General features: G+C 45.4%; 1 protein-coding gene across 1 annotated transcript; it reads left to right on the top strand.

Annotated features, from left to right (window-relative positions):
* Positions 1-4,554: 4,554 nt before the first annotated feature.
* On the top strand, positions 4,555-48,088 carry ARHGAP40 (Rho GTPase activating protein 40). Its single transcript, XM_068912552.1, has 15 exons — positions 4,555-4,604; positions 28,490-28,692; positions 32,740-32,960; positions 36,073-36,148; positions 36,895-37,046; positions 37,690-37,855; positions 38,253-38,344; positions 38,473-38,550; positions 38,812-38,971; positions 39,743-39,825; positions 40,985-41,191; positions 41,454-41,594; positions 42,874-43,034; positions 44,058-44,113; positions 45,373-48,088. The coding sequence occupies exons 2-15, from the start codon at positions 28,512-28,514 to the stop codon at positions 45,477-45,479; spliced, it is 1,881 nt and encodes a 626-aa protein (XP_068768653.1). The 5' UTR covers positions 4,555-4,604; positions 28,490-28,511; the 3' UTR covers positions 45,480-48,088.
* Positions 48,089-50,465: the final 2,377 nt, after the last annotated feature.

Here is a 50,465-nt window from a genome sequence, read left to right as displayed (position 1 = left end):
AAATAAGAATGAAATTCAACAGCAATAAGCCTTTAGTTCTGTTTGGTACAGTCTGTTTTTACTTAATATTGTGGTATCCAGTCCTATGATAGATCCCATAGAAGTAGCAACAACAGATGATTCCTTTGGACAGACGGACAGCAGTGGAACATAAGGTACTTGCCACAGCAGAGACTTGCGCTCCTCCCTCCTTTCTGTCCTGCATGTGCCTGCACGTTGCATTTTGACTTTCAGCTCCCGTTTTCCAGCCTTAACAAACAGCTGATGCTCACAACGGCCTCTGCTTACTGCAGTACTACGGTAGTCCGTGCCCCACACGCTCAAGCACGCTCTTGCGGATATCTGATCATAGGAATTAAAAAGTGCAGGTTGTAAGAGTGACGGTGGTACAAGCTACGCTGAGTAGCATAGGAACGGCTGTCTTTTGATGTGTGGAGAGCAGAATAAAATGATATATGTGTTTTGTACAGGTGTAGGATAGCTGTGCTATGTATTTTCCCTTAGACGGGGTGTCAAGCTTTTGCCTAGTAACGCTAGCATATCTTGATGCCTTCAGTGAGGTTTTTCAGGTTATTTGAACTGTATTTACCCTCACAATTTCTGGCCTTAGGGTGGCTGTTATTATCACTAGGCCTCCAAGGCCTAGGTACACTTGCAGATTTTGATATACTAGTTGTGTCTGTAAGACGAGGGCATTAGAGTGTTTCTCAATCAGTCTCCAGAGCAAAATAAAAGTGTGAACACTTTTTTTTAAACTTCTTCTGGGCTAATTCACTCAAATCTGCTTATTTTATGCCACCTTACAGAAGACACGAGTAAAAAAGCTGGTATTTATTTCGACTCCTCCTTTAACAAAATTACTGATTAAGCTGTAATTGGTTACAATCAAACTTTTTTACAGACCTCTTATTCTGAATGTCTAGTTGAGCTTGGGAAATCCTTTATTCCAGCTGAAGAAGATTTAGAAAAACCTAATCCAGCTCCTAGATCCCAGGTTGAACGTTCAGTGCTTGCAGCTAGATTGAGAAAGTGGCATCTAACTTATGATGTGAACAGGTCTGAAATAGGAATCTCTGATATAATATACATGGCATAGACACGTATGTTTCTCTGGCTCGTCTTTCCTATCAGAACAATACTTTAAATGCAGCTTCTTTATGCTAATATTCCTATGGCTTTTCATTTTCACTTCAGTCACATACAGGTATTTTACACATTCTTTTTTAAATTATTTCTAGCACAGCTGCCCTGTGCAAAAGAAACAAAGAAACAGTCTTCTGATGAGTCTGATTCAGATTCTAAATTTGAGGATGAACCAACGGAGGAAGAAAACCGGAATGAGACAGCCAGTACAGAAATTCAAGAGGAGATGCAACCAAGTGGATCCATGGGAAAACTGAGGCCCAAACCTGCTTATTTGAGTTCAAAACCAAAAAGTCAAAAGCAGAGTCTTTTTACTGCAATCTCGGACAACTGGACTCGGAGCCAGCAGATAAGATCCTCCCGCTTTGAGAAAAGTGTCCTCTGTAACACCGTGATGGTGAGTAGCACGACCAGAAAATGTGGGGTACCTCTTCCCACATCTGCTGCTTTTGTGTCTCAGCTCGTACTTTTTCTCACCTCTGCCTGATTCCCCTGGCCCAGATGAGGTCTTGGGGTAAGGGAAATCTGCAAGATTAGTTTCTGCTTGGTTAATGGTTAATAGAGTTTATTTCTGTCTTCCTTATTGGAGTGGCTCCTGTTGTAGGCAAGTTAAAGGTATTACATAAATATACAGAATAACTGTCGTACATATACGTATGTATATGCACTTGTATATATATTAATGATATGTATGCATACTTGTTTAAAGAATCCTTGAGAATTGTATTTGAAACAGTGAAAATTACTACCTACTTCTCTAAGATAAGGGGCTTGACTCAATTGTGTACAGAAACCCTCCTTTGATACATACGGTTCGATTCTATTGAAAGTTTGTTTTAAAAAGCTATTTCAGATTTCTAACAATAGAGTACGTAAGTAAAAATTAGACCTATTTCTTCACTTGCTTGATAAGAGCTTAAGCTAGAAGTCTCTGCAAACATTCCAGTCCCAATCCTCTTAGGCTTCATACAAATCTCAAAAGATATATTTGAAGCAGCGGAAGAGATTAGTGTCTTATGTGTCTTCTCCTCCCCTATTCCTTAACTGTATATTCTCTTGCAATAACAGGTCAGAAGGGAAAATCAGGTCTGCGCCTCCACTGTAAATGAGTAGGCAGGACTGTGAACCGTGACGTTGCTCACATTTTTGACCTGCAGCAACTGAAGTACTCACCCACATTTACTTCCACCAGCTTTGCAGGAGTGATAACCTTTATTAGGCTAGAATAGTTAAGGATTGGTATCATAAATTGCTGCAGTTGTTTGACTAGCACACCCGGAAGCTGGGCTGTAGCACAGAATCAGTAATATCTCCAGTTCACGTATTTTTGACATCACTAACAATGCCAAGGCAGTACCACGTCAGTGCAGTAAGATTTGTTTGTTGTTGTTGTTCACATACTAGAGAAATAATACTGAGAACGAACTTGGCCTTGGCTAGGGTAGCAGCTGGTTCCTATGGAGCTGGTCAAGTCAACACTTGTACTTTTGAACAAAGTAGCCTGAAGAACTGGCTTTAAACTTATCTCTGGTATGATATACCACTTTATACTGAAAGGATTGTTAGTGGTGCTGGGCGGGAAGGGAACAAGAAACTTGTGGTCTCACATCGTTTATAACCTACTGAAAATCCAACTTCTTTTGAAAACATAATTGCCATGACAATTCACTTCCCCGTTTTCTTCCCCAGCTATTGTGCACCATGCTTTCTTCTCTCATCTGGAATTTTGTCTGCCAGTTGCTCCAGATCTCTAATGTCCTGAAGATTCAACTGCTGCCAACTTCTCTGATTATCTACGTGGTTCAGCTTTTCATTTTTCTGGCTGAAAAAGTTGTGAAAATCCTGGGCTCCTTGACGCTAGAAACCAGAGGGCTGTCAGCTTCTATCCTAGGGAGGAAACGTAAGAAAACTGGAACGGAGTGATGAAGCTCAAACGGAAAACTACAGCAGGATGGAAATAAAGCAGGTAGTTCCATGACCATTGGCAGTAATCCCATTCAGTGGGAGTTATTGCAGCCTGACAGGGGGAGGCTAAGAATTTTCTAAAGAGGAAACGTAGTCAAGACAAACAAGTTGACAGACACTCAGGTCACAACAACTACTTTCCATGTGAACAATATCGACTGGCTAAGTATTAAATAGAGCACAGTGACTAGCCTCTTGCCTAGTTTTCGGCTGTGCACTCTGCTCCTCTCCCAAGAAAGAGATGAGTCACTTTTAAAAGGACCAAACGTTACACCTGTGTTGGTGATGCTCTCTTTCTGTTCACCACTACCAATCTTTCATTTCAAACAAATAAGATCAAGGCAGTACTATCTGTAATGGTTTTTACTGTCAGTTTAAAAAAAAAATACAGTCCAGTGATAATTTTACTCATATTGCAATTAGCACTTTTCTAGTCTCTAACTTGTGAGATCTCAAAGTAGGAAAGAGGCTTTTTTTTTTTTTAATGCTCAGGTTTAACAAATGAAACAATTCTATCTCAAATTAACACAAATAATTAAACCCTTAGCAGATACTGAGAAAACAATTTATTCCTTTCTGTCCAGAACCCACCTTTTCAGCACACCTGACAAGCTGATGTAAGGTTAGATCACACCCCAGAAAGGCAGTCAGCAGCAGCTTTGTTCAACCAGTCGATGGGACCGGAAGAAAGCTGGGGGGACTGGGACAAGCCAAGGTTTTGTGCCATCACTGTTGATCCAGTGATAAGGCTATAACCAGAACGGCTGTTTGCTCCTTGCACTGATGCACGCGTTTCACTAACTTTTAAAAAGAGGAGCTAACGATAGGAAGTCACATTCCAAAAAGCACATTGCTGCTTGAGAACGTCTTTGTCTCCGCTTCTCATGTGAAGTAAGGGTGGAAAGACTGTGTAAGTTACACCAACCTGTGCTAATTATGAAGCACGTCTTGTTTGTGTTTACTTGCCTTTCCCTCCCCATCCCCTGAAGTCTGCACATCCAAATATTTGCACGTCCAAATATTTGTCCAGAATAGCATGCTTTTAAATAAAACTTGTTTACCCCTTTATTTTTGCAAGCCCTTTATTTGGGGGGGGGGGGGAATATATATATTTGCCATTCCTCAGCTGTTTGCTGAGGAAATCACCATCTTGCCCTGTCCCCAAAAGGGGTGACCCCTGGGCTGGCCTGTTTCGCGCTCCAGAACATCCCCTCGCTTGGCCGAGGTAAAACCAGCGCGGCGCCGGCCAGGGCTCTGCCCCCGCGGCAGGTGCCGGCGGCTCCGGGCACCCGGCCACCGTCAACGTTTAAGGTAGCTCCCGCGGGGCAGCTGGCAGCTATTTTTAACGCGGGAGGCAGCTTGGAGCCGGGGGGGGGGGCCGGCCGCGGACTCCGCCCCGGCGGGCAGGGCAGGGGGCGGGCGCCGCCCCCCCCCCCCCCCCCCTTTCCCGGCGAGCGGCGCAGCGGCCGAGGAGCCGCCGCGGGCTCCCCGCGCAGGTAGGCGGTGGCGGTGGGTGGTCTCCCCCCCCCGTCCCTGCCCGCCGCCGGGGGGATCGCGGGGGCCTGGGCGGCCGCTCTTGCCGCGGGGCTCCCGCGGCAGCATCTCCGCGGGCTTCTTGTCTCCCTTCTTTTCTCTCTTTCCCCCCGGGCCGACCCGCTGTCGTTCGCAGCCCCATCCCTTGGGGTGGGCTCACGGGCGGCGCTGTTAGGGAGAGCCTGGCCGCGACCCCCAGACGCGGCGTTGGGCGCCGGGCTGCGGCTTCGCCCGCGGGAAAACCAGGTGGAAAAGACCTGGTGGTCTCAGGGCTTTTCTCTTTGTCTTTTCTGTGTCGTTTACACGCACTTAAAAGCGTGTCAGCGAGGACTTGATCTCGCAGCCGGGTGCTGGGGGCGGCTCCAGGCTCTACCGGGTCTCGCTGGTTTTGGGCCGCCTGAGCGCGCCGGGCTCAGCGTTAGCCTGAGTTCGCCGAGGAACCGGGATGTCTGCTGGCAGTTGCCGAGCTGCCGTAATTCACGTAAAATCAGCTTTGCCGTGATCTTCGTTCCGAAGAAGTGAACAAACTGAGGAGGACAGGTAAACCGTCTGCAAGGGTGTAACTGCTTCGTGTGTTGGCTGGTGATGTTTTAAAGCCTGGTGATACCCAAGTATACGTTTAGGGAAATTCTTAGCTTGTGTAAATACGCTGGGAATAGCTTTAACTTGCCCGGGCTGGCCGTCGCTCGCAGCCCCCCTGTACTGGCAGGGAGGCTGGTGCCAGCACGCGAAACCTGCCCGAGAAACCGACTCGGAGCGGGTCTGAGGTGGAGAAGCTCGTGCCGAGGCTCCCCAGGAGCGCAGCTACGCGGACAGCGGTGCCGGCGTGGCCCCGCTCGCCTGTCCCGGGCTGTGGGAAATGCTTCACTGCTCAGCATCTGAGTGTTAAGGATAAAGGTTTTCTCTGGGGGTCCTGCTACAGGAGGTATGGTGGGGCCGCTCTGGATCCCCGCTTCTTGCAGAAGGTTGATGTGTGTGACCCCGACCCGGAGAACGGCCCAGGCCTACAGACACGGGGACTCGGTTTGGTCCCTGCAGAACGTGATGCTGTGCTTCGCCTCTTTCTTTCTTTTTTTTTTTTTTTTTTAAATTAAAATGAGAAATTAGTGCTTTCTAATGCTCCCACTGTGTGCCATATAGCAAGTTAAAAATTCTCTTCCTTGAACCTAGCTCTGAAGCCTGCTGCGGCGCCTCGCTTCGCTGGGTGCTTGGGATCCGCAGCGCGGATGTAGTGTGGCTTTGCAGCTTCCGCGTAGTCTGCAAATACCTGAACAGCATCAGCCAGCCTGTACTTCAATGTTTCCTTCACTGTTGTATTCCTTTAGCTATTATTGCAAAAGCTGTTTTCTGAGCATCAACAGAGCATTAGAGCTTCCAGACTTGTACGCTGTTGTAAAGCTTCTTCCAAAGCAATAGTTTTTTTTTACAGTGATTGTGAATAGAAGCTTTTTTGGAAGGAGGAGGGGGGGGGAAAAAAAAAAAAAGGAAGGCTTTTCTTTGGTTTTGGATTTAATTCACCTGTAAGGTGTGATGTTCACCTGGGGCAAGGCAGTCACTTTTCATATTCAACTAGCAGCTTCCACCCCAGGGCCTGTCTGTACTCTTGTGAGTACGTTGTTTCCTTAGCTGGAAAATTTTGATACCAAAACCTGGACTGAGGAGTCTGGAGCACAGCATTAGTGGTATTTTCTTCTGACTGAGGGCTTCTTTTTTCAGCTGTAGCTTAGTGTGTGTGTGTGTGTGTTGGGTTCTTTTTTTGTTTTTTTTTTTTTGCCTGAGATTAAGTCTCCTGGGAGATAGAAGCCCGTATTCGTATACCTAACTGTGCCACAGATGTTTTATGACCTTTTGCACATCACTTGATCTCTCTATTTTCCCCCCTCCCTTACCCATAAAGCATTATTTTGCAGGCATGTTACCGAGGTGCAGATGGCTTATATTCTTAAGACTCTCCTGGGAAGAATTGTAGGTTTGAAAACTCCAACATCAGTTTTTTTTGGTGTCGTTCCCCCCCCCCCCCCCCCTCCCGGAGCTCAAAATTCTGGAAGAAACTGATTAAAAAGTCTAAGCTTTACTTCAATATAAACTCAAGTGACCTAATGTGTTTTGATGGAACGAAGCGATAAGCACGTCCAAAAGGCAGCGTGTCAGAGAACGGGGGGATAAGGGATTGCAGCACGTTGCAATGTTTGGCTTGTCAGCAGGGCCTCTTTGGGTAACAGCTGGATGCTGTGTCGTTTGCCGTGGCTTTTTACATCCTTCTCCCGGAGGAGTCATGGGATGATTTCACTGGTCCGACATCTGTTTTTAGTAAAGAGGAATTGGGGTTCTTAGGTTCAGCTGCACGCAGAAAAATAACGTGCAAGACTTGGCTCATCGTTTCGCCTGCCCCAAGGGGGCGCAGCACCAACAGTGCTCAGATTGATCAAGAAATGCTTTTTTTTTTTTTTTTTTTTTTGATTCTGTAAGAGGCAAAAATCCCATAAATGTTTTTTTCCAGCTCATAGTATCTTTCCTTCAAAACCTGGAGGCTAAAAAGCGTTACCAAATGCACGATATGTTTTAGCTCTGTGTGTGTTTGGGACGATCAGTTCGCCAAAACCTTGCTTAATTGGGGATGTTATAGCCCATGTGCTTCTACTCTCAGCAGTTTAAGTGCTTTCAGTTGGAGACGTAAAAATGTCTTAGTTGTGATATGATGCTTGAGCCTTCCTGCTGCAAATGTAAAATCCCTATGGCATGGTTTATTAATTGAGACCTGCTGGAGTTATTTTTTTCTGCGGCACGTTATATGAAACAGTCTTTATGCAGCTGACTTGAAAGGATGCCCTTGATTAAATATTTCTAATCAACCAGCAGTATTCATTTCTGTAATGTTGATGTCGTTCCTTTCTAAGAAACATGATTTTGAGTTTATAAGGTGCTTAAGTAGTAAATTAGCCTCAAGTTAAGCACTGCTGGACAGGAGTGTAAGGTCTATTTGGCAATAAGATATTAATTATAAGCAAGAAAATGATTACTTAAGAAAGCTATCTAAATATCAAATATGGTCTGTATGGTTTATTCATTATTTTATACCACAGACTTTAGATAGAAGTCATTCATAGCAACACTTAATTATGTGGATAAGTCCCCACCGGTGTGGTGTTTAGTGAAAAGCTTGTCTGAAATTAGACCCTATTGCTTGAAAAGTTAAATCTGTAAATATATTTTTAGATTCAGTTGTTTGTTATACTTTCTGATATTTGTTGCTGCTTGGTAAGATCCTTTTCCCATTAGGTCAGCTTATAGGGGAGTATGTTCTGCAATTGCAAAGAAATTTGGAGAACAAAATACAAAAGCTGATGTAGCTGAAAGCGTATTCCCCAAAGCGGATTACTCCAAGAGTCTGGAATGTGATGGTGGTGGGAGGCTTCAGTTTGACTGAAATGTTGCTCCATATGTGCAGGATTTTCCCCCTCCTAAATAATTATTTCCATCTGCAAAGCATACTCCATCACCCCCTAAGCTGCTAGTGCTTGGACCGTTGAGCAGTGTGCGAAATTTGGCTCCCTTGTATAAATGGGGGCCTTTCTCACTAAATCGTGTGCTAGCTATGTAGGAAGGGAACTTTGTTATTATGCAGAAAAAGTAAGGGGGCAACCATGCTATACAGACGTACAGGCCTTTTAAGATAGGCAGCGCTCTGATCTTTTTCTTTCATGTCCTTTCAAAGGTTTAGAGAGAGAAGTTTTTGGGATCTTTGAGTCGTCTTGTATAATGTCTGGTAAACACATTAACTTAGTTGCCTGAGGGTTACTCATTTAGTTTTCTGTAATATGAAATGCTGTCAATCTGTGATAACTTACCATGTCTCTTACTACTAGAACTGATTGTTATGGCTTACGTCCTGTGAGATGTCCATGTGAGCATGCACGCCCCCAGCATATGGTGGAGCCTGAACCTAGGGAGTGATGCTGAATACCTCACACAGTAGAGACCTTGGCATTTCGGTAAAAAACTTGTCCGAGCCCAGAGCGTGTTCTTAGTGTATGAATTTCTGTTTTGTTGATTTTGCTTATCACTTAGTCTTGTTTTGCCGTTTTTTGTAATGGCACAAACCTGGTATGCTCTTCATCCCCATGCCTGAGCGGCTTTATCAGAACTGCAGCTCCTCGCCTTGAGAAAGGGCCTGGTTTCTGAATTAGTGGAGGCCAGTGTCAGTTAAGTGCCTGTTTCCTGAAGGACGTGGTATGGTAGTTATACAAATGTCTTCATCCTTAATCTTCAGTCCTTGATGATCCTACAGGGCACACTCCGTTTTGGATGTGGGGAGCGTTCAAAAGGAGAAGAGGAGGCTGCACAGTGAGGTGCCGAAGCATTTAAAGGGCTATTCTGTAGCACGGCTGATCTGGGGCAGGAAGACAACTTTTACAAGACAGCTCTGAAGTTTGCACCTAAGGCTGTCTTGCTGGAGGTGGCTGCCATTCAACTGCTGTCAACTTAGCTTTTGCTGCTGCCACCGAATTAACTGTTCTGCTGTCATGCTGGAAGGTCCTCAGACCCCAGATCTCTTGGTGTCTTTCTGCATATGCTATTGAGTAGTCTCTCAGGGCTTGAACCCTCATTTCTCCTTCTTGATCGCGTTCCTGACTACCCTAACCCGAGTGACTGTCACTGGAAGTGAAAGCAGTTATGTCTTGAAGGTGCCATTTGAACCCTAGAGAAAAATGGGACTGCGTATACACATTGCGTGTGCACTAAATCTGAGGTATCTGATTTGTGGACCTCTTAATCCTACCGTAAGGTAGGCTCGTGCCCGCTCGTGAAATTGGTGTGTGCAACGTGTATGCTTCACTTGGATGACTTGTGTGCAAGGCTGCTGGAGAGCGGTGCTGGCTTGGTGCCTCTGTTAAGCCCCAAGAAGGGGGCTCAGGAAGATGAGAGTTGGGTTTCTTCAATGTCTCTTAGTTTATTCTCCCTAGGCCACAGGCAAAGAAAAATCCCTACACCTGGGCATTCCCAAGCGGTGGGTGGGTAGTTCCCTTACCCTATACTGTCTAGTTATGTAACCTTCTAGCACACGTACAGACTGGTAAACCGTCTTTCAGTGGTGGAGAAGGAGGCTAGGTATGATATGTAATTAAAACATGCTGCTGGCAAAGCTCATGCAACTTAAACCCAAAATCTTGCTTTGTCACTGGGTTCGATTAATTAAGAATAAATGTTATGAGCAGGAGGGAAGGTTATACACAGTGCTGTGAAGAAGCTACCTGCTCTTTGCCAAGCTCCTCTGTAATGCAGGAGAAGTTAATATAAGAGGCTCTTTAGAGAACAGTCGTCTGTAGCTCTTGCTAGGTCCATAACAGGTGGTTGACATATAATGGAACTGGAAGGATATCCTCTTTAGGCAACAACTAAATACAACTCTGCTGATGAAAGTTGTTTTTCTCGGTCAAGGTAAAACTCAGACAATGTTAATGTTTGCAAACGGCAGGGCTCACACAGTGGAAGGAAATCCTTGCATGCCTCGTAGCGGAAGGTAGACATGAGGCTGCAGCATATACATCCCCGCAGCTGATCTGAGATACAGCTGTTTTGGTCAAATACTCCCAAAACCTGGACTCGCTCCAGCTTGTGCTTAAGAAGGATAAAAGTAGATAAAGGTAACAGCTGTATTTAGATGTAGTTATTTCCTTTGCCTAGCTGGAGAGGAAGGATACTTTCTGGGGGCAGTCACTGATATCCCTCATCCAAGAGTTTGAGAGTTTGTTCGCTTAGTGCTTCCTACGCGCTCTTGGCCAGCGTAAAGCAGGCGTGAAGCTGCCGGATGTTTCCAGGCCAGGAAGAGATCTGAGCAAGCAGAGAGCTGCAGGGTCAGCTGGGAGAATTCAAGGCTTTATTCAGCACCAGCGTGCATGGTGGAAGAAGTTTTTTGAAGAGTGGCTTTTTACAGAGCTTATTCTAGCTGCAACAATATGTTAGCAGGAAAAACCTTAATGAGGAGGCAGATCAGTAAGTAGGACCAAGGAATTGCTGCTTTAAGACTTTTCTGTGAGCTACGCAACAGAGGTCAGTTCGGTTTTGTAATGGATTGGCATTAATTCATTGTCAGTGCAAACAAAGCAGATGGCAGACAAGGTCGTCTTTGCGAGGTCGAGAAGCTGCCACTTAGTTGCTATCTGAGGCATCTATGACTGTCACTTAGCCTATATGAGTACAATTTCTGACAATAATAGTAGGTAAAGTGATGCATGGGTCAGAAAATATCCATTGTACACAAGTGTTTTGTTACTTAGACCAGCCTGGTTGTAATACATAGTCCTGAGTTTTCAGCTTCATTATAAGAGTTCATCTGGCTTACTAGAGCTGTGAGGTAAGCCGTAACTGCTGTAGTTCATTTGCTTTTAGATTTTAAAATATAAAATAGCTGTAGTTTTCAGCTCCACTGTGAGTCTGAATTGAGTTTCTGCATCTTGTTGGATTTGATGCAGCTGTCACTCAATGGGTGACCTTTACAATCTATTTTTTTTTTCCCCATGGAAATAGTACTGCATTATTCTGAACTTGCATGCTGGGTGTAAACTGAAAAATAAAAAGCAATCTTGCGATACCAGTTGATAAAGATACCTGAGACTTGATATGTCCTGTCCCCTCGTGTGCCCTATAGCTGGAACAGTGGATGTTTATACAAGGGCAAACAGCGCAGGGTGGGATTTGCAGGTACCACTCCAGCCTCTTGCTGACCTTTGAGATGAGCTTGTCCTGCACAATAAAGTCCTTTGAAAATATCTGTAGTAAGCTTTTTACATTTCCCCTCATTGGCCCCTAAGTCCTAGATGATGTCTGCAGTCCTTGAATTCTGGTTTTCATAAAGACCCATGGAATTAAATTGTGAATATTTTGGAAAAACAAACCCACTCCTAATGAGTTAACCAAGTCTTAAGTACTAATAGCTCTGTAAGAGGTGCTGGTTGTCTTGTGAAATGAGTTTCAGCTGTTGCATCGTTTGCAGATGAAACCAGTACAAACAAGCTGTGTGTGGTGGCTTTAGAGCAAGGAGCCAGCACAGCAGAAACAGTGACAGCTGAATTTTAAACTTCTGAGCCCTTGAAAGGACCAGGCCAATTCTATTCTTGTCCCCACTCTCTCTCTCTCCTAAAGGACAAATGAGAAGAATGGCCATAAATATAAACCGTGGGGTACTTGTAATCTCCCCCCCCCCCCCCCCCCAGAGATGTGAATTCCTCCTGATGGACCTGTTGCTGCTAAAGAGATGGCAAAGCAGAAGCAGAAACCTGCTAAGAGAAATAATAGTGCTTTTGAATACAAGGGCAGTTGTTGCTTATGAGCAGAATAATTGGCATTTACTAGCTTCTGCCTGCTAATTAAAAACATCTGTTCCTAGACTGTATTAATTTTTCTTCTTATTTTAGAAATAACCGAATAAGCATCTGGGATCTGTAAAAATGCTACCCGCTCAGAGAGGGGAGTATCCTTCTGTCTCCTCAAGCTGTTGGCAAGGGCGAGGGTATCGCTCTGCAATATCTGTGGTGTCTCCGTGATGGCACAAGTGCAGGGCTTTGCAGACCCAGGAGCAGAGGTGGTCAGCCAGGTTGGCTGCAAGTTGCAGTCTAACCCCGTTTCAATAGGCAGGACCCCCCAACAGCATTAGTGTGAGGTTTTTCTTTGCTCATCTGAGAGCAAGCTGATCCATCGGATTCTCTGATGATTGAATGACATCCATCTGATTGATATCCTGCTCGCAAATGAACCCAATGGCATTTGATTTCAGAATAAGTGTCCTATACCGAAAGTAGTGCAAGCTGGAGATAACCTCCCTTGTGCCAATGTGCAGGGACCTGTTTGGTAGCTGTTTTTCTTTGGGTACTGAGAAAACACCTGCAGTGTCCAGGTCAGTGGATTCGGTTTTTATTATAATCATTCAGCAGGATACGCTTGCGAAATAGTGGTCCCAGCCTAATCTCTGAGGCGGTTTCAGCTAAACTGAACCAATATAAAAACTTCCAGAGGTTTTCTTAAAAGTTTGGATGGATTTTAGTATCTTATAAAACAAACAAAAATTACTTTGAAAACTGCGTTTGTATTTTGTCCGGAGTGTGACCTTTAGGTGTTTCACTTTAACCTTACTAAAAAAACTTAGTTCTGTAGCTATGATCAGGTCACTTCTACTGTTTTCCTATCCTTGCTATAACTCTAGCTTATTTGAGTTGAGTCAGCTATCAGTAGCTCTTGTGTAGCTGTCTCATAACCTTGGTAGTTCTCCACCACTTGCTTCTGCGCTGATTGTGGAGCCGTGCCACGTGCGTGACTCCTGTTCTTTCAGGAGTAAATGTTTGGCATTCTTTAGGCAGCAACTCCTTTGGGTTGTCCAAAACACCGTGACTCATGGTGAGTTCAGCCCGTGGAAGCCATCCCGTTGTTGGGAGTTGCTGCTCGTGATCCTGGTGCAGGAAATAGCCCAGATGATAGCCTGATCTCTCACGTCTCTGGCCTGAGAACTAAGGCGGCAGAATGAGATAGTCCCTTTCTGACACTCTACCGCTTGTAACTGTTGCTCCATCCGTTTTCCAAAGGGGAGGAGAAGACCCAGCTTGCAAAAATCAAAATGAGGTTTGTGAAAAGTGTTGGGTTGCGAGCTTTGCGATTTGAGCTGTTGCATGTTCTTTTTCTCTGTGAAAATTGAGGAGACGCAAGTGCTTGCGGCGCAGCCTGTCAGACACGCGGGTGGTGCTGGAGCAAGGTCTGCAGTGCGGGATCCAGTCCCGTGCAAAGCAGACTGACGCATCTCCACAGCTGTGAGATGGTCGTTACTCGTTACAGCCAAATGGGTAACTGACTGCTTATTCTTTGTCCCGCCTGCCTCTCCTATTACACCCTAAAAGTGATGGGTAGGACTTTGTCACCTGGTAGCAGTGATAATAAGCCCCTGTGTTTAAAGGAAGTGAACAGTTTGGTGGTTATTAAGCTGATGGCGCTGGTGTCTGTCACTTCTTTCCGCCCTTAGGGTCCAGCGAGAGTGATACAGCTTTTGCAAGGCACAACCTGCAGTTGAAGTCAGTCATGGGTTTGAACAGGGAGGTAAACAAGGGCATCCTCAGAAACCTGCTAAGGTATCTAATTTTATCCAGTCTGAAAATGCCCAAGAGGCAGAAACATGCTCAGTTTAGATTAGAAAATAACTTTTGATTATTCATCGGAATAAGTGTTTTTGTGTATTAAGAATAGCTGCTGTGTCTTAGGACTTCCTCCTATTGTTACAGCGCTTCCTTGAGCAGTGGAAGTGTCTGGGGTGTTTTAAACTACATTATTTACAGTAGTAATTAGTTCTAAGCAACTTTGCAGTTCAGTTATCTAAGCATACATCTCTGTCTAAACAGTATTGTGTTTTTCCTCCTCCCTCGCTCCCTCAAGCCGTGACATTATCCATCAGTCTCCAGAACCCTGGTTTCCATTAGCCTCCTGTCGTTGTCCAGCGGCCGCTAGCCTCAAGGCAAGGTACTAAAATGCATATAAATCTTTGGGGAATTGGTGTTTGTCCTAAATCGGTCTTAAAGCTGAACTTTCATTAATGGCTTTCCTGTTTCTGTTCCTCTCACCTAGTCCCCTGTGCCCCAGTTTAGATGTACGGTAGGGGCAAAAGAAGAGCTGGGTTGCAAACCATTGTCTCGTCTCTTCTTGCTGACTGCTTCTCTCTTTCTGTCTCGGGCAAACTTTCTATCCCTTTTCTGCCTCTTGTTCTCCTGATGCTGTGCGCTCTCATCCTTGCTGCGTGGTCAGCTCGAAGGGGTGATCCTTGCATTTCGCTGCTGATTGAAATCTGGCTTCATCCTGCCTCTCTGCTAGAAGTTAGCAAGGCTGCAGCTGATGGCCTGATGTGTGAAAACAACTAAAACGAAGGAGGGCTTGGACTGCTTTGTCCAGCTGTGAATGACAGCAGTTGAGGAGGGCATGGTGCAGTCCCGTCATACCCGTGACGGGTGGTAGCCCCTGGCAAGGCGGTGGGACAGACAGCTGGAGGTGGCTGCGTATTTAGCTGTGCCTGGTGGGAATAGCAGGTCAGGACTGCTGCATCTGATCGTGACGTGATGGAGCGGGCTTTGACCCCCGGCCTGTTATTCCCCCTCTACTGCAGCATCGCCTCCCACCGGGTGCCAGTGGTTTGTTTGCCTGCTGTTTTTTCTTAAATGCAAGATAATAGCCACCCGCACGCAAACAATCTCTGCTTGGGAGTCATCTGCTCTTGTTGTTTGTTCACTGCCTGAAGCCCTAATCCCCTGTTTGCTACAACTCGTAGGTGCAGTAAAGCAGATTACGTGCTCTGGCGCATAGCTGGTGGCTATAGGCAGGTTGGGCTTTCTGGTAAGCAGGGTCTGCCCGGGTGGTTGTTGGGTCTGAGCCCCCCGTGGTGTGGATGGAGCAGGGAGGGAGGGTTGGGGGGCTGTGCTGGGTCTTGGGGACGGTGGTGCTTTACCTCCTCGCTTGTGCTGACCTGATGCTGGCCTTCCCATGAGAGCTGGGCGATCTTTCCCAGCGCGCTGACACATTAGATCTTATCCGGTGGAGTAGGCAGCGCTGGCTGCGCAGACAGGACTGGTGACAAGCGCCCTGTGCCGGGACACGTCTCGAGCTCCGCTGCCGTGGTGAGCTGCCAACAGGCTGGGACTTGGGCAACCTCGCCGCCTGAGAGACTCCAGAAACTGGAGTAATCTCTTAATCTTAATGAATCCGTGTGATGGATAGATAATACTGCTTGAGGATTTTCTTGATATTTGTTTTGTGTTTATTATTTTCTTGTTTTGATAGTGTTATGTGCCGTAAAAAGGAACGTTCTTTCCTAAAGAGAAAAAAAATAGTGTAAGGGATTTTGGCTATGTTAAGTTTTTCATTCTACTTCAGGTAGCAGTATCTTTCACTTGCATTTGTTTTTTGTTTTGTTTTTTTTTTTTAATCAAATCTTTTAATTAAAGACTTTGGGGATGACTGGAAAATGAAATGCTGGTTTGATACCTTGTGATGCAACTCATGGGCTTTGCATGAAAGTGGGCTTGAAGGTGCTGATGTGGAGCTCTTCCCAGGGGCAGTGTCCGGCTGCAGCTCTGCTAGACAAGTGGAGATCCTGAGGTCCCTTGAGAGATTCCTGTGAGCTTTAGATCTCCGGAATTTACATGCCCTGCCCAGCTGAAATTCCTGACTATCCAAAAGTACTCTGAATGTTTTCCCCCGCCCCTCCTTTTTGGCTCAAAGAAAAATCAGGTTTACTGAACAAGCCAAGTCACATGGAGTTGGCAGGGCACATAGATACCTTCAGAAATAACTCAAGCACTAAAGCGGTGACGTTAACAGCGTTGGGCCTGTACCAGTGATTCATTCTCGTTAATTGAATGCTGAGAGCCTTGGTATGTCTCTCCGTCTCCATGTTTGATTAAAATTCAGCTCCTGGGATCCAGATGATCTTGTCCTAGCGAGCTTGGCACAGCTCAAATGACGTCAGTAAGGCAGTCCTGGTGAAACGTGCAGGAAAGCTCGAAATTAGAGTTTGAATATTTATCTGATTCAGTCTGTCCTCAATCCAGACTTGGTTTGCCTCTGTGTCCTACTTCTCCACCTCCTTTCTCACAAATTTGGAAATCAACTTGCTAATTGTCCTTCTCGAATACCAGCAATAACCAGAGTTTGGAAAGGAGTGAATGTATGAAGGGCTGCAAATGGTTGTACAGCTGCTCCTTGTTATCCGAGCAGACCTTAAATTTTCAGTAATTCTTCTGTACTGCTTTGTAGCAGTAAATAAAGTTGAACGTATTGCTGAAGAATTCCCTTTTCATTCTGGATACTTTAAGTACTCTCCAGTTTTGCCACAAGTCTGGTTGATTTGTTACTGGTTTCTGTTGCTTTAGAAACCTAGGATGGTGAAGCTAGCTCCTATTAGTAACTTATTTAGCTTATCTGTCTGAAAACCTGTCAAAAAGATAAAAGCAGCTGGCTGAGGTTGTTAAAAGAAATGTAATGAGAAGGAACATAGCTGGGAGATGAAAGAAATGTAGTTATGAGTTGTTGTGCCCATCTCCTTCCAGCATCTGCAGCTTATATGTGCTTTTGTGTACATGAGAAAGAACGACCTAAAGCACAAAACCGTTGTTCTAGAGCAAGGTGAGTTTGGTGTAAGGTCTTTTGGAAAGGCTGGGTCTTGCATAGAAAATAGGACAAATAATGCTTTCTTGAGCTTGGTAAAAACATCAAAGCTTAGAGCAGTCAAATCTCCTCTCATAAATGGATTTGTTGTTCTCCTCTCCTTGCTCTCATGCCCTGTGTCTCAGAAAACGGGGAATTTTGTGTAGTTGTGTACTACTACCCTTTTTTTTCCAGTCTGCCTTTGGAAAAACTGTTATCTCGTGTGCCTGAGCAAGAACAACGGTGCTGTTTGATTGCTTTTTGCATGCTGGTTAGGTCTTTAGTGTTGGGTTTATTTCTGTAATATGCTGCTTATGTCTAAATGCTGCTGTGAAAGCTGTAGCTCATGGATGGGCTTTGATTTCTAACTGAATTTCACCAGCTTGCGCTCTCCTCCAGGCTGATACGTTCTGGGGTTCATCCGAGCTCAGCGCTGACGTGGGAGAAGCTGTACAGATAACTTGAACGACAAAAAAGGAGGAGAAATGTTTTTGAATTTTGAATTTCATCCCTTGCAATACTTATTAGGACCACTTGCTGCAGTGAATAAGCTAAATAAGGACTATAACACAAAATGGCTACGCGAGGATGATGGGCCCACTGGAAAGGGGACTGAACTAGCAAAAGCTTGCCGCAGCTGTATCCAACTTTTCCATGTGCACGTGCTGTTACCTTGAGGCCGGTCCGTGATGGGCATTGCCGTTCCTGGCAGGCAGTCCTCCTGCAGTGCTTCGAGCGTTTAGATTGGGAGGTAGAAGTGTGGGAGTTTTTTATCCCTCCCCCCAAAAAACTGGAAATTGGGGTTGAGGAGAAGGAAGGGGGGGGGGGGGGGAATCCAGGATGGTTCTTGCATACTTCAGTGCAAGAAGCTGTTAGAGTCCCGGGCAAAAGACCTTCCTTGTATCTGTCCCCGGTGGCTAAAGCTGTGCTGGGGTGGCCGAGGGCCTCGGTCCCTGGTGCCGCTCGGCGGGGTGCAGAGGACGTGGATCGGGGAGTTGCCTCGGACGTGGCCGGGCTGCTGCGTGCAGCTGCGCTTGGGCCGCTTGCCAGGGCACAGTTGGAGTATGAAATCCTCTTTGTGCACAGGCCTCTCCGAGGGCATGAACGTGGATTGCGTCCTGAATACGGGCAGTAGGGTAGTGTGAATTTTGGAACAAATTAGGTGCATGCTTGCAAGGTGGGATTAAAATGCCCAGCCTGGAGCAGAGGCTGGGGAAAGGGCTGTGTTAATGGGCGAGAAACAAAACTTTAATATGAGATGGCCTCTTGGCATGCTTTTATGATGGATGGTTTCTCCGAGAAGGCCACGGCTGCCCTTTGAAGCCCTCGCTGGCAAAGCGGGCTGACCCATAGATCCCGTCCGACCAGCAGTACTGGGAAGAAGGAAAGTGGTGGTTAGCTGCACTGAAGACGCCTCGCACGTCTCGCTTAGGGAAGCTTTCAGCAGCTGACTCATTCGTCCCTTTGATTTAAGGACTGGGAATAATAAAAGTTAGAGGAAAGGAAGTTACAGCAATAGAGCGAATGGAGGTTTGGTGGAAAAAGAAGGAAGGAAGGTGGTGGGGGGCGGCGAACGTGAAAACCTTGTTGCGGATAGGGAGACGGGGAGTCCGCTGGCTCTGTCCCTGCGCTCTTTGACGCGTTGCTAGGTGCTGACGGTTTTGAAGAAGGATCTGGCTCTTGCACAACGGCCTTTGTGGGCGTTGCGGGTTTGGGCTGCTCTTTCGACACCGGTGCCTCTCATAACGCTGCGGTTTGCTCACTGCTGAACTATGACTTGATATGCTGAATGTGCTTTTCTAGTAAACGCTCTGCCTCCCTCCCCTCCCCTCCCCACCCCACGTAATCCCAGGCAGATGCTTTGTGCTTTCCTTGACGTCCTTTTACTTGACAGAAGGACAGTTTTGAGGCGCAAGCGCGCTAGTTAACGCCTCCTTTCCAGCGCCGATGGCGGGAGCTGCTTCTTCCCGTGGCTGAGCCTTTTCATGCTCTGGCGCGGGCTCAGGGAGGTTCCTGTCTCTTGTTTCGTATTCCTCCCAGTGCTGGATGCTGAGTTTCGGCTGTGTTTCTCAGCCCGCCGTCCAGGCGTGGACGGACGGGTGTCCGCCGTGGAAGGCGCAGGTGCGTTCACGGCGCCTTGCGGGCGGGTGCGTGGGAGGAGAGGACGGCAGCGACCGGCCAAACGGCTGCCGCGGGGCGGCGGGTCTGCCGCGGGGCTCGGCGGCTGAGCGGGGAGCGAGGCGGCTCGGCGGGCGCCGCTGCGGCCCGTCGCGCCGGATAGCCGCTCAGCGGCCGGCGTTTACGCGTATGGGATTTGACTTGCGGGTTACTCTTTTATCGGGGGAGCACTTTTTTTTTTAAATGTTTTTTTCTTTTTGCTTTTCCTTTTTTCTTTTTGTTTCCCTATCCAGAAGGCAGAGCGTAGAGGTAAGAAAATACCCCTGTATGGCACCGTAGCGGGGGAAACAAAGTCAACTTGCAGAGGCGAACAAGATTTAACGTGCTTTCTAACTGTGCTTTGACTGCCTTGGTGGTGAAAATATAAAAAAATGCTTGTCTCCCCCCCCCGGTCCTGCTGCAACTCGGTAGTTTGCTGGTTGGGATGCGTCCAGCGAGCCGCTGCGAAGTGGGGCGTGCAGGTGCGCGTGTTTGGGAGGGGAGCGCTGCGGGGGGCATAGCAAGACCGCGTTGTTCCTCGCAAGGCAGCGAAACTGCCTTGGCGAGGGCGCGTCTTGAGGGCTTTCCAATGGTTTATAGAGCTGTACTCGCCTAAGAGCTGCTTGTTTACGAATGTCCTGCAGAGCGTGCACTGGAGGATACAGCAGCGTGGGAACTCGGCTGCTCTGCTCGACGAAAGTCGTACTGTTGGTGTGCTCGCTGAGCGCTGTTAACCGACTTAAGGCTTGATCTAGGGTCTATGTGCATCGACCTAGAAATTGCACTTATTTTCAAAATATCTCCCTGTTGCGCTTAATCTAAACTGGTTCCTCTTGTGTGAACGTACTACAGCAATTTTGCGTGTGTAGCTCCCCTCTTGTTTCTGTCTGACTTCTCAGTTTTCCTAGTCCGTTTGGGCCTTGTATGTAGCAGCAAGAGTCTTGAAAAGATCCCAGGCAAAATTTGAGACTTTTTTTTTTTTAATTAAATAGCTTAAGGAGAATCACACAGGAGTATATGGTAAATTACTTTAAACTTGCTCATTTTTTAAACGGACCAGATGAAGTAGCCAGTCACCCTCGCAGAAGATTACTGCGGGGTTGCTCTGATAAAAATCAAAATATTCAGGAGGAACCTATGGTTCTGTCAAACAAGTTAGATTAGTTCCAGCCTCTGGCCGGGTGCCAGAGCACCTCTGTGCTCAGAGCTGAGGAGGTGCTGCAGTAGGAACGCTGCTGCGTTCCCTCACTAAATTCGACCGAAACCTTTCACTTCTCCCGAGTGGCAATTTGTATTTGTTCCTTCAGGTCTGGCCCGCGGTGAAAGGCGCCCCTTGCGTAACCGCGCTCCTGGGGTAGACCTGAAGCGTGGCTGTGCGACAAGGTGATTATGAAATGATATGCAAAACATCCTTCTAATTAATGGCTGTTTCTTTTTGCAGTGGTAACTATGGACTGTGTATTGGAGTCTCATTAAGACAGTTATCGCTTGACTCGATCTTGTTACCCTGCCTGAGAAGCGCTCCCGAGAAACCGTAATCGCGGCTGCGGCTTTCCCTGCCTCGTTCCTCCGCGGCCGTGCCGGGGAGCCGGGGCCGGCGCGTTGCCCGTCCCGCCGGCCGCGGAGGCGCCGGCTGCTGTTCCTCGAGGTGGCAGTTCTTGGAAGGTTTTCTTTCTGCAAACTCGACGTTTTTTGCTCTCGTTAGGTGGCACTGAGTGAAGAGCTGTTTATAGACCTTAAACGAGCGGAGCTTTCCGTGGCGATGTAATAGCCAAGCGGCGTCTCATGTGTGATAACTCTTGTCTGAGAAATCCCAGCAAGGAGCTTATGACCATCCTTCCTGTAGCCCTAAACCTCTTACGTGGGAAGCGTAGAAGCGATCTACGGTGTGTCTCCCAATCCCTCCACCCCCGTTTCATGCCGGTCAGCAGGTCGCTCATGTGATGGCTCTGTGGGCTCTCACCGGTTCCCATATGCCCGAACAACGACCAAATTGCTTGTTCCCTGCTTTAATGCAGGTATAGCCGGTAGAATGGGCTACCAGAAACAGGAACTAGTTATATCATCCTGATTTACAGCTTCTCTGATCTTGAACTTAAGAGGGAGACAAATATTTACTCTGTGTGAATCTGTACTCGTGTAAAAAGCCTTTGTTTTAATGAACGATCGCGCAGAAAATAAGTTTACTTTTTTGTAAAGGGTTCAAAAGCAGACTGATATAGTCTTTTCTTTCTGGAAGCACAAATACAAGCAGTTTTTCTGAAAGCCATGTGGTCGCTCTCCCCCCACCGCCTCCAGGGTGGAAGCCGAGGTGCCCAGAGGTGACGCACCCTGCCTGATGCCAGAGCGGTGATGGAAATAAAATCAGGGTGTCTGGCCTGACGTAGCGGTAGCATGGGTTGTCTGAGCCATGGGTTTAGTAACGGGGAGGTACTGACTCATTCTGGCCTCAGTAAAATCCCTGGGACAGCGCTCCACGGGGCTGTGACAAACCAGGCACCGATGGTGCGAGCAACCGGCAGCCCGCTGGTCCGGGAGTCCCGCGCGCCTGCTCCGCTTGCGGCGTCCCCTCGGCGTTGGGACGGGGTAATGTAGCAAGGACGTGGCAGTGACCGCGTGTAGCAAGCGCTCTGCGGTAACTGCTACCCCATGTTGACCAGTCTGTGGGTTTTGGTGCGCCAGTGTCTTGCTGATAGGTGAAACGTGACTGACGGACCAGCTCCTTGCAGCCGCTGGAAGGACAAAACTGCTTGTGTGGGTTGGATGGACGTGGAGTATGTGAGCCTGGAAGCAGGGATGGAGGTGCTTCCTCTTTTAATTCATGGTTCTCATATAATCAATCAGGCTCACCAATTCAAATTTTAATTAAATATTGCAGTGCTCCTGATGCTTTGTTTTGGCCATGTCCTCCTTTCTGGCAGCAGGGTTGCCGAGTCGATGAGAGGCCCCGTCTGCCTCACCTGCTAACGCAGAGGAGTGACCAAAGGGTTGGTCTGTGCTCACCTTAGACTGAAAAGAAAAGCGTACATGTGGAGCATGGCTTAAATCTTCTGAGGATGAAGTGAACTCTTACGTGATGGGCCAGGCACCTGACTAAGCATGCCTTTGAGTATTTCTGAACTGCCTGAATCTACACATGCTTATCAGTCCTGTGCTTAAGTGATGCTCTAAATGTCTGTATGAGAGACTGACCTCTAGGTAGGGCAGTAATTGCAGGCAAATTTTGCTGTTCCTTAGCTTGCTTATTTAGATCCTTACCAGACGGTGGAGATAAGTCCTAGATGTAGGACTGAAAGGCAGATGTTGAGATGGAATTTCTTTGGCCTTAAATGCTTTGATGTAAATACTTATTGTCAGGTAAGCTATTGCCTCTGCCCCAGCGCTGGGAGTTTTAAATAAAGCACAAGTTATCCAAAAACAGAAAGTGGTGAAGGCGCTATGGGAAAGCAGCACAAAGTTACACAAAAGCATCGAGATTCAGGAGCTGTTTGCTCCATGTAGCCCTGGGCAAATAGTTGCTGTTTCCTCTTTCTGGTGGAAGCAGGGATGGCAGGACGGGAGACAGGGACTTGAGGAATGCCTGTGCTGTTGACGGGGCAGTGGGAAAGCCGGCTCCAGCAGGAGTTGCTCGATGTATGCAGAACTATCTGGCGTGTCCTCATCGCTTGCAGAACAGGCTTCTTCAAAACAACCTTAAATATGGCGCTGCTCCCAGAGCTGCTTGCATAATGGAAGATCTTGATGAACTGATTGTTGTGTTACCAAAAACAAGCTGTAATCTTATTAGCAAACTGGTAGTGAGATCTTGGCTATTCCTGCTATTGCTACAGGCGCAGAGCTTCAAGTATGCAGTCACAAGTATGGGAAGTCCTTGATAACCCCAATTCATGTTTCTACTAGGGGTTTTGGCAGCGGTGTTTTGTAAAACGGGGGGTGGGCCTGGGCCCCCCTTTGTAGGGGATGCCCCTGAGTGTCCATGAAGCCGCTAGGTAAACGAGCGGGTCCTCTGTGGTTAGAGATACGCAAAGACGTAAGTCAACAGCGGCAGACTGCTATAATTATGGCTCTTAAACTACTTTGGCTTAGTTAAGCCAGGGAAAACAAAGCATATTAAGAATATGTATCGGGTAAGTTACTGTCTGTCTCGGCACAGCAGTTTGATAAATTCTGTCCTCGCTCTTATGGTCTGGTCCGAGATGCTTGAACCAGCCGTGCATTTTTTCACTTTGTCTTCAAAGAGCAATACTTAAGTATTGCTCTTTTGTTCCTTGGTGGGTGGGATACGTTTGTACTGAAGTTAGGGGGTTGCAAGGACAGCAAAGCCAGGCTGTAAAGGTTTGTGGCAGAGCTTTGTCTTGACTGAGGCCTTTGGTTGACTTCCTATGAATTGATTCTGTTCTGTTTGTAGGAAGTTTGTGGAGCTCATGTCCACAAGGCATCGCTTGATGGAAATTTGCTGTTTGTGTATTGGGACTAGAATTTTGTGTAATTCTGTATGCCTAAATGAAACACCTGATTGTGCATATTCTATCTAAAAATTTGGTAATAGTTAGACTAACTTATATTATACAGGGAGTTTTTCTAGTATTAACCCTTTTGAAAGGGTAATTAAGACTTAAACTTTCAATTCTTTCAGTAATTGTATTCAGAAAAATTTTTCCTTATCTAATTTAAGTCTGCAAGACTTTCTCTAGCTTTTCAAATACTCCTATCTTTTTTTTTTTTTTTTGATGCCTTTATTCTATTATATGATTTTAAACAAAAGAATCCATCCTGTTTGGGGGCTGTGATTGGCTGGTCTTTAGATGTTTTCTCACACTTGAGGATTAATCATACAGTTCTTCCCTTGGCTTTAAACTACTTAGTCATGATAGGAACTTGAAAGGAAATTGAAGAGAGGCTTTTCCTGCATGGACCTTTTGTTCCGTGTAATTTCGTGCTAATCAGTTGTTATTTTGACCCTGAAATAAATTGAAAGCTGGTAAGATATGCATGTTTATGACCTTAACATATTTTTTCTTCCTCTGAATTAGTGTCTTTACCTGTGAAAATACTGCAGGCACTTGTTGAAGTGTTTTCCCAATTTTTTTCTTTTTTTTTTTTTTTTTGGAGCACTTATATTTCATGCTAGTGGTCTTGATTGCTCTGATTCTGTGACTTGATGTGCTGTGCTTCCAGTTAACCGAGAGTCCCACCGTTTGTTTCTTTCTTTTATGTGTGCGCTCGTGTTTGCCTCAGATCTTTGGCAGTGTCCCTACAACTAGGTGCTTGTGTGTGGAAGGACTGTCTGGTATAACTTAATTCATCTGTTTTTGTCACCTTTTCCTCATCGTAGTTTTTCTGGAAACAGCATTAAAGGAATTGCAGTTTCTTGGCTTACGCTTGGCACCACCTGTTCTGCTTGTGATGCTTAAGAGGGAACCTCTTCACCCATCTGCTGGAGGGGCGCGTTTACTGAGGAAGGGATGTTGAGCAAGCCACAAAGTAGCCCAGGCAGCCACAAATCCTGTGAGAAGCTGACCAGAGTGATTCAACCCTGGAATGAGCAAACACGTAGCAACAGTGTTGAGTTTGTTTTGATATATTCAAGAGGAGGGCCAAGAGTTGCATGAGTGTTTACAATGCATTTGCTAAGTGTTGACAGTATCTAGGAACAGATCAAAAACTACTCTGAGACTTCATACCCCAGTCCAGGACTGTGTGCCACCAACGCTCCCCGCCCGTGCTGTGCAGGCGTGCAAATCGGATTAGGGCTACCAAGTGCTCTACACAGAGATGACTTGCAGGGGAAATAATAAGTTCATGCCAGTCTGCTTTAATTTCTCATAACTGTGCTGCTGTCAATACTGTTAACCTGGGATCAAACTGCGGGTATTGGAGTCAGGTGGAGGAATCTCGAGCCCGCTAAAACTAGCTCTCCTATTAAGCAAGAGTATTACTTATATATACTGCATTATACTGTATATATACTGTATATTTATATATACTGCATTAGTATCGCCAGTCGTGTCACAGAGCTATTCCTTTATGGTTGCCCGTAACTAGATCTTTCTGGCCAGTGTGCTTACTGTTGGGTTAGTTTTTAAAACTTGAAAGCGTTAAGCTTTTTATGTTTACAGTGCGTCTGAGTGAACGTGATCGTTCCACTTACTCTTTGCCTGGTTGCGACTAAGCTGATTAACATTTTAAGCCAACAATCTACACCTTAAATCTTAAACTGTTGCTACCCATATACGTCACGGATTGTTTTTCCGCATTGCGTTTGTAAGTCAACGGAGGGCAATCCCTTAGAGGCACCGAATCCAAAATTAACTTTCCACCTGGCCTTTTGAATTTGTAAAGCACTGTCCAGTGTGCTCAAGGGGGAGAGGCAAACAAATTAAAATGCTGTACTCTCTGGCCTTAATTTTAAGACCTGACTTTTTGCCTTTGTGTTTTCCTGTGAGACAGGAACAACAGTGCTAGCTTAGGAGCTACAGGGCTGGGTTTTGGCTCCTGTTAATGCTGTGTGAGCGCGTATCTTTGCACCTTGGTGAAATGAGTTAGTGCAGCATCCTGCAGGGCTGTTGAGAAGAAAGATCAGGATCACTTTGGGGTTTCTTGACCCACAAGCGGATCAGTATGACTCTCCCATCACAGGCATATGGTGTGACTAGTAGTGGACTATTTTGGTGCAAGGATGACTAGATCATCCAAATCCAGCCATGGGAGGAAGCAAGATGGCCAGGGATGCTACAGAAGCAAAAGTTGGAGTGGGACGGGAGTACTCGCACAGTTCAGTATAGTGTCTAACAGTACTCCATCCTTGTACCAGGGTTGTGCCATCGTGATATGGACCGGAGGTGTTGGTAGATCAGAAGTTGTTGGCGGCAAAGTTATAGCCTGAGGGTCTGGGCTGTAGGGATGTTGTGACCCTTCTCAGATAGATACCAGGAACCAACTCTAATGCTCTAGACAAGAGTGACTCCGCTTGGTCGTAGCATCTCCTGGACTAAAGCTTGCATCCAGAATCTGATCTCTGGGTAAGTCATGCAGAAAATACAGGGCACTAGTCACACTTTTGAAAGAGATGAAGGCTGTGTTTGTGTTGTCTTAAAGTTTGCTGGTTTCTCAGGCAGGCCTAGGTCAGGTCTGGGGAAGGACTGCCATAGCTACGCATGAAGCAGGCTTGCTGTGGGATGTGTGCGCTCTGTGCAAGCTGTCCTTGGCTTCAAGGGCTAGGTTCCACTGGATCTGCAAACCTAGGTATAACTTCTATCCCAGTATGAACCCAAGGAGACTTCTTGGGTGCTAGATGAAGCCTGCCCTAAAGGAGGCTGAACACAAAGGAATTGTATGTTTTAGAGCTACTTCTTATCTGTGTAACTTGGATCCCACCGCAATATAGTGCAGTAACTTGTGGCAAGAAGAGCAGTTGTGCCTACTGAGTGCCGTTCTAGAGCAAGTGGGAAAGCTCGTGAGGTGGTTTCTTAGCCTGCGTAGTGTTATGCGCTGAGAGGCTGCTCTCTTGTGCAATTTTGGCTCCTGCAGTGTTTCTGGAGGTGATGCTGGCCAAAACAAAGTCCCTTAAGATGATTGAAAACCTCCTGCTATTGTCACGTTCCAAGTGGTGGCTTGTACAGATTGTCAAGTAGTAACGTTCTGGTGGGATATCATGGCAGGATAGGGAGTAGTCTTTTTGATAGTAGCACTGTGGCTTGTTTGATCCTCTTGCCAGAAGGCTGTCGGCAAATGTAAGGAAATGGTGGAGGGGTCTTAAAGCTGAAGAGCTGGTATGAGGGAAGTGATCTAAGTTCTTTACCCCAATGCATAAAGATATAAGTAAAAAGGAGAAAGGGAAAATAATGGTTTAGTGTGGCAGCTATCGTAGATTTGAGATAAATGGGTGTGAACTATGAAGGGGGAAAAAATAATCTTAGACTGAATATTTAAATGCTCTGCCAGGCTATGAAGTGGCCTCTTAGAGGCCTGCTGTTTAGAAGCCCAAGAGTAGGAACAGGAATGAAATAGTTACCAAACGAGACACCCCTTACCTCGTCAGAGGTGGACTGGATGGCATAAGAGCTCTTTTCAATCTTTAACTTCTGTGTTCCTGTTTGTTAATTTAAAAAAAAAAAAAAAAAAAAAAGAGAGAGAGAGAACTTGTTGTTCTTGTTCTCAGTGCTATTGCTGGCTCCAGATGTTCTCAGAATGATGGTTATCGCTTTAGCTTTGACCTTGAGAAGAGCAGGGCAGCCTTACATGCACATTAGGAAAGGGAATGTGCAGAATATGTATGTAAATGTGTAAATATAAGTGTAGAATATCCCATAACACATGCTTCTAATTGCTCAACCTTCAAATTTAGTCCTCTCGGCCCTGAAATGCTGCTTGTAACAGCAGCAAGATAGTGCCAGGAGCACTAGTCGTGGCTTACTAGAGCGAAAGGAAGTTATTGGTGGCAAAATAGCTGACAAATATTAGTTCCTAGGCCCTTCCAGAGCTGGATGACTAAATTAAATTTGGTGGTTTTGTTTGGTTCAAATTTCTCAAGGCATAAGACTTGATCTACTACTTGTCATGTGCCCAGAAAATAATTCTGATATGTGTTTTGCAGTGATGGCTGTTTCCAAGTGTCCTTGATAACCCTTTTCAAACTATCTGGAGTTAGCATAGTGTGTAGTCTCTTGAGTTTTGTATTTGTAACTTGAACCATTGAGACTTTTTAATAAGTAGGCTAAACTTATCCTTGTTCATTTTAAGTCTTTGAAAAAAGTATACAGCGGAGTTCGAAAGGCTTGCAACCCTTTGAGGAGCATTAAATTTCATTTTAGAAGCGACGTTATTATATGAAGTGGTATGACCTCGCCTTCCTTCGGAGAGGTTGAAAGCTCAGCTGAGCTGGACTAGTCTGGGACTTCAGCTGCTCATGAATTAATCAGCTGGGTGGTAAATATTTCTATGTGTTTGGGTTTCCCAGGACAGTTTTTCCGTGTCACGAATCTGAAAAACCTGGTCTGGGCAGGAAAAGAGGGCCTCAAACATTGGAGCTGTTTGCAGCAGCTGAAACGCAGGATGCGCAGCAGCCATGTTGACTCTGCATGCAGAGGACAAGCCTGCCCTGTTTGGGAGTCATCGGACTCGCTGTGCGTGCCAGATCATCTGTGCGCACGTGCACAGAACTTCAGACGTCCTGATTGTCTGTGAATGTGGAAAGTACCTGTGCCTGCTCACAGGGGGAATCTTGGAAGCGCATATGGGAGTAGGAGGTGTCTAAGATGTTGCTGGAAGGACAGACAGCCTAGGAAGACTTGTGTTAATACTGCCTCCTCTCACATCACTTGGACAGTAGTTTTTTTTCTCGTACTCTATTGGACTTGGGCCCATCTTTGCCTGTTATTGCTAAACGCTAACAAAAGGAAGTCACTTACCTCTGTTGGCTTTTATGGTAGTCATTAATCACTGAAGACTGATGCACTAGGAATATCATACCTGAATATGTATAGCTTAACCTGTCTCTCCTTATCTCTTTCTCCCTCAGTACTAGAAATTGCCCCTGCAGAATGAACCAGATTACCCCGAAGAGTCCTTTGGGATCCCCGTTGTCAGAGCACCTCCACTCCAGGGTAGATTCTTTGGACCACTTATCAATGGACAGTTTTTGGCTGGAAGTGGAGAGCATTAAACAGAGCACTGAAGCTGAGCAAGAAGAATGCAGCCTTGCAGATGTCAAAACGCAAGAGGGTAGGTTGCCAAAAACGTTGGGAGTGAGGAAAGGAAGATGGATGAACATCTTGGGAGATAAAATTTTGTTATGCACCTGAATGATTTGGAAGCATATTGCATTATGATTAGAGTATTACCAACATTTGGCAACACAGATTTCTCTCCCCCGCCCCCTTTGTATGGTGGATAATTCCCTACCCAGAAGGAGTGCTAGTTTGGGCTAGCTTCAGCTTCTGAAACAAAACTGCGACAGTAGAGGTCAGTCAGTAGTACATTCAAGGCCCCAGATTTTTCAGACAATCAATTTTTGGGACCTGGACCATTTGCGTTTTGACTTGGAGTGTACAAAATCCTGGGGTGTTGGGGAATGATAAATGCTAATAAGGACCACGCAGTCCTGCAGATGAGGAGCACATGTTTGCTCTGTCTGTTTTGAGCCATGTGTTTGGGCCGGTTGGACGTTGCCTTGACTAGTTGGGACTGCAGCCTGTACAGCTTCCAGCTGTTGTTCTGGCCTCATATTGAGAAGGAGCCATGTGTGTAACGGAGAAATGTTTGAGGGGAAAGTCCTAGTGTGATGCTAAGGCAGGGAAGGGTAGGTATCCTGGATACTTAAAGGTGGGTTTTGGAGAGTAGAGGTGGGAAGATTAGCGTCTACATCTGCACTAATAGGCAAGACATGGTAAATACCACGGCCTGCTGTTAGTGTCCCTATGTAAAGGACATAAGTTTGGTTTTTAGAACTGGAAAGGTTACTAAGTGACTCAGAAAATGAAAGTGTGGAGGAGGAGACTCTGGAAAAGAGGCCATGCTGTGAGATGAAAGGCTGTCTGGGATACCCAAAAGACGATATGTTAGAGGCAATCTGATTGCTGTGTGGAAGCAGGGACACACGGAGAAGTTTGTTTTGACGCTGTGTCTAAATCTGGTAGGCAAGAGCTAACTGCTAAATCGGCAGTTGAAACTGGACAAACTTGAAACGATGCTCCCAGTGGTGAAGCCTTCCTACCTGGCTCTGGAAGGAAATGCTCTATCGGTGCCTTCTGGAAAGTGGTTTAGTGTGCTCAAAGTGCAAGTAGCAAGGGGAAACTTCAGGATGGTGTGTGTGCATGGGAGCTGGAGCTGGCTAGTGCCTTCAGGCTTTCCTGCCTTTGCTGTTTAGGGTCAGCTCGCTGCGAGGTGGCACTGCAGCTCAGGCACGTCGAGCTGCTGCAGCCCCAAAGGCTCCGTCGCAGAGACAGCGCGGAGGCTGCTTGTAGATGAGGCGCTGTAAAAACTGCTGACCCAGCTGGAAAAAGCTGGTTGTCTGCGCGAGGGTGGCTTAATGGGAGGCTGTTTATGGGACCAACTGGTAGTGGGCGGCCAGTATGCAACTGCAGAAGAACTGGGTCAGCCGAGAGCTCCTGGTGCTTAATGACACTTGCAGCCTTGCTAACAGCTGGAGCAGGGAGAAACTAGCGTTTTTCCCGAAATGCAAGAAGCATAGTCCTTTTCTAGCTCTCTGCTGTTGATCCATCTCCGAGTCCGACAGCGCAGTGACAACGTATGCGCTAGTGCGGCAGTGCCGTTAGCGATGTTCCTGCTAGCGTCCCTACCACGTAGTCGTGTCTGAGAAGAGTCTGCAAAGGACGATCCTTTTCTTTTTTTGAAAAATGCGTGGGAAGTTTTGCCGAATGCTTTGTCCGAAATCATTTGCAAGATGCTTAACTGTCCTTTAACTTTTCGGAAACAAAATGCAATTACTAACGAATACGGTTTTTGGCTAGCGCACACTTCAAGTAAGTTCTTGCAACTGATGTTCTTTAGTTTTGCCTGTTTATTCCCAGCAGTGACGCTTCGCCCCTGCCCCAGGAACGTTACTTGTCCAGAATTTAAAGGCGAATACTAACAGCTCCATAAATTTAAATCAGCAGCTAAACTTTTGTGAACTTCTCTGTTCTGACTGTGGTTTCTCCCCTGTTCCCCCTGTAAATACCCTATTTTACTGGCTTCCTTTTGTGTTACTAAGCAAACAGAGTCAGGCCAAAAATATTAAATAGAAAAATTAGAATAATCTGAGATGCTTTGGCATCAGGTAGGGCCATTGGCCTAACAAAGACAATAAATCAGACATCCTTCTTAGTATTGTGTGTTAGATTAGTTTCCTGTTATGACTGGAACTGGATATTTTCAAAATTTGCAAGCAATTAACTTCCTCTAGTTCCCAAAGACACAATAAATGGGAGAAGGCTTTTGCGCTCTGCGCCGATGTGGAATTGCAGACATGTGACAAAATACACGTCCAGTGAGAATACTTAAATTGGACGAAGAATTTGGAGTCTGCAAAAGCACGAGTAGTTGTAAAGAAGTGAGCATATCGGCGGAAATACTCTTCCGTGTTAGCTTTTGTACAACTGGTCATGAGAAATGGCCAAAAGCTAAAACCCTGTAGGAATGCTAGCTGGTTTGCCAGATTTCTGGAAGGAAACAACAACTTCAAGTGCAGTTCTGCTTCTTATGGTGTGATGCTGAAAAAAGTTCTGTTTTCGTGAAACTAGCAGGAAGATGCTGTGACTCTGCTAAGTCTTTTCAGCATGTTCTTTGTGTGATCTTAAGCGCTGTAATGAAATGGTAGTTTCTCCAGAAAAAAATGCATGATTTATTCTCATAAGAGGTGCATAGCTCTTCTATTATTGTGGCTATAATAATAAAAACTTAGCTGAGCAGCTGTGATAAATGAGGAAATATCAATGTGTATTGGAAAAGAAAAAGGGGAGCAAACTATTGTTTCAGTCAGATCACTTGTCTTTTTTTTCCCAATGTGTCCTTGGACAAAGCTATGCTGGAGCTGCCCGTAGTAAACGAACGTGGGACAGAGAAATGAAAAGGTAAAGGCTTTGTGGCATTCACGGCGTTAAAGCTGAAGCTGCCTGTTAAATTACTATTTTTATCCTGAGTTTTCAGGTAGCTGCCTTGCTCGTGGAGCTTTACAGCTTGCACAAAGAACTAAAGAAAAAAACTGTTAGGTGTTTGAGGTGCTGCTTTATGTGCATTGAGGAATGGAGTGAAATCCAAGCTCGTCTGAGTAACGCTGCGGTTACTGTCTCTGGGCTTCTTGCACTTTATTTTGCAGCTGGAGCGGTCTTTAATTTTAGTGTGTTTTGAATAGGTATAGATATTCTTAACCTGTGCATTGCTTTATAACATTTTCTTTTTGCTTTTGGAGAATGACTGTATGAGTATTGATCCAGTTTGAAGGGGAGAGGGGGGGAAAAAAAAAAGAATAGTGACAATGCATATAAATAATTCTGCATACAAGTATATTGAATAAAATATATTTGAATCCACCAGATCAGTGACTGGATGTTTAAAAACAAACAAAAAACACCCAGAAAACCCTTGGTTGATACATAGGTAAAGACAGATAAATGAACAGCGAGGTAATGGGGGGGGTACGAAAGCCGTATGCGCAGCGCTGTGCGTCGCGGCTTCTCGGGTAGCTTTCGTCCGCTCTGCAAAAGCCGTCGTGGGCCCCCGCGCGCTCCAGAGAGGTAGCGCCGTTCGTTCTGCACTTACTGCATGTTTTTGCCGCTGCCAGGCCGCCCTTTGCTCAGCGGTCCGCGCGGAAGCAGATTTACGCGGGAGCGACTTCCCTTCCCCCGGTGCCCTCCGGGAAAAGCCCCCGGCGGGTTCAGCCCCTGTTGCAGAGCCCGTGGGAAGTCCCAGGAGGAGCCGTGCTTGTGCTCCCCCTCTGCCAGCCTCCGCAGGGAACAGCGCTTCCGGACGATATGTGCACCTCCTTATTTTTGTTTTTCCCGTCCCACCTCTCCTCTCCCTCGCGTAGGGTGAGGATTTCCAGCCGCGTGCCTGGGAGCGGGGCTGAGACGTCAAGAACGCCCTTGGTGTCCTGCCAAAGAGGCAGCTCCTTTCCGATGATGTCCTGTTGTCACCCCAGGAGCAGGGACAGTTCAGGCGCCTGGTTTTCCAGCCGTGCAGCCGCTCTGGGTACTCAAACTGCCGTTAGCCTCTGTCTTCTCACTGCTGTCCCCTCTTCTTCCCCCCACCCTTCCCATGCCCTGCCTGCAGAGGGAGATGCTGAGGCCGAGTGGCTCCAGGACGCTGGCCTCTCTGACCTCCTTGGGGACCGGGCCTCAGAAAATGACAACATCGTGCTGCTCTCCACCCTGACGAAGACCCAGGCCGCGGCTGTGCAGCGAAGGCTGGACACCTACTCCCGGTCGCGGAGGAGGAAGAACAAACATCCTGTGCGGGATGTCCGAGACATTTTTGGAGTGGTCGACTCTGGGGTACGTTTATGGTTCATTTCCAAGTAGATGCCTTTGTCTTTTGAGCTGAAACGAAGCTGAGTTGTAGAAATTCAGCATCCAGGTTGCAGAACGGAGAAGGGATTGCTGCAAAACCTGCAAATCCACAGTCTTCCTAGAGACCGATGGAAGAATTCTGTGCAGCTCCTGTAGCGCTGCAGCCTAGTGGACCTGGTGTGGACCCCAACAGCCTTTGAACCCCTCATGTTTTCTTTATGCCGGTGACCCCTGATACCCTTTCAGAGAAGGAAGGGGGGGAAAAAAACAAAAAAAGAGAAAACTTGATAAGGTCAGATTTGGGAAACGGTATTTGTACAGCTGGCAATCCTGGACAAGGGACAGCCGATGCCTTTTTTTGCTACTGAAAATGTAACCATTAGCTTTGCAACTGCTTTCCTGTTGCACTGCTCCTCTTTGGTTGTGGCCAACAGTTGGAGTATCCACAATTGTCCTAGGGGTGCTGGAAAGTATTCCAGTTAGTGCTCCTTGCGACTTTTGCTTTTGGTTAAGTGTCTGATCAGAAGGTGTTGAACTTAACTAAGATCTCGCGTTTGCAGTAGCATGGGACTTCTGCTCCTTACCTGAACTGAACGCTGCTTTTACTCAGTCTGAGCCTCTTTGAAATGTCTTTCACTTTAATGAAACGAATTATACTAGTCCAATAAACCCTTGGATGCGTAAAGGGAATGAGGCTAGCAGTCTGTAATGTTACTGGAAACTGGTGTGTTGTGTTTTCTGTAACTCACCAATGTTGAAGTGTAGATTACTACTTTACTGTGATTTGCACCAAGACTGAGTCGTGGCTGATTTGCTTTTGCAGGGCATTATTCACGTTTCCTGCGTGACTGGGTGACAAACAGATTATGCTTCTAAAAGCAGTAACGCTGCAAGGTTGTCTTAAGTGCCTCGGTTGAAATTCATTGTTTTTCTGTTTGCAGATTAAATCTAAGCCTGTTGTATCTCTTGAAATGGTTCAACTTTTTATTGTGTAGAAATGAAGGTTTTTCTAAACTCTTAATCTTATTTGCCCACTCACTAGGTTACTAACATGTGCATTTGATAATTCAAGCAGCTGAGATCCAATCTGATGTTTTGAAATGGCATTTTTGGTATGATGAAGGCATATATAAAGATGCTAAGACTACCTATTTAAATAGCCTTAATTTGTTAGAAGTGGGACATTTCATCTCACTTCTAGCTTTTCAGGCAAGATCGCTGGCCTCTTTTTCAATAACTCTAGATCTGTTGGGCTTATTTATATTCTCTTTGGCTGGATATTATTTGACTTAAAAGCTTTGCAGTTGTCTCTGAGATCTGCAGTTGTCAGCAGAATGCACTGAACCAAAAAAGGCAGTTTTCTCATGCTCGTGCTCCCTCCCTTTTTAATTAAAGGTAGCAAGAAAATATGTTTTAAAAGGAATCTATTTGGTTTCCTGTTGCTTCTCTGCTGAGTAGTTGTCACTTAACCTCCATATTCGTTGCTCGTCTTTCCCAACTTACGGAAGATGGTGTTTGCCGCCTTTATTTCAGGGAAAGTGTTCAGTTTAGGCAAATGAAAACCATTTTCTGTTTAAAATGGTACTGCCCTGAGACGTTGGGGTAGGGCAGCAGGCACTGAGTCAAAGTCCTTTATACTTGAGTAATTCCTGAAGTAAGCCCAGAGGGAAGCAGGCTTTCTGGATAACTTTCCCAACTGGTTTGCTTTCCCCCCTGCTTCCAAGCAGAGCTTTGGGGCTCCTGCAGGTGCTCTCAGGAACCTGAGGACAAACCAGGCCTGGGGTTTCTGTTTCGCTCCATGCCTTGAAATACCTTGTTGCACAAAAAGATGTTCAAAATACCCACTTTGTAAGGGAGAAAATAGGTGCAGAAAGGTAAAGTGTATTTTCTCCAGGCTTGGAAATTCCTGACCTGGATCTGAGATCCCACAGCTGTGCCTTAACTGCTAAACCAGGTTTTGGATGATTCCTATGACGGACTTCCTATCTCCGTACCCAGAGATTGGGACATTGAATGTTCCCATAATTCTCATGTGTATTCCCTTCTGTTTTTAATGCTGCTTTTACCATGAATGGAGTCTACCTGTGGAAAATTATAATCAGGAGATCGAGCTTAAAACTCATTGGGTTCAACGATGACTTGACTGGAAGCAGTTGAGGGTGTCCACCTCCGTCATGAGCTACGGTCAGGCATTTCTGTCAGAAGCTTTCTGCGCAGGGGCTGGGTCTGAAGGTGCTCCAGCAGTATTCAGTATACGCTCTGGACAATGGAGCTGCAGATGCAAAATGAATTTTCTGCTTTTTTGGAAAGCTCCACAGTTGTGCACTCACTTTAAATGTATAGCGCAGCCTCTGTACACGTTAACTGTGCTGTCCGTTTGCAATGACTTTGTATAGGTCCGTATTAAGTTCCAGTTCTCAGCCCCTGAATCAATATCATAAGCAGATTGTCAGAAAGTTGCTAACTTTTCGTAATAGAATATGCTTTCCTATATTCTAATTAGTTTTAGCAAAAATAAGGTTTTTATTGGCGTATTTCGCTGCCAAATACCTCCTTGTACTTCTTCACTTGTTTTGCTAGACTTGAAGGGGTTAGGCGGCTATAAAGCAGGTGAAGGGAAGCTTCTAGGTGCTGAAGTCTATCTACCATGCACTTTCTCATGTGTCCAAGTGGCAAATAAATTACTTGTGAGCTTAGGCAGCGGGTAGAGACCATGCAGCATGACTGGTGCGCTGCGACGTTTTGTTAGCCCCTCAGTGCCTGGAATAAGGGGGCAGTTGGCCGCCCATAGTGCGAAAACAAGAATTAGCAATTGGTAATCGTTAGTAAATCATTATCATTAGCAAACGATATGGAGATTTATCACAAATACTGTCTAAAAAAGTCATGTGTTTTCCTTCTGCCTGCCAAATTCTCCAGTTACGATTGTTTCAATGATTTGTAATTCCAGAGCAGTCATGTAGCCCTGAACTTGAGCCGTGTTTTTGTGCGCTAACAGCCAATGTTCTCAGGTGTGTTTTTCTGCCAAAACTGGGTTGTCTTGTAGCAACTTTTGTTCTGCTATGTGTAGATAAATATGTCCTGGTTTATTTTTCAGGAGACGGTGGCGGAGAAAGAGGACTCCAGACCAGATCAGTTGTGGCACAATCTACAGACTGCAAATGTGCAGAAACGTAAGCAGGAAGTTTTAATGTGCAGAAGGTTTCTCTTGCATTAGGAAGAGACGCGTGCTTTAAGAAAGAGCATATTGTTACATTTTCATGGTCTAAACACAAGCCTACTCTTCTGCTGTAACAACGTGAATACCTGTAGTTGTACCATTAGCCATATGCCATTCTTCTAGGGGATGAGACATCTGCAAGAAGCTGGTTGGCAGGGCGATGCATGTTTAAGAGGAACGCTAGGGTCAATTAACTTGGATGGAAGAGGGCAGTGTGTGCTTATGTTAGCTGTTGTCTCTAAGATGCAGCTGAAGGCCTGTTTTATTGCACTATATGCAGCAATAAACACAAATGAAGGCCTTGCGATGTTTTCTCGACCCTGCGGTTCTGAGGTAGAGCTGGATCGCAAAAGGAAGTTCTGCTAACCCAGTCTCTGAGCTTGGGCAGCAGTGTTGCCAGGATTAAAGGCCCCGCAAAGACTGCGTTAACGTGACGTAACGTGTGGTGCAATACAGCTGTCGGGGAGGGCTGACGCATTGGCCTTGTTTGTGTTTTTTAAATACATGCATATCCTCAGCTGTGGGTTTAATAGACTTTTCCTGTGTCTAGTATTGTTAGGAGTTGCCACTCAAACTGGTAACTGTAAGTCTTCAAGAAAGTAACTAGAAGATGCAAATAAATCACTGACAAAGCATGGTGAAATCGTGTAAACACTTTACCGCCTGCATAGAGACTTTTTTTTTCCCTCCTCTCTGTAGCAGAAACCCAGGATTACTCCTGCCCGGTTCGAAACCCTGGGAAAGAGGAAGTGTTCAACACGGACATTGCCTACTCAGAGCAGGCAGCTGTTCTGCTCAAAGGATCGTTCCTGTCTGAATCTCGGAGGATAAAAGATGGAAATGCCCTAACCGTAAGCTCAGAAGGGATTTTTCCTGTTCAAACTTGTTAGCTCTGCTCTTGTTTAGAGGAGAAGAGGAAACTTGACTCAGTTACATAATCACATCGTGGAAACCTGAGGTGCTCTCTAGATAGTGTTGCAAGAAGTCTGTACAAGGTAGATGTTTTTGGACAGGCAAAGCTGTTTTCAGTCAGTGATGAGCAAGGGTAACTGAGGATTGAAAAGAGGAAGTATTTCTGTAGGAAAGTGTAGTGATAATATCTGGGCCGTTTCCCTTGAAAAGAGGAGAATAACTGGACTTTCTGTGATGCTGACAGTTTTCTTTTCCACAAATGTGCTAGACTTCTTCCAAGGTTCAAGTAGATTGAGGTGGATATCTGACTGTCTTTAGCTTAGACAAACTGGGATCTTGATACGACTACAAATGTAATGCTGGAAGCAGGGTACCTTTCTTCTACCTGTGGGTAGTTCTTCAACTGTGGGTTGGGTAGAAGTAGGAGTAGTTTGGGGCATTTGTCTAGTGCTGAAACAGGAGGACGAATAGATGCTGGTTAGTGGGAAAGAGTGATAAGGATGCAAATAAGCTTGAAAACTAGCAGGGTCAGTAGTGTTACTTGCACAAAAAACGTGTGTGTGTGTGTGTGTTTTCCTTTAGAAATTTAAGATCCCCAAGGGCAGACTAGGAGTGACCAGGATTGGAGATTTATCTGCTCAGGACATGAAGAAGATTCCCACGTTGGCCCTTATTGAACTGACAGCTCTCTGTGATGTTCTAGGCTTTGAGCTGAAGAGAAACAAGGCGGTTAAATTGAAAACAACAGGTTAGTTGCATGTCATTGTAATTTTTATGCCCTCTTTAAATTGAGACCATCTCATAGGTCTGGATATAAATTGTAAGAACAGAGAGGGTTTGTAATAAGAAACCTTGTGACAGATGTTTTTCCTTAGTCAGAACTTATTCTGGAAGTCTCTGGTTCATGACATCCATACCTAGCACCACGTTTATGTCTGGCTATCAAATGTGCTTGTCCTACTAATTGCTGTGGTAGGATCCCTTCCTCTCTCTCTGTCTCTCCCTCTCCCTCCCTCTCCCTCCCCCTCTCCCCTCCGGTATCTGTGCTTACAAGAAGTGCAGTCTTAGGCTGTAGCATTGGAACTATCCCTGACGCCTGCATGAATGGTGGTATAAACTTAGAGTATGTGTTATTTCTGTTGCAGAGAAAAGACTCTTTGGAGTTCCACTCAACACTCTGTTGGAAAATGACCAAAAACTGCTCCCCAACACCAAGGTCCCTCTGTTACTCCAGGCAGTAAGTTCCCTAAAGATTTTATTTGCGCTTCTGATCCTCAAAGTCAGGAAGGTTTTGAAGGCTGTGATAGGGAAGGGCTGACTTCTCATTTTGGGTACCTAAAAGCTTTCTTTTCCCCCTTTTAATAGTTGCTGTCATGTCTGGAAAAGAGAGGACTTGAAACTGAGGGCATTTTGAGAGTTTCTGGGTCCCAGACCAGAATAAAGGTATGAGCTCTCTGGTAGTGTTATGAAGTACAGAGGTGATCAGTGAGCATGTTGCTGAAGCAAGTTCCTAAATAGGGTGTAAATCGAATTATCTCGTGTCCTTTCCCAGTACAATTAGAAATGTCCGTTGCTGGGAAGTTGGAGAATCCGTGAGGGACTCTGCGGTCTTTTGACATGATAGTTTGCCCTCTAGTATTCAACTATAGAATTTCCATTGTATCTACTTGTTAAAACATGTAATAAATTCCCTTTTTTGTATAGAGTCTAGAGCAGAAACTAGAAAGTGACTTCTATACTGGCCTTTTCCGCTGGGATGAAGTCCATCAGAATGACATATCTGGGCTACTGAAAAGATTCATAAGAGAGCTGCCTGCCCCGCTGCTGACAGCAGAGTATCTTCCTGCTTTTGCTGCTGTACAAAGTGAGTTCTCGTTTTGGCTGCTTAGTATCAGTTGCCTGGTTTGTGCTTTTCTTATAAAGCTCTGCTGGTCTTGGGTTCTCCTGTCAGATATGTTGTGATCTGATGGGAATACAGAGCAAGATAGGAAGTTTAGCCAATTAAACTTGTTGTGCTGGGCTTAACAGATGCTGTAGTGCACCAGTGTCTTAGTCTCCAGTGGTAGGTTATATACAAAAACTTTGTGTACAAATGCTATTCTGGAGTCTCAAATTCTGTTGTGTCATTTGAGGCTGCGTGCTTGCCACCATGAATTAGGACAGTTTAATAAATAACCACATGCATGCTGGGTTGTGGCATCTTGGCAGGGTGCATGGTCTCGGCCTGTCCCAGGTAATGCAGTGTTCTGCAGACCTCTTATTTTGAGGCCTGTGTCTCAATAGATGGCTTGAACACGTTAAGCTAATTGTTTGAACCCACAACTCTCTTTTCGCACAAGAAGTGTGGAATGGGAATCTTTTGATGCCCTTCAAGGGCACCAAACTTGCTGGTAGACTGTGTACACTAAAACAAATCAGCCGGTCTTCTAAAACTCATGTAACTGGCACCATAAGACCTCTATGAGCTTGATTACTTCTTTAAAATAAGGTCTCAAATCCTAGATGACAAATGCTACAATAAACTATTGTCTCCCCCCCGTTCCCAGTATGCATGACATGGGAACGTCATTTCCACTCACAAAAAGAGCAGTGTCAGAAGCCTGAACCCTCTGTCACGTTTTCTCTTTCTCTCTAGATATTCCAGACCTGAAGCAAAGATTGCAAGCCCTAAACCTCCTTATCCTGATTCTGCCAGAGCCCAACAGAAACACTTTAAAGGTAATTGGACCTATTTTTGATTTAACTGGGAAAATACAATATCCTTCCATGTTTTTATTTAAGGAACTCTAGCAGCCTTTGTAAAGGGAGGTGTAATTAGTGTAAATTGTGTTATTTGGGCTTTTTTCACTGACTTGAGAATGGAAACCCATTATAGGGGGAGTAGGCAAATCTGAAGCCTGTGCAGTTAGTGTAAGCTGTTAGCACTGTCTGTCCTTGTGGGTACAAACGAAGAGCAATAGGAACCCATGTGGTCTTGGAGGGCCTTTATTATACTGTGTTTGGGAATGTGCTCTTCCTCTTGAATGTACTAAAGTGCACTTCACTGTGGAGTGACAGGCGTATAGTTCTTAGGTTGTCTATGAGCATACTGAAACATAGGGGAATGGGTTAATGGCTTGTTGTGTTCATGCCATCTATCAAAGATAGTTTCAGTTTTAAAAAAAAGTGTTAAAAAAAAAACAAAACTAAACTTCTAACTTCCTACCCTTTTACAGTCAGAAAGCCTTTAAAATCCCTCACCTGCTACTTTTCTGAGAAGGGGAGGGGGGAAAGTTGCTGGGGTAAGCATTTGTAGGCAATGCAAAACCTGTGGCTTTCATCCATATTTTACAAGAGCTGTATTTTTTTTTGTACAGAAAGATTTTGTATTGCTGAGTGGTTCACCTTCCAGAGAAACAAGAGCAGGCTGACTTAGCACCCTGTAAACTTGATTTAGAGCACTGGGATAGATGATCTTGTCAAAGGTGATTTGGCGTGCGTCATGGCTTTAGTGGTGTGGGGAGAAGAGGTGGTCCAAAAACTTTGTTCTGCATCTAGGGAGAGGTGTTGTGGGGAGAGGATCGTCTTTGGATTCTGTAACTTTTATAGCTAGAGGTTATAAATTGACATCTGTCAAGAAATAAGAACTCACCTACTTGCCGCGCTTACCATCTCTCCTGATTCCTAAACGCTGGACCCAACGCAAACTGTCTCCCTGTTTGGGGTAGTTGTTTGTTGCTATCAGCAACAGCACTTCCTGACTGGAGTACAGGATTTGCTCGCAGATACCGAAGAATGATGCTAATCGGGTGGTCTCTCCAGCAAATGCTGTGCTAGGTGTTTTTTGGATATTACTGGTAATGAATATCTTAAAGTCCAATCTTTTTTCCTGTCTTAGGCTCTCCTTGAATTTCTCAGCAAAGTGGTTGCCAGGGAGAACAACAACAAGATGAACCTCTGGAACGTTTCCACAGTCATGGCCCCAAACCTCTTCATGCACAAGGGACTGCCAAACAAGATCCCCGAGGGGAAGGAGAAACAGCTGGCAGAGGGGGCAGCTGATGTTGTGCGGATGATGATCCATTACCAGGATCTGCTCTGGACGGTGAGTTGTGCGGGTGTTTCGTAGTGTGGTAGCAGTGTCTTGGTTTGGCAAGACCTGGAAGAGGGGAAGGGATAGTTTTGGAAATGTCAGAGGAATCAAATGTCTGTAGACAAAAACTCTGGCTGCTTTAACTGTTTTCAAGGTACGTAGATGTTTTGTCTACTTGCAGAGCTTTGCAAAGTGACGTTCAAATAAGAACGGAATCCTCATTTCTACCCAACTTATTTTAATTCCTTTTTTTTCTCCCTACCCCACTGTCCAGGTCTCCTCCTTTTTGGTAGCTCAAGTCAGAAAACTGAACGAGAGCAGTAGCAAAAGGTACCAGTTCTGTGACAAGCGAATAAAAAATTTGTTGCGGAAGATCCATGCTGATAAAGACAAGGTGGAAAAGAAGCAGGCAGAGGTGAGTTAGGACTTGAAAAACTGGGCCCCCTTATAACAGGGTCAAGTTCTTTCCCTCTGTAAGTCCCTTCACGAGAACTTGAAAGTCCAAGTGGTGTTACTCTTTACGAAGCAAGAGGCAGAAAATCTGCAGAACCACGAGAAGAAGCTTTCCAAACTCTTCTTGCTAGTTTGTGGCAAAAAATGATCCCAACACCCAATACACTAAATAAACTTCAGACTACAGAAGATGCAGTTAGGACACCGCATGCTTGCGGGAGAAAGGAGAAGGCACCTGCTGGTTGTCACCTGGCACTAATAGTGGATTTCACTTGACTGTAGATGTCCTATGTGTTTAGACAGCTGTGTCTGCTGTGATAGAGGCAGACTTACTTTCATAAACTCCAACAAGAAATTGTAGACTATTACAGTAGCGTGAAAAAATATTTTGCATCTCATTTTTCTTTTTGCTCCATAATGCTGCTGATCTATATGGGAGAGTTTGAGAACAAGGTTCTCCTCACTCAGTATGAGATGTAGCTTCCCTGATGAACGAAAACAGTGCTATTCCACCTTTTTCATGTTGGTGCTGAGATCTTTAGCACCAGATCTGTTTGAGTCAAAGCTGGGAAAAGATCCTTGGGATCTTTTTTTTTTTTTTTTTTTTTTTTGCAAAAGTTAACTTGCTCCAGATTGGACTGAATGAGTTCAATTTCTCCACAAAATTTCTGGAAAAGGGTGTGTTTTTTTTTTCTTTTAAGAGTTGACGAAAATGGTTTTGACAAAATAGCACTTGAACTCTGTTCCGTAATGTTCCAGTACTTCTGTTCTGAAATGACCTCTGGTTCCAAAATGTTCAGTAGCTTGTATAACGCAGTTCAGCTGTCTACATTTCTGGGATTCATTTAAAGAGGAAAAAGGAAAGTCTATCAGAGTTGTGCGAAACACTTTGAAACTAGGATTTGTCAGAATAAGTTTCATTAAAGCTTGTGTTACTCCTTCTAGTGCCAGTGCCGTACTTGAACAGCAGGGAGCACCAGCACACGCTCTGATAATCAGTGCTTTTCTCCCCAGCCACAATGCTGAGGCACGGATGATTTGTTTACAGTGTTCACCCTGATGCTTTTATAACCTTTCCATCCTGTAGCAAGTGTGGAGTAAGAAACAAAGGTCCAGTTTCTGAGCAGCAGTTTGATTCTTTACGCTCCCCGATCTAATTTGAAATTCGATGTTTTAGTCGATGCCACAGTTTGTCTAAATTTAAGCACGCTGTCCCTTTTGACTCTGCCTTTCTTGCTCAGCCTTCCAAGATCGTGAAAGTCCACGCTTCTCTCCTCCTGAAAGACTCGCTGGAGGTGCATTTGAACAACGCGACCAGAGTTGCTGATGTCTTGAAGCAGTTTCAGAAGAACCTGTGCCAGAATGGCTGGAACATTGTTAACACCGTCAGCCTCCTCAAATGGTAAAAAGTTCTTTCTGCGCGCTCTCTCTCTCTAGGTACATATATAAAAACACCAGGCAATGTAGTTACTGTGTGTTTTCTGTCTTGTGTCAGAGCTGGGGTGATGGCCCAGGGAGCAGGCAGGAGGCAGTTCTCTGCCCCTCTGTTCTAAACTTTGGGAATAACGTATTGGGTGGAGCAAGAGCACGTTAGTTCAGCTGAGTGACTCCATCGTTGTGCCCAGGCTGTCAGGAATTCGCTAGTCTCTGGTCGCCTGGAAGACAAGTGAACTCTAGCAGTATGTGCAAAGCCTTACTGGAGGGAAGGGGAAGTGGAATAACATTGACCCTGCAAAGTGAACTCCCTTTCCGAGAGGAAAAACATCACTGTCTGTGCAAACTACTTGCCTGGAGCAGTATTTCCAACATGCATATGTAAAGGTAGGGGCTTCCCAAATAAGCCCTGTGGTTCCCGCCTCTACCCTGGTGGTGATTGCTGGAAAAAACTCAAAACTGAACGAAAAGTCTCTCTCTCCTCCCCCCCCCCCCCCCCATGCACCCACACGCAAACTCAGTAGATGGAGTGTTAGTGCGTCTCCTGAAAGCAGATATTCAGATGTGGATGTGAAGTTGGCTGAATATGGGTCACCTGGGAGCTAGCTTCCTGCTAACAGGCTGCTACAGCTGTTGTCCTCTTCCTACAGGTGAGCTTCACCTGAGCAGGTGTCAGTCCTAGAGGAAAGCTGCCAATGAACTTTGGTATCTGTGCTTTTTGGCTTCCTGCTGAGAAGTTAGTGTGTGCGTATAGTATGTGCCTCACTACTAGTGAGGAATATCTGTCTTGCTTTTTTCCAGTTTTGATGCCAGTTTCAACAGTTTGCCTGTTCAGGAGGATCAGTGAGGTTGCTATACTGTAGCCTGTAGCTTCCTTGACTGCTCCTGGCCTCCAAGCCACGAGCAGCTTCTTTGGAAGCAGTGAGGCAAAATTGCCTGTCCTCCCTCTCGAAGAGCATTACCAATTTTTTAATGTGTTTTCTTTCTACAGTAACAACTCTGTGGAGTCTACAAACCTGCTCCTATATGAAGTGGGAGGCAATATCGGTAAGACTAGGTGATAACAGATAGAAAGACTTCAATATCCAGTATTTATAACTCTCTGACATAAATTAGGAGGTTCAGATTTGGAGGGAATTCCAAAAGTTAGAATTAAAATCAAAAAGCTTGGGTTAACCTCACCCACAGTGAACAGCATCTGCCAAAGCTCTTGTGTGCTGTGTGTGTAGTTTCTATGTTTTTGTCATCACTGCCAAGCTTTTATAGGGCAAGCATGTGGGAAAGTTGAAGCCTGGACTTCCAAAAATACATAGCACTGGTGGATTGTATTCAGAAGAAGGCTGTCAAGAAGGGTGGAAACTTGAGAGTTCCAAATTTCTTGAACAGAAACATGCAATGTTTTTTCCATCTGAGGCGCAAACCTGCCATTCCCTTGAATGCACCATGAGATACTCCCTCTCCCCTCAGTGCTAAAGGCCTCTGGAATTTAATGTAAAACTTAACACCGTAAACTACGTCATCTAGATAAAGGGCAATATCATCCTATTTCATTAGGTGTTTAAGCATGGTGCTGCTTTTCTGGGCTTTAAGTAAGTCTGGTAAGGTAGAACATGGAGTCTGTGCTAAAACCTGCCGACTCGGATGTGACTTCTGCCTTCTTCTATTTAGAAACTTTCTTATAGAAGAACAATAATACCCTAGTGATACCTTGGGTGGAAGTTTCTCAGACCAGCTGGTCAAGCAAGTTGATGATCTTAATTAGTCACTGATTTGCTCTCATGAAATAGGGTCATCAAATGGGGAGGAGGCTTAAGTTACATGATTGTAGCAGTGAAATAGGGGGGTCTGAAAACGGAAAGGAGTTTTTATACCCTACTACAGCTGTAAACTGTCAGCAGTTGGAGTGGTTGGGCTGCCTCTTGGTATTTCTCATAGTAGTATCAATAGAAGACAATGTCAATCCGACTCGAAACAGTTCGCTCTCCCCTACTGCATTTGAACGCTAGCATATGTCATAACTGCCTTCAAGTGCTAAAGTCCCTGGGTTAAAGTTATTGAGTATTAAAGTGCGTTGTTAAATTATTTTTTTATTTTAAAAAGGTTACAGCTTGGGCTTAGTCTAGCTTTAAGAAGAACATAGGTTTATTTTAACATAAACGGATTTTTTTCAGACTTACAGGAAAAGCTTCTGAATGATTGTAATATTGGAATGGATGTGAACAAATACGGGTTTTAGGAAAAACTAACAACTGTGGGACTAAGGATGTGTAAACTACTTTTTCTTCTTGAATTTCTTGTTTTGATAGGTGAACACTGCCTGGACCCAGACGCTTACCTCTTAGACTTGTACCATATCAATCCCCATGCTGAATGGATAATTAAGCAAAACCCATCTTATCCTCGGATGTTCTAAGGAAAGCACGAGTGAAACAAAGCCTTTGGATGAAGGTTTTGGAGGGTAAAAGAATGCTGTAGAGAGGTTCCTGGTGTAGTCGCAGACGAGACAGTGTTTGCGTCTCTGACTGGAAAAAGAGCTTTATTTACTATTTCTGTAACAGCTGGCTGCGAGAGTACACCAGCCTCCATGTGAACAGGAGAGTTGGCAACCAGCAGAAATTAAGTAGCAGAATTTGCAAGGGGTGTGATTATTTTAAAAAAGCAAAGCAGAACAACCCCCTGAAAAACTGTGCAAACACTGCTACAGGAATTGAGCAATAAGGATAGAAGGTGAGAGGAGAAACTTCTTGAAGATGATAGAACACGTCTCTCCCGGATTTGCTCTTTCTTTTGATCACATCCACGTTTTGGAGGAGAAACAGTCAAACACTGCAGCGGTACTAATGACATCCTTTTGGTAAGATCCACTACTGACTGTTGCACGTTACCGGAAGAAGTTGTGAACTTGGGTTTCGCTCTTAAGATACTGCAGTTTTCTCTGACGAATGGAAAAGGATGCGTGTAAGAGGTCAGCTGTGATGCAGAGCTGACATCCTATGTTTAGTGAGTGCAGTCAAATACACACAGGCAACCCATGCATGATGATCACTTTTGCTGGAAAAAGTATGGGATGGATAGCCACCTTCTTTCAAATGGACAATTTGATAAAGAGATGCCTGTCCCCTACAGGTCCTGCTGGTAATGCACAGACAAACGTGCAGGTTACCACTGAGGGTAAGACAAGCATTTTTCTTTTGCTGGATGACTGTTTTTACAAAACCTCCTACATAAAGAAGGGATAACTAAGGAAGCGTTCTACAGTTAATTTGAGGTTGGTCGTCTGACCTGGCCACACGAACAAAATTTCTTTCTGGAGGGCTCTGCGTGAACGTAGCCGTTTAAAAACAACAATCCCCGAGATGTGCGGTGGCTGAAATAAGGAGGTCTGTGCCTCTATACATCCGCTCGCTGCGGTGGGTGCTGAACTGCGCCCGCCGCACGGCGCAGCGTGACCGCTGCGCTCTGCAGAGCGCCGAGGACGGAGTGCAGCGCTTGCAGCTCGCGCGGCGTCCTGAGCCTCGTCCGACTCCGGCCCGGGTTAGGCTGCGGTTGCGGAAGAGCAGTGCAGGAACGTCGCTCTCCTTTGCAGCGATGCTGGGACAGCTCACGCGAGGGAACCCGCTGCGCAGTTAGTGGGGATGGAGCAGGCAGCGTTTCTGAAAATCCTGGCGTCGGGTTTTTATACAGTTTTTAAACACTGTTGGATATTTATTCGCGTGGCAGAAGCAGGGCTGCCCTGCAAGTGTGTACTCAAAGTATTTCATATGCCAAGTCCTGCCTGAACTAGTGACAATCTTCAGTATTACATCTTTTGTTTAACTGAATTTGTTTCCATTGCTGTCTGAACTTTGCCACCTCTCTTTTTTTTTTTTTTTTATTCCCCTGTTCTCCTCTCTCTGCCTCTCCCCCAGGCTGATATGTAGCTGTCCCTCTCGGTTATCTTGAGGTCATAATGTTCTTTTGTACGAGCACTTCGTTCTGTGGTTTGTCTGTCTTTGTGGTTAAATTCTCTTGGTGATTAAGATCCTTGAGACACAGGTGAGCCATAGTCGTCTGTATTCTTTCTAAGCTGTTGTGAATACTGTACGTGTGATGCTGATGTCTTAAAATGTTGTGCACGTTAGAGTCTGTCTACACTTTTGACTATGATGATGCACATTCACTGATGCAAGGGGTTACCTTCATAGCTGTCTGTCTTCAGAGCCATAATAGCAACTTGAAGGAAAAAAAAAACAAAAAAACCCCAACAAACTGCTAACCCCAAACCCCAAAGTCGGGACATTTTGGGTTTATAGGGCTTAAATTGTGCCTAAAGGGGGCTGACTGTTGTTGAGGGTGGGTGCTCTGTGTCTCTTTAAAGATCAGGCTGCTCTAAAATTGGGCATTAAAAATTGAAGGTACCTACTCACTTAGTGACTTCTGGAGATCTTTGTTGCAGCGATGGAGCTTAGCAAAGAGTGAGTGCCAGAAATGTGGTAACTCCTAAGTAGCTACTATGCAAGAATATCATTGAAAAATCAGTGAGAGAAAGAGGAACCTGTTCCTGCTCAAAGATGCTTTTTTGCGTTTTGTAGGGATGCAATTTAACTTGTGTAATATTGAAATTGTCTCCACCCCTCATATGCTGGATGTTTTTTAACAAATTGACTTCAGTACAGAGGAGGGAGAAACGCTACTTCGCTGCTTCTGTAAACAACAAATCTGAGGGTTTTTTAGAACACCAAGCAATGTGAATCAGTGCTGTGAAAAACAATGCTGGTGGGAGAATCTTCTGCGACAAATACCAGTCCTCCATTTTGAAAGGAAATGTGTGTGTGGTGTTTTTTTTAAAAAAAAAAAAAACCCTCTGTCCAGAAGGTGGATATGCTTTTTTATTTTTGTCTTTCCTAACTTTTTTTTTAAACCAAAAAGCAAGTGTGAATTTGGAACAGTGTCACTCATGTGCAACCTGCTTTTGAATGCTGGCTTTTAATAACTATTTTTTACAAATTTTTAATTCTGTATTTAAAAACCAGTTAATCAATGAAACAATAAAAATACAATAAAAGCTCTTGGCTCCTGTTTTGCTGGTGGCTCAGGACGTGGTTAGCACACTGAACGGCCTAACATCCATGACTGCCTGCAGGAGTTGTCTCGCCGCGTCTGAGGGCAGATGTACCTGGAGTCTAAGCGAACCTGACAACTGAATTTCGTGGTACAGCTTCAGTGAAAGCTTCCCTTTGGATGAGCCTGCAAGGTGGCTGTGAAAGAGCGGTTTGGGAGGAGGAAGAGCAGGAGGTCAGTGACTGGTTTAGGAAGCCTGAAGCAAGGTTGGGAGCTGGCTGTAGGTCTTGGGTGTTTTTCCCCACAGAGGTCTGTTGGTGGGGTGAAGGTCTGATCCTGAGCACGAAGGGGTAGTGACTTTTGAAGGATGAAGAGCTATTGTTGAAGATTTAAGCTTGAGGAGGACATCCAAGTGCCATGCAAAGTCCCTCTTCCTGCACCCTGATCTGCTCTGAGCTGTGCTCGGGGTTATATGCAACCGAAAGGACTAGCGGTTGGCCAAGAATAATAGGAATGCAGTCTGGAACAGCGTGGCTAAATGACTCCTTTATTGTTCAATCCTGGGTGATGAAATATGGCATAAGTCTGCTGCTATTTAGTTAAAAACAGTAACAATAGCAGTCTCTCCAGGAGCCCCGATGCTGGACTTGCTATCCTATCCTGAAACAAAAGGGAAGGGGGGGGAGGATCCAAGTGGCCTTAGAAAGCTTTTCAGAGCAATTATCGGAGGAAAACAGCAGCTTATCAAACTCATTCCACCCATTCATCTTCAGCAGTATCAAAGTGCTAATCTCTTCCATCCCCAAGGGTGTTTTTTGATTGATCATTACCCTGCTATCTCCTCTGCTCAGAGGAAAAGCCTAGTATTTATTCTGTATAAACTTAGTCCGGTGTGCTGAGATAACAGGAAATAGCATGAAAGAGTCTTGCAAATGCTGGTTAAACATATTTGTGGATGAAGTGACACTGACTTAAATACCATATATTTTAAAAATAAATAATTTACTTCAGGAAAAATGTGCGTGGAGACGAGGTCTTTAAAGGAACGAACAGAGCTTCAGCCCTTGGAGGGAAATGCCATAGGAAAAACAGCTAACTACATTTCCTAGAGCAGAGTGAGTAAATGACAGTGAGTACTATTGCAAACAAATAAAAGTTGCATTTGATTTAAAATTTTCTTTCCCCTAGTGTGCTCCCTGTTTGTCTGTTGGAAAACAAGGCAAACGACGTCCGTGTTTCTGCCTGCTCGCTTGTATCTCTGAGAATGAAACTCTCTGGTTCTGTGCAAATCTAGTCTGGTTGCAATTGGACACGATGGCTGCATGTGCAGCCTGGCTGGGGGACAGCGTGCAAGGTCATGTCCAACATGAATGTGGGTGATTGCAGCTAGGCTTCTTCCAGCAAACGACCTGCCTTAGTCTTCCGAAGTCTCCTCTGCTCACTGTGCGTTTCTGGAAGGACCGTGAGAGGGGTGGATGTGTGCCTGGAGCTCCTCGCCCCTGCACAGATCACCAGGGTCCTGATGGCTTTCTGTGAAAGCGTGGGGCTGAAGGAAAACTCTGCAGGCAGCTCTGCTTTCCTGTAAGGGTTCATTTAATTGCTAGCTTCCTTTCTACTTGGGGAAAGAGTAAAATAACTTAAAATACTGAACTATGGCCTCTTAGAAAATGCACAGCTGCACTGACTTTCAGGATCAGTTCCCATAGTCTCCCTAGCCCTCTCCCTACAAACTGAGGTTTTTAGGCCAAACGCTTTTGCTCCTCTTGAACGGGCTTTGTGTTGGTTGTCCCTTTCCAGCTCCTCAGCTTCTGGAGGAAGGCAGATTAATCCTAGCAGGGCAGGCGGGGTGTGAGGGTGTCCGTGTGCTCTGTGGCCTCTCCCTCTCATTCAGAATTGACCTTGTCTTGTTGACACAGGGTCTTCATCCTTCTGTAAGCGAAGGGAAGTTGCTTCGCTACTGTAGGCGACTTAGATCGGCTCCAGACAAGGTTATCTGTAGGCCGATACTAGCACAGGGACTACTGTGTAGGAGGAAAGCGTTGTCTGTATCAGCAGTTCTGGGACCAGCTCTCACTGTGCAAGCGGTAGTACAGCTGCAGACCGTGACAGTCAGGTTGTAATCTAGTCTAGATAGGCTCTAATTTAAATATATGCAAATTAAAACTAGTTTGTGCTTTTGAGGGGAAATAAGAGGTTTGGGGAGTTGTGTTTTTTTTTAAATTGTGATCAGAAATTGTTGGATATAGGAGAAAGACCCTAGATATCTGTCAAAAGGGGATACTTTGAGGCTCACCTAGGGTTTTAAAAATACTGAGGAGTGGGATTACATGTACGTAACCTACCTGTGCTACCCGCAGCT

The sequence above is a fragment of the Struthio camelus genome, chromosome 18 (assembly GCF_040807025.1).
Source record: "Struthio camelus isolate bStrCam1 chromosome 18, bStrCam1.hap1, whole genome shotgun sequence".
Taxonomy (NCBI): Eukaryota; Metazoa; Chordata; class Aves; order Struthioniformes; family Struthionidae; genus Struthio; species Struthio camelus.
Note: the sequence above shows the minus strand (reverse complement) of the source record. Positions and strands in the feature narration are given on the sequence as shown.

What these genes read in the sequence shown, in the direction of transcription:
- ARHGAP40 (XM_068912552.1), top strand. Translation starts at nt 28,512, where the DNA reads ATGAACCAGATTACCCCGAAGAGTCCTTTGGGATCCCCGTTGTCAGAG. An exon ending in AGATGTCAAAACGCAAGAGG is followed by an intron (nt 28,693 to 32,739) that starts GTAGGTTGCCAA and finishes CCCTGCCTGCAG; the next exon opens with AGGGAGATGCTGAGGCCGAG. An exon ending in TCCCTCTGTTACTCCAGGCA is followed by an intron (nt 38,345 to 38,472) that starts GTAAGTTCCCTA and finishes CCCTTTTAATAG; the next exon opens with TTGCTGTCATGTCTGGAAAA.